The following is a 72089-nucleotide window of genomic DNA, read 5'->3' as shown; positions in this document are numbered from 1 at the left end:
AAGACACATTTGTTTAGTGATGTGTTGACATTTTAGTGAAATAATTGTTGGTACTTATTTTTGGCGCCAACAGCATCTTTAGAGAAGTATTCCAGGATCCAGTTCTCAAACTCCTCTTTGACTCCTGGGTTTGCTCCACAAATTGGATTTGTTTTAAGACACTTTAACTTTGGTAGCGTAAAGAAACACGCTCACATCTAATAGAAAACAGCCCTAATGTCATTCAGAATGTAGCTCAACCGATTTCCCAAACCTGCCAGTAGCCTCCAGGTCACGTTTCTCATTCTTAAACAGCTTTTGATATCAAACGGGTGGCGACTTAAAAAACAAGCTTCCGAGACAAACCTTGGCTCCCCTTTAGTGTGGTCTCTTTATATTAGAGCATTTAACTTTTTGTGTGTTTTAACAAGTGTTCTTGAAGCTTTCAACATACTGTCTGCCGTGTAATTAGTGTCTATGGTTAATTAGCTCACAGCAGGCAGGCTCAAACACTTTCCGTAGCTGCACATCTCGCAGACCAAAACAATACTTTCACAGACACAAAGGGGGTAAAAATCATTGGGGTTTGATTTAGCCTCTATGGGACAAAAGTGCACCCTTCAACGCACAGGATATTCTCACAGAAAAAAACTGAGGGGAATCTCACGCAAGTGAAATTCTTGACTGATCAAATATTTGTGGCTTCAAAAGCAACACAGGATCTAAGCTGACCCTGGAAAGGAAGAAAGCTAGCAGAAGTTCACCAAATATGCACTCAAGAGAAACAAAAATGGAAAGAAGTACCACTGTTCAGGATTACAGATGTGTGAGAGCGTGTGCTTCCATATGTGAAAGATGGAAAGACAGAACGGGATAGTGTGTCTATGTGGGAACGAAGGCATCTGGTTTTGATCTGCTTTTTCCCCTGAGCTGCCTGGTTGTGTGGTCACACACACTGTTTGGTGGTGCATAGCAGAGAAGCCTAATGTGTCAGTATGGTTAACGGCACAGCTTTGAAATAGGGACATCTGCGAACCGTCCATCAGCACGGCTCTCCGGAGAGTTTCACTTATGTGATCCTGAAAGGATGCCCTCCCAAGACAGACATGCAGGAAGGTGAGAAGATGAAGAGGAGGAGCAGCAGAGCACGCGTGATGACTGGTGATTGCGTGAGACAGCACACTACAAGATGTGAGACGAATGAAAACAAATTAAATTATTAACTGTTCATACAAAAAAAGCGGTCAGCTGAGACAGACAAATACTTGTGGGTAGTGTAGCTCGTCGTTCCCACGTGGTAATAAAACTGCTGTCAATCAAAGCGCAAATAAAATGATGCAGGAACGCCATTCAGAGGAGGTTAGCAGGGTTCAACACCTGTGTGATTTGCGTGGCCTGAATGCTTATTAATGTGTGGTAAAGCGGGAGAACACATGGCAGCGTTGGACCTTGGCTCACCCGCTCAAGTTCAGGAAAGAAGGGAAACGCAGACACGCTATCAGTGGCCTCCCAGCATTGCGTGTCTGCATGCGTTAACGTTCGTGTGTGCGTGTGGATGAAGGTTGCTTCTGCATTTCATTTTTCAACATTTATCTGCCCGTGCTGTGGCCTCCGAGGTCCTGTCCACCAGAGCCACAGATGCATGGTAACTAGTAGCAGAGCTGCCTTTTTTTCTCCCAAGTTAGGCAGTTTGGCCAAGGCCGCCCTCTGAACACAGCCATACCAGACGAGTGCATCACCCCTGTTTGGAAAGAATGAACACGCATTGCTTTATAATGTGTTCCTAATGGGTGCAGGTATTTGTGAGGGAGTGGGCACTTTACGGTGAAACAGATTCTTAACGGGGCCACTGTGCTGTGCAGAAGAGAAAAGCTGTCACGTCTGCATGATGTGCAGTTGAAGACGTTCTTTCTTGTGACTACAGTTTGAAGGGAAAACAACAACAACTTTCCAATAAAATGTGTATCAACATGTTTTCTGCTCATATTCTGGAATCCAGTTTATTTTCCATCCAAACTAGTGGCCTCTATTGCAATAGTTTTGTATCCTTAATTTGTACCCTTAGCAGTCAGGGACCTGACCCTGCGGTCCCTCTGATTAGAGCCCAGCAGAGATCAGACAGCAGGCTGAGGCCAGAAGACATCACCACCGCTAAAAAACACGCTCTTCAATTGTTTTTGTAGACGCGAGTGAATAAGTGAGTGGAAACTATGCGGAGGCCAACCTCCCTCTGCAGGGAAGCTGTTCAGTTAGCTTATGGCTCAATGACGGGGAGGATTCATCACATCACATCACATCAGGCGGTTTAACCATGACAGCAGGTCCAAGTGTCTTTTTAACAGGTCAAACCCTTTTTTGTGACTTTTACCCTATTTCTATAGCTTCACGTTCCTAAGAAGAACCAGTGATCATTTTAATAAAGTTAACAACGAAAAAGCTGATCAAAGCAAAAACACTTTTCTTTGTTGATTTTCTTAAAGAGGTTCTTTAGAATACTTTATTCTGTATGAGTATTGTATTTTTTTTCCTCTTTTCACAAGCTTTTAATTGTTTTGTGACTATATAATTGTAAAATCGTCGCTTCAGTTGAGTCTTTTCAGTCGTTTGAAGTTTGTGGTTGCTTTATTCTATCTAAACTTTCTTTTCTTTCTCCTTCTGGTCACGTTTGGTCTTTGTGAAAGTGTTCAGAGACCCTCGGATGTCTCGGTCCCCTGGCTGAGTTTGCCCCTCAGAAATCAATTCATGGAAAAGATTTACGTTTTTTTGCGGATACTTTGAGGAAAGCGTAGGACAGTTAAAAAAAAAAAGTGCTTCAAAGCAAAATAATTCATCTATCGTCTATGATGATTTTTCCGTGTAGGTAGACCATCTTTTTTTGTTTTTCCAGAGACAATACAACACTCAGTTGAGACAATACAACACTCAGTTGTGGCTGCTTCTGTTTCATTCAACATCTTCTCTCCTTACATCACAGTGAAGTGTGTGGCCCGTTTAACACCCGGTTTCCTTTTCTTCTGCTCCTCCCTTTCCACTCTCCTTGGCCCTTTTCCTGCGTCTCCCGTCTCCCTCCCTTCCTCACCTCTGTGGATCCACCGCACACTCTGTCCCGGTCAGCCTCTCATTATTTTTACCCACCAGAATGTGGATCAGCTCCACTTCATGCGAACAGAAAACCACACGTTTTGTTCTTCCTGGATGTTACTCAACCTTAAGAGCATTTTTCAATCTATTCACCAGCATCCCAGTTATAAAAAAAAAAATAAAAACTGGCATATCACGCAGATCTCTTCCAAACAGAGAACGGAAGAGACCTCTGCTGTGTCTGAGGAGGATCCATATTCATATAGAGTCTGCAGGTCAGCCTTTTAGAGTCAAGCACTGGAAACCAAATCCCGCTCTTACAGAATTTTTTTTTCATGTCAGCTGTCTCAGGATGCTGGCACTCTTCCATTGTGTTATGAATTTTCCTGCAGCACTGCCAAGCTGCCCAACCCAAGACCCTGTAGTAATCGGAGCCTTATCCAAATAAAGCCATTGTTGCAAAAGCTTTTTCACACCAGCTCAATCACCCACTTTCCAAAGACATTCATTTCAGGGAACAACAGCTTTTATGAAGGACTGCCGTGGACACTTTCACCTGTGTGGGAGGGTGACCCGTCCGGGTTCTGTGGGATTTCGGTTTGTCCTGCTCCGTGGAGTCATGAAGAGGAGCGGCTGCATCTTAAAGCTGACTTCCACTGGTCCATCTGCATTGCGTTTCTGTTGCGTTGACACAGAACGTTCATGGATCAATCAGAATGTTTGCATCTGTCATGTCTGCGGTCCACGTCCGTCCTTCCGCAACGCGAGCTTCATGCAGGAGTTCTTCTTCCAGTCCGTTGGCGACTCTGTTTCGCTGCAAAAAGCCGGGGAACCAGAAAAAGGGCTGGGTTTCAACATTGATACTTCTGTTGTTAAAGGTTAAAGGTAAAATTTTTGAAGACTTAATTTCACATTTATGGTGACGCGCTCACACGATAGTGCACGTTAACAGAAAACACCACCATGAATGACGAAAGTTTCAGTGTGGAGGTTCAAAACGAACGACAAGACAAAGCACCCCTCTGGGACCGAGGGGGGACAGAGACGCAACGGAGTCCGTGTAAACTAACTGACAGTCGTGAGACGGAATCCTCACGCAAAGCAACAGAGACCCGCCTCAGACCGACCAGCAGAAATTCGGGGGTCAGGGGAGCACAGGCGCGTCTTGCACTTCTCTTGTGGCTCTTACCTTAATTCCATCATGAAAATGGAACGTTCCATAGTTCTGCATGTGGCAAGTGTAAAGTGAAGTGTTTTAAAGGCTAATGGAAATTCCATCCACTTATGACGTACGGGTGATGCTGTCGTACGGCGTCCTTGCGCCGCAGTCTGGTCAAAGGGGAAAGTACCGGCTCCTTACTGACCGAGAATGCTGCACGCACGGGTGCACAGGAAACTTTGTCGTAGTAGGACGCCTGTAGGATGTCCACACAAACGACACTGATTGTCTAATTTCTTTATTTTTAACAGTCACGCTGCAGCAAGGACCTTGCACGTATCATGTGAACAGCACTAACAGGCTCCTTTCACAGACTCAGGGGGTTGAAAAAATGAAAAATCCACATTACATGCCAGTGTTTCACCTACTTTACCCTTGCCTGTTGTATAGTATAAATGTGCATGCCAGCAGAAAAACGTGTGCAAAAGTAAAAGTCACAGATGAGCTGCAGTTTTAGATTGCATTTGGTTGTGGTGCATACTGTGGTTTTCTTGTTGACAAAAATAAATTGAAAAGCTTGAATGACTCCCCTGATTGAGCAGGTTAATGTGAAGAGCAGCTGAGTAATGGATGCAATCTGTTCAATAAATGAATGAATGAAGGTTTACAACTCCTTTGGGAGTACCAAAGTGCTTCACAATGAAAGGAAGGAAGTTTAGAATTCTGCAAATTTAGAACAAAGTTAAGAACGACATAAAATTGCAAAAAACAGTTAGCAATAAAATACATAAAAAAATAAATAAGAATCCAATTTAACAAATAAAAAAATAAAAATACCACAGACTACTGAGCACTAAAAGCCATTCTAAAAAGGTACATTTTTAATTGACATTTAAAGCTGTTAAGGTCTGATTTCGTGCAGTTCTGCAGGAATTGTATTCCATAACTGAGGGCCGGCAATAGGAAAAGCGCGGTGACCCCGGTGTTTCTGTCGTGACCTCGGCACATGAAGCAGATATTGATTAGCAGACATTAAGACTCTAGAATGGCTGCAGACAGTTAAAGGCTTTGAGGAGGAGAGCATGAAGAGCTTTAAAAAGAAACAGTGAAAGTTCAAACTGAATTCTAAAGTGAACAGGGAGTAAGTGAAGTGAACGGTGAACCAGAGTGATGCGTTCTCGTCTGGATTTCCACTTAACAGCCGTGCTGCTGCGTTCTGAACTAACTGGAGGCGGTTCAGTGATCGCCGGGCGACACAGAAGTACATAGAGTTACAATAATCTATGTGAGAGGTGATCATGGCGTGGACGGCTGTTTCTAGATCAGTGCAGCTCAGGGAGGGTTTAGCTTCAGCTGAAAGGCGCAAGTTATAAAAGGTCATTTTAACAATGTTGTCAATCTGTTTGTCAAATTTAAAGCAGCTGTCAAAGAGAACCCAACCGCCAGCTTTCTAACAGCAGTAGAGTCAGCTGGAAAGGTGTCACCAAAAACTATTCTCTCCGTTTCTGACTTGTTCAAATGCAGAAAATTCTGGCTCAACCACGGCTTTACGTCATCAACGCACTCGGCTAAAATGCTCTGTGAGCTCTTTTTTGTCAAACTGAGGGACAGATATATCTGCAGATCATTGACGTAACAATGAAAAGAGACATCTTGCTGTGCAATGACAGAACCAAGAGGCAGCAGATATAAAGAAAAAAGAGCAGGACCGAGGATAGAACCTTGTGGTACCACAGATCAGGAGGCCTCACCAATACTGATTGAAAAACTTCTCCCTGTTGAATCAGATTTAAACCAGTCAAGTGCAGTGCCACGAATGCTGAGGTGGTGTTCTAAGACAAGAGGACTGTATGGATTTAAAAATACCAACACTGTACGAACAAGAAAAGCTTCCCACCATCAAAGTTCACAGCTGCTTTGAGCCTGCTGAAGGTTTACAACCGCATGGCAACATTTACATCACAAGACAAAACCAACATCCTTCTGTTTTCTGACATGCCTTCAGGTCAAATAGGGGTTTTCTGTGACTACAGCCACTGAGGTCTCGACAAAAAGTAAACACATTTATAAGAGCAAACTCGAATATTGTGTTGTGTTGGGATTTTAACTAAACCATTACGTGCTCCTTTAGCTAAAACATCACAAATCCCCTTGGATATTAGAGACATTTATGATGTTGGAATTGTTGCAAAAGAATTGTCCATCTGTAAAAAGGTTTTGTACTTGTAATAAGAAATGTGATCAACCGGGAAAGCCCTATGTGTGAACAGTCATGCACACATACGAGCATGCATATAAATCTACAATGACAAAACCAAAGTTAAAAGTACAATTCTTTTGCTTCCCAATAACCAATCAGCAGCCTTTCACAAGCTGCATTTCCATTGACGATTGAATTGCGCTAATTGGATTAGCGATATTAAATTCTCCCAATGGAAACACCATAATTTTGATAAAACTCGCATTTATCGAGAAAAAGACACACTGTTTTTGCACTTGGAGGAGGTGGTTTTTGAGGCGTATCTAAATGACATATTTATTTATTTAACTTTTTAAAAAAGTTAAATAAGTCACATGACCAACAACCGGATGGCGATGAGCTTTTTGCTAGGAACGACCTTGGGCGCTGCACAGCGGGCGCGACCAGAGGTTCCACAGCGTCGCACTGCTCATCAAAAGTTGAGCGTGTCGTGTGGAATTGTTGGGTCCACAGCTCCTCTGAAAAATCACCAACGACCAACGTCTCCTTTAACAGATGATGATGAGCGCAAGCGCTGTGGCAGAAATGTGGATCTGCTGTCACTCAAAGTATTGGTCACATCCGTGTATCTGAACGACTTATTGCGTGAGTTGGTTTGTGTTTATTCGCATAATTAGGATTAATGGCAACGTTTCGTGTTTTCAACATTTTTAGAATTTCAATAACGTTTTGCGCCTATGTGTGATGGAAACCCAGCTAGTGTCATCCAATCAATGCACTGCTTGGACAAGTTGCTGTTGCCAGCAGGAAATAAAAACCAAAAATAAATTTTTCATTCAACAAGATGGAAACAAGACGAAATGGTGGAAAAATGTCAGAACTGTCACTTATTTTTATAAGATGCAAAGTTGTAATTAAATATATCACTTACCATATTTTTTTTTTAACTTGTCCTGTCCAACAGCTAGGCAGGCAGATGAGAGCTGAGGGAAATACTTACCATATTTTGGGTCTCTTCTTCATCATATATCCGTCATGTAAAATGAAGAAAAAATGTTCTTGTTTTCCTTTTTTTTGTCTTCTGGCATGGATGACATGGATCTGATCAGCTGGTCCAAGCAAGACACTGATTGGGCTTTTCATTGTAGATCAATGCATGATGTGCACGTGACGTGTCACACACAGACATAGCATTTTTAACCCAAAGATCTTGCCGCAGATGTTAACCTCTTCTGAAACTCAGCTGTTCTGTTCTGCAAGGCAACAAGAGAGGAAATGATGGACGGTAAGCTCTGAGTGTTTGGGTGGCTTTTTGTTCTATATTAAAGATCAGATTCAGTCCTTTTGACACAATTAACCCTTGTGCTATCTTAGATGACCCCCCCCTTACATTGACATGTTATTCCTACCATGACAAAAGTGGATAAAGGTGGAGATATTTCATGTAATCCATGGACACCAGTGAAGATCACAAATCATTGAAGAAAAAAGGTTCAGAGCACTGTCTAGTGGGTCTAGATGACCCAACTCCCAATGTTAAAGTGCCTAGGATAGCATAAGGGTTACTATCCTTATGACAAAAGGCTAAGGTAATGTGTAGCAAGATACTCAAGTATTTTTCGTTGTCATCATACAATAGACCACATTTTCCAAAAAGCAAGAGCTAACTTGGTACAGTCTTCCTCAGTAGAAGGAAAAGGGCAAAAACTTACTCATTCAATCATCAAGGCTGAAAAAAGCAGTTTCTGAAAAATAACTTTAGGAGTGATGTTCTCCCTCAGACCAAGATGGTTACTATTGTAATTCTCTCCTATTCTAAGAGTTTTAATTTTTTATTTTAATCTCAATTCAGAAAAATGATCAATCCAGAGTCTTACATCTCTGGCCTACAATTCTGAGTATTTTTTCCACCATCTGCCTCTGGCTGATCCTCAACTCTCGCCTGTCTCTGACCAACGTCTGCCAGCCGCTGAAGTTGCAGTCTCTGCTCTACTGTAGACGGTCAGCCACTGGGCACAGGGAAGACATCAAGACATCAGACTCACCGCAAGTCTCGACCACCATGAGGTTCTTCACCATTGACTCCCCTTGCTGCCCTCTAATATTGGACTTCCATGGATCCAGGCCTTTGTCAATGACATCTTCTGGGACATACTCGACTAGTTTGTCATTGTGTATATAGACAACATCCTGGTCTACTCTGGCACTTTGGAGGAGCATGTGTCTCACGTCCGTCAGGTACTGCACCGGACCTGCCAAGCAGTAGAAATGTGAATTCCACCAGACAGCAGTCTTGTTCCTGGGCTACTCCATCAGTGCTCAGGGGTGGCCATGGACCAAGGGAATGTAGAGGCTGTGCTTGAGTGGCCACAGCTAAATTCTGTTTGAGAGCTCCAGAGGTTCCTGGGTTTTGCTAACTTCTGCCGGCAATTCATGGGGGGCTTCACCCCATTTGTTGCACCTCTTACCTCACTGCTAAAGGGTGGTCTGCGTCAGTTACGCTGGACGCCCGCAGCCACCCAGGCTTTCGAGACCCTCAAGTCCCGCTTCTTCCAGGCTACTCAACTATCCGGATCCCAAGTCCCAGTTGATTGTAGAGGCAGACGCCTCTAGGACTGGCATCAGGGCAGTCCTATCCCAACGCCATGGTCAGCTGGCTAAAACATACTCATGTGCCTACTACTCTCGGAGGCTCACCAACGCCGAGCGCAAGGATGACCGTGAGCTGTTGGCCAACAGCGGGAACTATCTTCAGAGCTCTAGCATATCCTGGTCCTCCACTTCCCATCAGCCTCTGCTGTCACTCCCAGGAGAGTCACAGCTGTTTTTCATCAAAAGTTACGCCCAGCAGTATTGAGACTTCAAGTCTTGTTTGTATTCTTCCACCATCTGCCTCTGCCCGATTCTCAACTCTTGCCTGTCTCTGACCCACGTCTGCCAGCTGGCTACCTCTCCATGTGTCCTCAATAAAGTTTCGCACATGGATCCTCCTGACTCCGACTCGTTGTTACAAAAATCCTTTGCTGACTTTCTGATGTTCAGGAGAAAGACTTTTGCTTTTTAAAACAATAATTTGTTTGATGTTCACAAGAAACAAACATGAATTATTTGTTACACAAAAGGGCAGCTAAACACAGTTTGCCATCAAACATTGAGCAAAGAGGATAAACGAGTGAACAGTCTGAAAAGCTGCAGCCTCTGGACCGGACATTGCAATGTTGCCTAGAAACCGCATTAGCAAAGGCTTCGCCGCCACTTTGTGGTTCCTGCTTTTGTGAACAGTTAGTGTGGATTCACCATTAAGTTAAGCAGTTGCCACTTTTCCTTTCTTATCCTACCCTGCTCTATAAGTAAAACAAGCACTAAAAAAGGTGGACAAAAGAGAACAAACACTGATGTAAAAAGAGAGCGAAGCTATTCTGACTTGAAATTAAAAAAATGCAAGAACTGTGAGAAAAGTTCACCAAATCTGACAAAAATCTAAGCTCATTTTTTTTTAAACAGAATTTTCATGCTCATTGTGCATTCTCTGGTGTCTCATCAAGGCTGAAAAACTACAGGTTGAAGTTTTTCTTCCAAACTTCCACTCCAGCTTAATGCATCTTGTACCTTCATGTGGGTTTGATGAAAGGTTTTCACTTTAACTGGACACTGTTCCACAGCTTTAGGTCACCGCTTCGTCACCATTTAGGGAAATCCTGCTCCCACAAATCCACAAGTTTTCTCTGTAAACTGTGTTGTGTGAGTGTCCCCCCAAAACCAGTAAGGAACTAGATCTCCTCTTTGCTTCGCCTTTATGCGCGGCTCATGGCTTTTACTAAGACTAGCACAGTAGTAGTAGTTAGTACCCTAACCCTGGTTGGTTGTTAGTTCCAAAAAGCCTAAGGAGGTTGTCATGACTTGCTTGAATAAAGGACATTACAAGCAAGAGGGAGACCTAGAAAAACTTAACAAAGACTTAGAGTTGGTCTGGATCAGGACCTGTTCATATTCCCACCCTACACCAGGGATGTCTAAGCCTTTTGCTAAATGGACCAGATTGGTGAGGTGAAAATGTACAAGGGCCAACCATTCAGTCTGCATTATTTGAACTCTTATAACATTCAGTGCAAACAAAATTTTTAAAGACCATTTTTTTCAAGTGGGGTACTTTTCATTTTTTCACATAGAACAGAAATATATCTAAAAACATTTTAAGCCAAAAATCTGTGAATATCTGATTTGAAGACCAGAAATGAAATGAAGGAAAAGTCTGTCTGGAAAAACTTTTCATCAACATTAAGTGTGTTAGACATTTGTTCAATATGTTACATATCTTTCAATATTAAATTCTCACTGTAAACTTTTAAATGTAAATCTTGTGAACAGAAAAAAAATTAAACAACCAGTTATTTTATGTTGATCCCAGAAACAAATAAATCTGTTCTTCTCTTTTGGTCCTTAAGGCTCTGAAGGTCAAATGGGGCACACGTTGTCGCCACAGGTTTACATGGCTTATAACTGTCATGGTGCCTCTGTCAGTCTCTCCTCCCCTCCCCTCCCCACTCTGCTCTGCTTTCCTGATTGCATCCAGTTGTGGACGCTCTCCTCATCATCCACATGCCTTCATAAGGAGATTTAGTCCCAGCATTCATCGCCAGTTCGTTGCCCCTTATGGTGCCTACCTGGGGCCTGTTTCAGAAAGGAGGTTCAACCAACTCTGAGGTTGAACTTGAACTCTGAGTTGGTCAATCGGGAGATTAACAACTCTGAGTTTTCTGTTTCAGAGAAGCTGATCCGAGTTGGGTCAATCAACTCTGAGTGGACGGATTCGGAGTTTAGCGTGCGCACCGCGACTATAAGAAGCCATTATCAATGGAGCGCAGATATCACGAGTCACCATGGCAACCGTGAAAAAAAGAGGTCTGCGTATTTTTCGCCAGCTGAACTTGACGTGCTGCTGCAGAATTACAGTGAATATGAGCACATATTCCGGAAGAAAAGCAACACCGCTGCATCTGCAAAACAGAGACAGTTAGCGTGGAAAAACATAGCTGCTCAAGTTAATGCCTAGGTTTGCATTTAAATCATTGTTATAAAATATTGACTGTAATAACTTTTTAAATAGCGTAAGGTGTGAAATAAAAAATGGCGATATTTAGGTGTACTTTTGAAGTGTTATTCCTGGTGTAATTGCATGAAATGCTGCATAGTGTACAGAACCAATCTGGGGGAAAAATGCATTTAATGTTGATAATGTTTAGAGGACTTTTTTGTTAACCTTCCCCTCTTGCAAACGTTGGTCAGTTTAATATTAATACATGCAATTGTGTTTTTAAAAGTGAACTTTTGTCTACTGTTGTACCTTTCGCTGTGCGAAGACTTCTCCTTTCTTTTCTCTCGTCTTTCCGACCGTGGTCAGAAGCGCAGGGGAGATTTCCTTCAGGGCCGAAGGGAATTCTCCTTCGGGGTTCACTTCCCGTTGGAAACCCTCAACCTCCAGAGCGGATTAAGAATGACTCCAAAACAGTTATTCTGGGAATGACACCTTCTCTTTATTTAACTAAGTGCTCCGTCCTCCGAACACACAATATATACCACGCACACACCTCCGCTCCGTGCTCACCCCCCCCCCCCATCTGCACCTGCACTCGCACCCCGCTCAGCACACACACGCTGCAACACTACCCTTGTATTGGTCAAGTGGTATAGGTTTATATGGGATTAAGAAAGTAAGCAGTGCTAGCAAATTGTGTTTCCAAAAATTAATTGTTACATTAATCTAATTCAATGTCCCTGATTTCATTTTCATGTAGTTGTAATCCTGCAGGAATTAAAAGAACATGGCAGCAGCTAAAAATGAAGTATAAAAACACAATTCAATCAGGTCAAATATGAGCATGTCATGGATGTAGGCTTTGTTGACAATATTTGACATATGAAACATCTACATAGCAAGACCTAATGTTGTTTTCATTTTGTATATGTAATTGACTGCAACGAAAAACAGTAACGCTCAAACAAAAACGTATGGAGCAATGACAAAATATTGAGTCTTCTCAAAATCCTCGTACGAGGTAAACATAATTCTCTACGAATTAATGCAGCCTCCTCGTCTATTGGGTCCTCCAAAAAAGAACAAGCCATTCTTGTCACTTAGACCGTCTCTGTCTGTGTGACGGAAATTTGGGCAATGAAGGTTAAAGCGAAAAATACCACTTCGTCTTTAAAAAGGGGAGGGGACTGGCAGAAACCTTGAGTTTGGAGAATAAAACCTGCTCCCGACCAGGTTAGGTTCACAGCGTAAGTAACCATGGACACTGACTCCGAGTATAAGTTACCTCTCTTTCAGAAACGGGTTTGACTTACTCTGCTTTCTCTGGTTTAACAAACCTCCCATTCTGAAACGGAAAACCCAGGGTTTCCCTGATTCCAGGGTTAACGCACTCAGAGTTTACACTTAACCTCCTTTCTGAAACAGGCCCCAGGTCACTCAAGTTACGTTTATTATGCTCTTGTACTCTTGCTACCTTCTAACTTCGCTCCTCTGCCTCATCTAGAGGACCAATTACCACGAGCTGTCCTCCTGGGTCCTTCCATGTATGAGCAGTCCAATCCTCATCTGCAATCCTAGCCTCAAGCCACGTCAAGACTCCAGCCAAGTCAAGATCCCCAAGCCACGCCACAACTCCAAGCCAGTACTCCCGGTCGCCACACCAGTCTTATCTGGCCATCATACAATCATCAACTTACTCACCCTCGGATCCACGTCCAGGAAAATAAATCCATTTAACTTCCATCTAACTCTCCTGTGTTTCTTTCCGGGTTCCAGCATCTGGGTCTGTCTCGCCAAGTGGAACATGACAATAACATAATTTAGCCAATGACAATCAAGAAGTCGTACACAGTTCTTAAAAATTGTTTTATCGATTTTGTGACAGGAGCCTGCGGGCCGGTAGGAATGTGAATGCGGGCCGCGTCTGGCCCATGGGCCAGACTTTGGACATGCCTGGATTAAGCAAACCACACGGAGTCCGTTAGAAATGGAACAAAGACCATTTTTTCAACACGTCTCAGTCTGCATCTCAGTCTAGTTCAGAAACCAGTGAGTTCTGGTCTACTTGAACTGGACCCAGCTAATCTTTCCCCAGTGCTGTTGTGACTGACCTCCCTGCTCCCCACCGCTATAATTCTAATGCTGAGAACTCCTTTTTACACACCGGTGGGACAACTGATCCTGTCACCTGGTCGAACTTCTTCATTGTTTCTTCTAAAAGCTAAGGGGTTTATAGAGATATGCACCTTGAGTGTCAGAAGATCCATAATCCACTGTTGGAACAGTAAAATCTGTCCAACACAAGATGCCTTCAGCTCCCAGCTGTTATCTCAGCTGCTGGACAAGACAAGTAAAAAAAATCCAAAAATCAATTTTCGAACTTAAAAAAGTGACTTTTTAAAAGAAAAATGATTCAGGCCAAGTTAGTTTGTAAATACTGCATTGTGTTGACATTTATAAGGTTGATTCAAAATGTCTGGAAAAATGTGCATCCATTTTTATTATTTATTTTTAGCAATATTTGTTTTGATATTTTTGTGCGGCGGAATTTTATAAAACATTTGTAAACTTTTGACGACGATTAGTTTTTTTCAAAAACATAAAGGGACACGGGGCAGTGGGGCAGCGACCCGCGCTCTTGTATCACAGTGAGAAGGACTTGGTTCAAATCCCAGTTGGGACGTTTCTGTGTGGAGTTTGCATGCGTGAGTTTTCTCCAGTGCCTCCTATAGTGACAGTTGCCTTAATATGAGTTTACTGAGTGTTTTTCAAAGTTGTTTGTAATCAATGTTGTGCTAAAAATCTAATGATGTATTTAATGGGCTACAGCCTGCGCTGCTCCAGTTCATGCTCAGTTCATACCATAATGTCAAAAACCACAAGCAGAACAGGCTTTACTGCTATGTTAGTTAGCTTCTCTCAGTCTGGTGCCTAAACAGACCAAACATTTGATGATGTGCTATGTTCATGCCAACAAATACATAACAGTAAAGAAAAAAATGAAGGCAAAGCAGAGGCTTAAATGGATTTTCAAAGGAGTATGAAAGACTGTATCAATTAATCTAACAGTACTTTAAGGGAAATGGGCAAATGGGTCAGACTTCAGGGAGTTTAAGGCCAAAAAAAAAGAAGATATGTTTTTCCATGTTATGTCTCATTTGCTTGTTCAACAATCAAAATCAACCCAACTGGGCCGAGTAATTGAGACCAGCTCCATGTCTGTGAGCGAGGGCGGGGGGGGAAACTGAATTGATTTACACACTGAAACAGCTAAAACAGCTGCTGAGCTGCAATAGAAAGAAAGGATTTAATTACAGTGCACAAACTGTTACCTCACACAATAATGTGTCTGAGGCCCAACAAGAAATGCAACTTCACAAGTACATTATAATGGGATCAAGCCCAATTTTCTTTGCCTGCAGCATTCTTCTGATTTGTTTTTAGCTGGTAAGATTTATAGTTTCGTAACTATCGTGGTTATAGCCGTATATATCTTGTATACAGGACACAAAAGCAAACTGTACCTTTATAACGACTTCATTTTACTTGACTGTTGCCTTTATAGCAGGATATTAATAAAGGAACTGGAAGTGCCTGGAGGAAGGGTTCTGACTGTTCTACACCTCAAGTCCCATAAAAAAAAGGTTGTGCTGGACACTGGTGTCTACTAATAAGACTTTTAACTGCAGCGTAGTGGAACGGGGGACGGAATTACGCGTTAACAGCTGTAGCATGCATTTATCACCAAACCTCTATTCTCTAAATTCTAAAGAAAGTGCTTTGGGTGGCATCGTTTTTGATTTTGATTCAATGTCTTCAAACAACAAGCACCTCAAAGCAACAAACCTGTTGGAGCAGAGATGGACGATAGTTTGGCTTGTCTTTCAAATCACCTTGTATGTTTCCAAAGGACCAGGTGATTGACATGAACTGGTCTGTTCATGTCAGTTCATTATGTACGTGGATCAGGTTCTTTTAGCATATTTGTTTGGGTCACTTTTTAGCTTTTTGTGAGATTTTAGGAGTCTTGCTTAGAGTAGAGCAAGATGCTTTTAAAATTATTGAAAAAAATTTTTGTCACCAGAGGATGTTGTACAAGGCAGCAGTGACCGCAGTTTATTTTCCTCAGACAATGCAGCAGAGGATTTTGAGTTTTTTTGTTACTTCATAAATAACAGCTTTATTAATTAAATAAATGACTAAAGGTTTGAAATGATTTGCCATAAATCAAACATCTGTCTTTATAAAACTGTGCAGATCTCAATCTAGGACAATGTATTGTCAATCAACCGACACACTGCACTGCAAGGATGATGACTGCAATTTGAAAATATATAAATGTGTTTATTTTTGACGGGCAGCGATTGTCCATCACAGTTGAGGTATTGGGTCCCCCAGGTCCACTGGATCTTTTGGTTTTTCACTTGTCTGGGACTGTGGATCAGAAATTTTGATTACTGGACCTGATTCTTCTGCCCCTGCATTAGACATCCCTCCATGCTACACTATTTTCACTTTTCACCAGTAGATTCTTCAGATTTGTCTCCTGTCCTCCTGGACCTGTTTGTTATTCACCTCTATCTTCCTAGACTCCTAGATGAGCATTTTCAGCACCGGAAATCCATCCACACATCCTGCACCAAGTTCTTCAAAAAAAATTAAATACATTAATATAGTTTCTTTTAAAAAGACCCCACCTTTCACTACCAAAGTAATATCAATTTTCAAAGTTCCTCAAAAGCCCACCGAAGAAAAGTTTCAAAATAAAATAGTTTCCAAATGCAACCTGGACCAACTATACATAAAGATAAATGCACATTGTGGTTTCCTCTTCAAAACAAATATTTGTTTTAAAATGTCAACATGTGTGTGTTCAGCCTCAAATGTGTACAGAGCCATTAAAGTTTCACTTTATTTAATTTTTGATTCTTTTATCTATTTTAGTTTGTCTCGGCTTTCTGTCATTCAGAATCCTATAATTGGTTTCAGTAATTATCCATTCAGTAAACATCTGTCTTTGTGGTTATATGAAACTGCAGAGGCATAATATAGTGTCTTAAATGATCACCTCCTCCAATTGCAGCTGAAAAAGTTGTCTGAAGCCTCTTTGTGCCAGTTTCCTTTGTTTAGCTGTGAAAGCTGGACGTCCTCCGTCTCATTATTTAGAAATGATGTCTTTTCTTTCTTAAAGCTGCTTGCCATTATTACTGTTTGTTTATAAAAGTGCTAACATTTTAAAAATCATCATGTTTTCAGGTTATATCGTGGCAAAACTATGTTTTAAAGGGAAACAATATCGAACTCTGACGCGACCGACCTATTAAAAAAAGATGAATGTGGCATATACCGTACCATAGAACTATTTTGACTAGTTTGGCTTAAAACTGTCAAACGTTTTTAATTGTCTGTTTAACAAATGACAATTTCTTGTTACTTTTTGTCAATGATCACATCCACATGCCTAAATTATTAGACAAGGTAATGATTAACAGCATATCGATGGATGATCACACTGCCAAATGCCTCTGTGAGGCTTTGAGGTGTTACTTTTTGTGAAGGTTGGGAACAAAGACTGGATAATGTGTTGGAGTGATTGAGTGGATGTGGGAAAATATAATGGAAAATATTAGCAAATCGGAAAATGTTACAGGTAGTTGGAATGGAGGAGACCTTGTAATAATGTAATGCATTCTAAACTTGTGATGACAAATCTTCCAGAACAACATGAAATTACACCCCTTGCTCTCTCGTTTGTGCGATAAGACACAAAAACGCAGTAGTGTGTGGAGAATTTCGTTGCTAATGAGTTGGTTTGGCTGTGGTCGAGTTATGGGCATGAGCGCATGGTGAGACGTCACCCCAGTGCAGCCTGTAAGGGTGTACTGAGTGCACCTCACGCCAACGTGCTGCCAAAGTCCTGTAAAGACAAATTTATCAGCCTGCAGCTGCCGACCGCTGGGGTAGCTGGGGGTAGACCTGGCTGCACGCAGTTTGCAGGAAATATTCATATCCAGCAGCTCAAGCTGTTATAAATCAGATACCTCCGCATTCTCGTTTGATAGAAACCCCATCACGTTACAGTTTTTGATCAAAATTAGGTCAGAGAATGTTGTTAGGGGTGGATTTTAGTGGCTAATATAGACGTAATAACTAAAACAAGTCTTCAGAATTTGAAGTGATCTTATAAACACCAACTGGAGATATTTTGTCTTCTGTCGATAACAGAAGTGCAGAGCGCATTTCTTAGTACTTGTGCCAGGTTTCTTCCTCACTGCCAGTACACATAATGTATTCAGTATTGTGAGCCACTGCTCTGCCACTTTCACAGTATGGTGACATCATATTATGTCGACAGAGAGAAAATGTTGTTTTTGATTAAATCCTAATCTAATCCTAATCTCATGTTCTGATGGCATTACTATTCACTGCAAAATGAATTTTAGGAACACATTTCTTCATCTCAGTTTTTTTAAGAGTCTACATTCGGCTTTTTAGAGTAAACTTTATCCATATATATGATCAGATATTTCCTTTGAAACACCAAAGAATCATTTTTATTTTATTAAATATATTTTCACAGCTGATGTTCCTACCCGGAAGTAAGAAAACTGGATCTCTGAGGCTCCGCCTTTCTCTCCTTGTGGGTGTCGCCCATTTCATGACGTCATCCTAGAGTTGTCCTCAGCAGCGTGTCTGCGTTTCACCCACGGAAACAAACAACATCCGACCTTTTCCGAAGATGGATATGTATATTGTGTAAATAAAAGGAAAGCTTTTAGCCGACCACTGCTAGCTCCACTGAGAAAGTGGGTGTGTCTGTTAGCCTGGGGGCGGGGCTAGTAGTGCAGACTCTTCCTGGTTGAGCCTCAAAAATGAGCAGGTTCTCACTTTGAGATGTTTCAATGTGAGAACCCACCCGTTTTCGTGGATTGGGAGGGGCTGGCGCTCATTGGTTTTTAGAGGAATTTTTAGAAATGTATGAATGGATCAAAATACCCCTCTGGATTGTTTTTTGTGAGGAATTAACATTATAAAACACATAAAAGCTCAAAAATGTTGATTTTCCATGATATAGAAGAAATTCACTACCAGAGTTGTCTCAGAACAAAAAACAAAAAATCAAGTTGAGCAAACTTAACTACTTTTGATTTTACCCAACTGGCAACAGAAGTGACCTCCATGCTGGTTTTTTTTTCTATTTGTTTTAATATAGGGGACAGCGCATATTAATAAACATTTCTGTCAATATGCCAGAGTTAGCCAAAGGGCTATTTTTCATCTGCAGTCCCTGGGTAGATGTTAAAATCCCCCTAAAAGATCAAAGTAAAATTACATATTTACATAATATTACATACATATATTAAACAATGCATTCAATAAAATTAGCAGTTAACTTAAAAACAAATTAATGATAAAACAATCCAAGATCAGACAATGTAAATTAAATCTCATTGTACTATGCACAATGGCAATAAAAACGCTTTTTCTGAAGGGAATGATACAGTCTCCTCTGACTGCACTCCGAGTTCTGCTGTGAACTGCTGTCCGGATGTTAATAAACTGGTGAAGAGGAGGGGATGATAAGCCATGAAGGATTTTGTATATGAGACAGAGATTTGAATATTTGACCATGTTGTCCCAACTCAGCAAACCCTGTTTTTGTAATATTGGACAATGGTGAAATATGTTGGGTCTTTTATCCAAAGTTTTAACAGTTTGTTTGTATAATGTTTGGAGAGGTTTTAAAGATGTATTGCAAGCAGAAACCATACAAAAACACTGTTCCATGGATGAACTCTGACATCATAAAACTCATGAAAGAACGAGACCAAGCCTTGAAAAAAGCAAATAAAACTAAATACACCCATGACAGAGGTCTTTTTGCCATACTGAGAAATAAGGTGGTAAGATCATTAAGGAAATCAAAAGCAGATTTCTTCCTTACAATAATTAAAAAATCACATGGAAACTCTAAAATAATATGGAACCAGATAAGAAAAATAACAGGTGATCGCCCCAAAGAACAAAACATTCTAGGCTGTACGTGTAATGTAATGTGTTTGGGCTGTATGTGTGCTTGAATAAACGGGCTTGATGCTGAAAAGGCTACTTGACTTCTCTACCTGTTTCTTCCAACCTGTGACTGTATTGGGTTGAGCGGTGTATTGGGCACAGACAGCTCTCCAATGAAGCCTCTACGTTAGCTGCTTGGCTTTCGCTTCCCCACTAAAGTGACATCCCGGCTGGGTTGTTACAGTATGATAAAGTGAAGTCCAGAATGTCACAACAAGACAAAACAGTTCATTAACATTTTTTTCTAACAACAGCCTTTATTTGAAGACAACAGCTACTAGTATCAAAGAGTTTCCTGTGTAATCCAGTGGGTGTCTGTGGAGAGAAAAGCTCCACCTGGAAGATGATACCACAATCGTAAGCAGACCATTTACCATGATAAGTGATACTGCTGTCTGGTTTATTATCAAAATGATTTTCATCATTGAATTCAATTTGATTTTATTTCTATAGCCCAATATTACAGCAATAGTCGATGGGCTTCGTACGGGTAATTATATAAGAACATGAAATCAGTCATAAAGTACAATAGCTGATTGCTAAACCAAACTACAGAGACTAAGTTAAACTGGGCATCCCTGCCCTTAGACCATCTTTCTCTGTAAAGAAAAAAAAAAGAAAAAACTTTAGGGGTGTCCACATGAAGGAGGGATCCTCCCCCAGGACGGACAGGCGTCCTGGGGGAAGAATTGGCTACTCTAACTCTACAACTACATGTTTGAATAATGCAGCAGACGAGCTTCATCCAGATGAGTGGGAAGACGGCTGGGGGTGCCAGACGAGTCAGAGGAAGGGTCCACGGCTTGTCATGTAAGGTGAAAAAAACTAAACACACGAATATTGCAGCAAGGTAAAAAGCAACAGATACATTTACATCCCCATCACTAAGATTCAGTAACATACTACGTTGGCTTTTTCTCTTTAAGCCAAAAACCGGACAATAGTTGTTTCATTAAGGCACACTTGACAGTCATGTTCAGCAATCTGGTGAGACATAAGAAGAAAAGATCAAGAAGCGTAGGAAAAGGATGACAGAGAGAGTAAATGACCTGCAGCTGCCACAGTTAGTTGGCGGGGGGTGTAAATGTGGAACCACATCAGAAATTATCCATAAAATTTACAGCTTAGGAAAAAATGTGTGTGGCTGTTTAACACTTTTTAACCTATAGTGCTGTCTTGAAAGCAGCCTTGTAAAGGCCTCGCCATGGTTTTTTGTCCTGACCCTAGGGACCTATGCGGTTTCCCTGCTCTGATGGAAGAAACAAACACTGGCTATGAATCTTAAGGAACATGAGGACAAATGTGTCATCATTTGAAACTATTCTCAATGTGAATCTCTTCTTTCTTAGCAACTTCACATGCCTAAACCCCCCAAAAACATGCCATAAAAATCCCCAAAACATATATATATATATATATATATATATATATATATATATATATATATATATATATATATATATATATATATATATATATATATATATATATATATATATATATATATATATATATATATATAGTTAAATATAGTTATGGAAATGTTAACATTTTAAAATTCAGATACCAACCAAGGCTGTCGGTTCTGTTCATATTCTCACGCTGAATGGCTGCTTGTGTAAAAGTTCAGAATACTGTCTAGCCATGAAAAAGGGTTAAAACATTGAGTCTGCGCTCAATTAGACGTATAATTGAAATGTCAGTTGAACACAAATAATTGAAACTAATTTAGCAGAAAATGAAAAATTGGATGTTTAGACACCATCATGTCACTGCTGGGTCGCATTGAAATGAGGAATTCCTCACTTCTATTTGATTTGATCTTATTTTATTATATTTACAGTTTTATTTATTTGGCATATTTTATCTGAAAATTCAGTGATTTTAGTCTGTTAATTCACGTATTAATGGATTTTAGCCTCTTGGTCAACATGTATTAATAATAATAATATTAATAATCATTCATTCATTCATTCATTCATTCATTCATTCATTCATTCATTCATTCATTCATTCATCGTTTTTCGTTTATCCTTATCCCGGCCACTTGCGGGCGAAAGCATGGGAGGCTCAATAGTAATAATAATAATAATAATAATAATAACAATAATATTTTTATTAATAATAATAATAATAAAAATGGATCAGATTTATCTGTGCTTTTCCAGACGCTCAAAGTTCTAACCATGTGGCCTTTATTCATTCACTCCACATTCATACTTGGTGATGATAACTACTACTGTCATTCATGTTGCTGACTTGAAAGTTAAACTATGATATTAAAAAATGAGAGTTTATTCATATTTAATCTGGATTTAAAGGTAAGTGAGGACAGAGAGCTCTGCTACTGACAGCAAAGATCTGTGCAGAAAGCCCAAAGCGACTCCACCTGCTAAGCTGACGAAAGGCTCTTATGGTGTTTGCATGCAGCTTTCATGAAGCTTCTATGCCTCTATGGTGGCCTTAGGAATTCTCTGCATGCAATAGGAAGGGGGCAGCACAGAGAGTGACAGAAATACTGAACAAACCTATCCAGAGAGCTGCCTCTGTCCTGGGCTGCAGACAGAAGGATGCATCATGAATAAAACCTCCCACCTGCTGTCAATCAAAGTATCTGTCACATCCGTCACCATGTTTTTGAAGGAATTATCGCGTCAGATGGTTTGTGTTTACATGACCTAATAAAAAGCGTGTCATTGGGAAATTGAGTTTTGTGCCATTTCTGTGCATATGTGTGATGGAAGCGCAGCTCCTGTTGTCATTGTTTGATCCCATAGATCCTGAACACTGAAAGTGGATCACAAATGTCTCTACTGTGGGTTTATTGACCAACACATGGAGGTTTTTCTGTTTTTATTTGCCACAGTCTCTTTTAAAATGCTACCATGAAGCCACTCCCCCACGCTGCCTGGGCGTAAGGATTTCATCTTACGGGGCTACAACAGCTTGCACATATTGGAAACACAACATTTTGGGAGCAAAGTCAAACTGCAATAAATGTTTAATTTGGAAAAGTCTAATGAGTCACGTGACACTTGCAGTCATAAAGCACTGAATCCAATTCTAGTCTGGATGGTGTATTTGCTGTGGTTATTTTTAGAGGCACTTTATTGAGATGTGTCTTTAAAATGTGAAAAATCTGAACCACTTTACAGCCTTATGACTGAGAGCACTGTGTGCTCAATCCACAGTTGGAGGAATGCATCAGGAAATGTCACGCTGCAAAGGGAGACAATTAAAGACCAAAGATCAAGACGGGGAGCTACATTTATTCTCCATCAACCATCGTTTGGTGCATTTTCTTATTTTTTTTATTTCATATATACATGTTTGTTAAAAAGTGTGCGGTTCCTTGCTACATTTTAATTGCAAAAAGGTTGTTTCTTTCAAGAAAAATAATGAATTTATGTGAAAATACTTTGGAGAGACAATCTAGTTCAGGTTAATGTTTAAGAGAAGATAGTAACAGTTGAGACAGATAAAACAACAAGGAGACATACTCATAATTTTTTCCTGAAAGGTCTCGTTCGGATCGGTAGTGACAGCACTTCAGAGGAGTTTGAGTTCAAATTCAGAGGGTCAACGGATGAAAGGATATTACATCTCCGGATTTTCTGTCCCCACAATGATCCCAGTGAAAGCAATAAATGGCGTCAGCGGACAGGAGGAGGTAATAGAGTTGTTTGTTGTCACAGGTGGGGCCGAATGTGCGATGCTGTTGAGGCTGCGGGCCCAGCTGGAGGAACCAGCGGTGCTCAGAACTAAGCCCCATCCAGGCCAGGCCTGAGGGCCCAATCCATGATCGACTGGACATTGCTGTGACCGCGCTATGGAAAAAGTCAAGAAACCAGTTGCTTGGCTTGGCAGCTGCTGCGTAAACAACGAAAAAAAGTCACAACCTCAAAAATCCTCAGAAATCCTTGGTATACTTCTGTTGGAGTGCAGCACTGAAGAACCATTAAGAGAAATAGAATATGTTGGTTCAAAAGCAATTTGAGTTGACACACAAGTCTAACGCAATATCAAAATAAATCGTTTTGTGTTTATCAAAGTTTATTTAGATCTGTAAAATCTCACAAGGAGCAGATTTTCTCTGTAGGTTTTCCAACTTCTGCTATTTGTTCAGAATAGTCCAACCGTTTGCTACCAACCTTGCTGTAATTCTTCAAGATCCAAAGTTTTCTGGAACAAAAAACCTAAAAGGGAAACCTGCGGTTGATGTTTAGGTTCCTTCTTTTGAAGCCACACCTCTTCATTTAAAAATATTTCTCTTTTCATAATAAACAACTCATTTCATCCAGACTAGACTGCTTCTCCAGTTTTAGTACACTTCAATATTTTCAGCTGAAAAATATGAAGACTTTTGTGATCAAAGGTAGTCTTTCATAAAGATTTTTAAGAGTTTCATATGTTTAGCAAACAGTTTCAGTTCTGCTGTGGACAGATATGAAGCTAAATTTAACATTTTACTCTTAAAATAGAAGTCAGAGCCGGTTTCCAGACCAGTTTGTTAGCGTCTCAGCAGCAGTGAATGTCTATTAAACTGAGGCTTTACGACTGAATCCTTCTCACTACTTTTTAATGAACGTGCTCTCAGTCTGTCAGCCGACATGCATCCACTCCGCTTTTTTTTTCAACAGTTTAATAACTGAACAACCACTGCAGCACCGCCACAGGGGAAAGTGCGATGTATTTCTTTGACTGGAGCGGCAGTGCTTGGGTTCACAGAGTTCCTTCAGTTTGTCATGCAGCAGGCTGAACTTGGGAGTCCCACAGTACGTCTCATCTTACCGTGTTCCTCCTTGTAATTCCAAATCCCATTTTTGATGTTGTCCTGCATATTCAAAGTGAATCACCATATCATTGAGTTTGTTCCTGTAGTTTTTACTCTCTGGCAGACAAAAGCAAAGTCTGACTATTCCAGCCAACAGCAACAAAAACATGTGTCTAAGATTTCACTTGGATGTGGCTTATTTTCGCTTTTACTTTATTCTGAAACAAACAAAATTTTGCCCCACCCTGGTCCTTAAATTCCACCCTGCACGCCTGCTGCCCTTGCGGGGGGGTACTGGCAAAAATTTGACTAATCTGAACGGTGACCCGCAAGAAAAACTAGAACCGACGACTCAGTGAACCCAGAGAGAGAAAGGGTTCATGATTTTTTTCTGCAGGCACGCTGCCACAGGTTGCAATGAACACTGATGTAACACCAAAGGGTAAGTAAGGGTAAGTAGGTGAGACGCAGGCGTGTCGTACAGATTTTTCATCTTTTTCTACCTCCCGAAGCCTGTGCACCTTGCAAGAGGTGCATTTCAGTCAGACAACTCATGCAGTAATAATATTTATTTTCACATCTTTTAGTTTTGCTTTCACATACTTTGTTTTGTTTTCACATTCCTTTTAAGTTAGCATTTCACATTTCTCCTAGTTAGCAATTCGCATTCCTCTCAGTTGGCATTTTTACATTCTTTTAGTTGGCATCTCACATTCTTTTAGTTTGGCATAAGACTCTGTGCAATTCCATGAGACAAGATTTCCACAAACTTTTGGGTAATAACTACACCTAACGGAGCTAACAGGTGGAAGCCGGGGAGGAGGGTGGGGCGAAGAACGTAGTCCTGTAGTAAAAGAGGATGAACAGCTTACACACTTGGACTTAAATAGGGCGCTGAACAGGTGAGTTGATTAACTGAACCGCCCTAGGGGAGTAACTGAAGTAAACGCCTGCCGTAGTTGCCTGCCCGAAATGCTCCCAAGGTCGCTCACTAGTGCTGTTCAGGGCAAAGGTGCGCGCTCCTTGGCTGCTGGAAATTAAATAGGGTTACGGTTAGTTTGTGTGGACGTCCTGCGGGGTGTAGGTACCATAACCGTACCATAACCAGCCTGTAATAACCGTTCGGGGTCCTCTCGACTGAGGCTAACGTCACACTACGGGAACCCCACTGGGACAAACTACGTAGCGTGGAGATCTGCTCGGGCTCTACATATTTTCCTTTCATGTTTCCTTTTGTAACCTAAAGTTCTTTTCCCTCATGAGTTTTGTCTGTCATTATTCTTTGTAATATTTAGAGAGATTTTGACACAACCCACATAATAAAAAGATCTGTGGCTGTTAGAATGAACCTGCTGCTCCACGCGAGATAACCAAGTCTCTGAGCAGAGCAGCCATGTAGCTTCGTGTTCGCAGGCAGGGAAGGTGCTTTGTTACAGTGTGTGCTCTGGAGAAGGGTTCGGACCGCAGTCCGTTCAGGTGCAATGCACTTAATAATAATCATAACAATAACAAAAAGGATGTTTAGAAGACAATCTCGCTCTGTGTCGGAGCTCTGTTTGTTTACAATGGCCCGCATAATATCTTCTTCTATGGTAGTATAGTAATTTGGCCGGACCAATCACTGTCTGACACGTCATCAGACCAACGGACAGCCAATTACATAATGTGACGTCAGCACTAGTCGAAGGACCCCGAACGGTTGTTGCAGGCCCAATGGTCATGGTACCTACAGGGGGTCTACAGGCACTTTCCCATCACCTGCACGTGCACGCCCTGCATACGTGCAGCCTTTGTGGTCAGTCAGTAAGGAGGCAGTTCTTCCTGATGACGGGTCGACCTCCGCACAAGTGCGTGTGACAAAGGCATCACAGTTCTCTCCCTCTGCACTCCTTTCAACTCATTTGCTGACTCAGGAGTCTCCGACTGACTGATCAAAGCCGCTCCAGGAACTCAGCAGGAGGTACAGGCAGAGCTGGAAAACATCAGAGCTGGGGGGTATATCTGGAGGACTGGGGTTCGGTCACTCTCATTTAGAGGGAGTTTTCCTCTCCACTGTCACAGCACAAAGGAAAAATCCTTCTTTTGCACTCTGTCTGTCAGGGGTGTCAGAATCCAGGCCTCGAGGGCCGGGGTGACATGTTTTCCAACTAACCTGCCATCAGTAGCAGATAAGGCAGGGTTTGTGGAAAACCAGCAGGATGTGGGGATTATGAGAATAACCGGTATCTAATTCCCATTAAATTACCAGTGATGATTCATGGACTGGGATTGCTGTTTTTGTTGTCTTTTATAGCAGTGAACTGGAGCTTTCTACAGAAACTAAACTACATTGCTTCAAATTATTTATTCTGATTTTTTTCCAAAGTATTCGATGATAAATTGGACGCGTGTTTGTGTTCTTAAAATGCCACAGAGGGCGGTTTCAGGAAATATTCAGTTTATGGAGATGTTTTTTTTTTCATATTTAAGTGACCCCCCCCCCCCCTCACACACACACACACACACACACACACACACACACCTCATCCGTCTCTGTGGGTCAGATGACCTTCACTCAACAATGATGATTAATGTGCTGTTTCACATTTTTGTTGTGATGATCAGAATCAGAATCAGAGGTAGGAATTTGCTGCGGTGCTATCCTATGGGGTCCAGATGACCCGATCCTTACATTGACGTGTTCTCCCTACCATGATAAAGGTGAAGAGGATTTTATGTAATCCATGGACACCAGTGAAGATCACAAATCATTGAAGAAAAAAGGTTCAGAGCACTGCCTAGTGGGTCTAGATGACCCAACTCCCAATGTTTAAGTGCCTAGGATAGCACAAGGGTTAAGAAAAATGATAAACTAAAAATAATAAAACAAAAGATAATGAGCTAAAAAACATACACACAATGATCAGAGCAATAAAAATAAATGCAATAGTGCAACATAGAATGAATAAGGTGCAGGTAGTGGCAAACTGGACTGATAAGTTAACATGTTTAATGGGGGAGGAGTTAAAAAATGTTCATCTAACAGAAGAGGGAAATACGCTGTTCTTGTGTCGTGAGGTTCTGGTCCGGATGGGACGTAACCTCCTGGCTGAACCAAGTGGTTCAAATAGTCCATGAACAGGGTGAGAAGGGTCGGCTGCTATCGGACCTGCACACCCCCGGGTTCTGGGGACGTAAAGGTATGATGTATAAATGATGTATAAATGCATATTGAAACTGGAAATGGAATAAACACCAGTTATGTACTTCAATGGAAACCAAAGCTGTTATTCTGCACTGCATCTTTTCTTTTCATAGATTCCAAGCAGTGAAAATAATAAGCAAACTGGTAAAATCATCAGCAAAATTGAAGGATCTTATTGTCAGACATTTTATTTTTCCCTCCTTAAATCAGTTGCTTATTAACCTAGAAACTAAAATCTTGAATGTTTTTTTATCTAATAAGGTGTGATTTTGCAGCAGATAAAAGCAGAATATTAATAGATTATATTTACAGCGGCCCAAACTATTTTTCAAAAATATGTCATATTTCATGAAATTTAGCATCAACCAACTTCCTCCTCCGCTGTCTCAGGAGCCCTGCACGGTGGGGCCTGGCTAGTCTTTGAGCTTGACCCTCGCTCGGGACAAGCCAGTTCTGTGAGATACCCCCCAGGGGCCCCTTCCAGTGTCTCTATGTGCCAGTCCCAGCTCTGGATCGACGCAGGGGATTGGGTCAGGAAGGCCTGTAGGTACACCTGAAGTGAAAAGGAAAAACAAAATAATAATAATAATAATAATGGATTGGATTTATCTGCGCTTTTCAAGACACCCAAAGCGCTTACATTATGTCCATTATTCATTCACTCCTCATTCATACTTGGTGATGGTAAGCTACTGTTGTAGCCACAGCTGCCCTGGGGCAGACTGACAGAGGCGTGGCTGCCATTTCGCGCCTACGGCCCCTCTGACCATCACCGGGATCAATCATGCGCATTCACACACCAGTGGAGCCACACTGGAGGCAAGGAGGGTGAAGTGTCTTGCCCAAGGACACAACGACATTTTGGCTGGTGGGAGCGGGGATCGAACCGCCAACCCTTCGATCATTGGACGACCCACTCAACCACCTGAGCCACTGACTCATTGCTGTTGGGGACTCAGGATCTCTAGAATCTTCAGGAAGGGTACCTGGTGCGAAGTGTAACCTGTTTGCAGGTTACACAACAAGAAGAGGAAGGGACTTTGTCCCCTCACTTTGTCTCCACATGCCACCAGGTCAGTTATTTGTGAGAAAACACAGAATGTGTCAGCTTCTGTCCTGTCAGTCTCCGTATCTACGTTACATAGCCAGTTGCTGCTGTGCACATGGGGATCAAACATTTTCCTCTCTGAACATTAGTTTATAAATGACTTTCAGGTCTCATTAGGCTTTCCAAACAACACTGTCCTGACTCGGAGCTCTTTGGCAGCCTAACGTCTATTTTTACCACAGCAGACGGTTTGCAGTGTTGCGGAGCCAAAACTCTGTGGAGAGAAACGACGGTGGAATTAGGGGCTAAAGAAGCAAACTGCAGCTCTATCATTGAGTTTCGACCTCATGCTGGGATCTGAGCAGTCTGCCGGCAGAACCCTGTCAATCTGATTGGAAACTTTGGGGATGATTTTGAAACTTAAACGCACTTTGCCCAAGACCGCAAAACAGGGCTTGAAGTTGACGATGTTTTTAGTGCAGTTGGAATGAAATAAAAAGCAACAGAGGAACAGACAGAAAGTTATGGTTTGGCTCATCGCAGACGTTTCAGATGATATTTTTTTTTTTACTAGACAATGTCAACCGAGCGAGGAAGTCAAGACATGACAAAAAAAAAGGGAAAGGGCGGAGGAGGAGAGAGTTCAGGACGGTGCTCGCTGTAATAAAGACAGAATCTAGAGGTGCTGTGTCAGAAAAACAGCAAATATAAATGAAGGACATTGTTTTCTTCCTACAACCTAGAAAATAAAATTAAAAACGAATAAACAGATATTTTGACTGAAGAACAACAGGCTTTATCTCAACTACAGAAAATCACAAATAGAACCTCTTTTACGAAAGAGTTTTGGATTTGTTGAATCAAATTATAGAGTTCAAACAGCCGCTGCATCTCGCTGCCAGCAGACCAGCTCCTTACAGGGAGCGATTTGGACAGTTTCCACCATGAAGCTCTAAAGCCACTTCCTGTTACCTAGAAAAGTTTTAGTAAAGAAGTTTACCTCCTGCTGGAACTCTGCGTCTATTTCAGAACTACTGAGGATTTCTGTTCTTTACAGCTTTTTGGCGTGTTGTCACAACCCCACTAAGATTGACAGCTCTGCGCCCAAATGAGCATCAGGATTACATCCTCGATAATAATCGACCCTAAATGAGGAACAGCAGGCTGGTGCTTTTTTAGGAAAAGTGGGATGATTCATAAACCTTGCAATAAAAACAAAGTGCAAACAATCCTGCTTCTCACTTATAGTGGCTTCTTGTGCAAACATAAGCGCTGGTGCCACAAATCAACCTGTTGTGGCGATTTGCGCTTCATAGACGCATCGGCCGCCTCTATTTGGACCCGCTGAAAATTTGCTGCTCCAAAAATGTGTTGATAAACTTCACATGCGTGTGGGAGGAGCCACTGCTAAATGTTTTTTAGCCTCATTGCTTCATGGAGCAATGTCTGCATAAAGTATGGAAGATGTTTAGGGATCAGGTTTATCTATTGTGAAGAGTTCTACTAGAGCAGGGATCTCAAACTCAGTTTACCTGGGGGCCACTGAAGGCGGGGTCTAGCTGAGGGAGGGCCGCAACTTCAACACACACACACAACTTGTGAGTGTCTGAGAGCCAGTAAATTTGTGGATACTATACTATTAACTATACTCTTTTTACCCTATACACTTTTATGAACCGTTTTCTGTACAAAATATACTTATAAAACTCTAATTGAAATATAATAAAATAACCAAATAAAAAATAGCAATAAGTAAATAAATAAGTAATTCATCTTTGTTTATTTAGTCTTCTATATCTACTGTTTTCTGATTTAAACGTCCTTATTACCATAACACAGTTCAGTTAACACTGTTAAATTATAAGTAATAAACACTAAAGAAGACTCCAATTCTACAGTTCTGTAACCTCCATCTATGGATCTTCTGAACACGGATTCTCTTGTCTTTTTCTTACCACTGGACACTTGTGGATGAAGATGATTGTCAGTAAATCTGGACTGTACTTAGACTTATTGAAATTTAGGGTGGAGAAGTCAGAGAGTTTGTGCTCCCAATTTTGAGTCTGTGTTGAATGTTTGTTTTTTTAAAGTTTACTCTTAAAAACACAAATCAGTATAGGAGAAACGTAATTCAGATTTATCATTTTGGATTTTCTTTCTTATGACTTTTTGCACATTTGAAGCTCGGTCACAAGTTATTGTACAGCAGCCGGTCGGCCACTCCTATATTTTCATAGTTGCATTCAAACTGTGGTTCTTAAAAGAACAGGTGCTGTGAAGCTCCAAAACTGATGGAAATTCATGTTGGCGACACCAAATAAGTGTAATTATGAAAGATATAATAACATAGATCACACTAAAGGGGGGGGGGGGGGTACATTAAAACTCAATTGAATGTTAAGGACAACTCCAACTTCCTGTTCTCCTTCAGTCTCACTGCAGCTTTGCCTTTATCTTACCCCCCCAAATTACGAGCGAATAGATACGTTCCAAAAAGAAAAGTAAGGAACCCCTTAATGTGGTCCGGGGAGGGGGCTGTCAGGTTTCCTGCCTTAAATGTTCCCCTGCTTTCAAGCCCGGTCAATGTGATGTCCCCAAGAGTCACATCCCCTACTGTGATTGGTTGGTTCATCAGCTCCTCACACAACACTGAAAAAGTGTCATTCATACAAATTGGCCCGACGCACTAACATTATTAAGGCGGGGGCCGCAAAACATCATCTTGGGGGCTGCAAATAGCCCGCAGGCCACGAGTTTGAGACCCCCGTACTAGAGCATTAGTAATCATGCCTCCATGTCTGGATTTATGGTACGGAGAGCTTCTCTCCTTCTGTGGTAGCTTCGTCTGAATGACGGACGCTTTCAGCACTACTTCCGTCTCTGACTTGCTGTCCCACATTAGTCTGATGAAAGAAAAATAAAAATAAAACAAAAATTAGAGGCTCTTATTGTAATTCTCTCGATGCTAATGAGAAAAATATAATAAAGTTCAGGAGAACTTCTCCATGTTGGAATTAGACTCCACCCGACTGACGTCATAGGACACATTCACGTGCCCCTGATTGGTTGATGCAATGCATCGTCCTCGCCAAAGTTCTGATTTTTTTAACTCTGGAAACGCCACTTAGCCCAAATCGGGCCGTGATGCTGCTGCTAGACTGACACACCATGCCCGAAGCTCAGATGGTGCTGGGACGTTGCCTAAACATTGTAACAAGACGCCCTGCTGTGTGAATCATGTTCAGTGTGTTGGCAGGTTAATGCTACATTCACTCCGGGTCCGAGTTGCCCGTATAACCCTTGTACTATCCTATGGGGTCAAGATGACCACTGACGTGTTCTCCCTACCATGACAAAGGTGGATAAAGGTGGAAAGATTTCATGTAATCCATGGACACCAGTGAAGATCACAAATCATTGAAGAAAAAAGGTTCAGAGCACTGTCTTGTGGGTCTAGATGACCCAACTCCCAATGTTAAAGTGCCTAGGACAGCACAAGGGTTAAGAACGAGGTTTCATGAACATGCTCATGTGAACGTAAGAGTTTTGATTGCAGAAGCTCGAAAACGGTTTCCATGCGTTGTTGAAAGTCTATGAATGCAATTCCCCGCGCCTGGTGTGTACGAAGCTTAAATGTTGTCTTCTGCGTGTTAGTCCTGCCCCAGGACAACAGAGCTCAGTTGGAAAGACCAAATCTTGGAAAACGGAAGTGACTTCACTCTGATGGATTTATAAGGAAGTCTAAATGGGACCCTTAAATGTTTGACTTTGGAAGTGCGCCAAATGAGAACAGCAGAGTGGAAGGCCATGACAAAAAGACCTATTATTATTTTTACTGTCAATAATATTACAACAGCAGGTCTTTTAGCTGAGTTTCCATCACTAATGTCAAGCAGTAGCAAAAACAAATTTGGAGATATTTTTGAAAGATGAAATGGAATTCAAGCACAGTAAATACATCCACATTCTGAACCTTCACAATAACAGGAACAAAGTATTTTTTAAATGTCTAAATAATAATAATAATAATTCTCTAAACTGGTTTTAGAAAATACAAACTTCAATATTCATTTCCCACATGGAGCTCAAGTACAATGTTTAAAGACGTTTGTATTGATTATTTGTTCATTTCTGTCAATAATGATACCAATTTTAGCACAAATATTGTAAGTGACTACACCCCCATACCCCCCACAGCACCGCCCCTGCTATAAAGTATTATGGGATAGTATAGTTTTTAGACAGGAGTCATTATTTTACTACAGCAGCTAAATAAGTGTTTGGGGTCCCATCATGATCATGTTCATCCTGTCGTTGAAGTGGGGGTGGGGGTGTCACGTTTTACTGAAATCTTCTGGCAAGTCATAGATGACTCAAGCGCATTGATGACTACTCCTTCTATTGTTTCATAGGGAAAAGCTAGGAAATTGCATAAACCAAGCAAACAAAAACAAAAATGGGAAACGGAAAGTGAACCGAATGTTGTCCAAAGCTAGTGCAGCGTAGCGTTTTCCCCTGATTGGGCTGTATTATCACAGCTTCACAAGCCCTGACACAAAAAGGCTTAGGAAACTCACACTTGCAGCATAAATGAGGCACAATAAATTACTACCCAGAGAATCCTATCTTATCTTTTTTTCATTTATATTTCCATGATTAAAAAATAGAGTGCAAGCTCTGTATGTTTTTCTGTTTTTTGGGGGTCAGAGTGTGTCGACCCTGCAAAAGCAAGCCTTGAAATCTGCCAACCTGTTTCTTGACCTGCCTGCTGCTATTAGGGTGAGGAGACAATCGATGCCTGCAATAAGGAGGGAGTGCAGCAAGGAAAACCTTAGTGAAAGAAAAGAAGACAGAAAAGAATCTCAGTCATTACCAGTTTCGACCACGAATGCATCAAGTCAGATCACAAAGACCATGACAACTATCACAAAGACCTCAATGTACAGAACAGTTTTTTGTTGGTCCCTTTTTAACTGTGTCAGTGAACCAAAAAAAGGCCAAATGTTCTTGTCTCAACAAGACTTATCTTGCAGTAAATGGATAATTGTCTGGGTCGGCTCCAGCAGCCCGTGATCCCAAAAGAAATTCAGTAAACCATGAAAATGGATGGATGGATAACCAGATCATTGTCTGGTTTCATGAGTCACAGCTGAACATTTGTGCTGATTCTGCAAACTGGGACTTAGAGAAAAAGCTTTCTTCATTTTGTTCTGTTATCTGATCATATTTGCACCATTTAAATCATTAAGTCATGGTTTCATGTTGTTATTGTTATGCAGTACAGCTGAGTAAAAAGATCAAACTCTTGTGTACTCCATGGATGTTATGGATGCTGCAGTTTCTGCTTGAAAAGCCATCAACTGCAGTAAACTAAGGCAGCTGGCAAACACCTGACCAGCTTTCTGCTACAAAGCTGTTGGTTTGTTTGTTCTGGTTGGAGAAGTGCATACACTGAATTGTTTCATGCCAGTCTTTCTAATGTTAACATTCACAATACATGCGATAAGACACACATATTGGACAGATGTACACACAAACAAGCACACACGGGAAACAAATATGTGTGGAAAGGTCCGGATTTGCCACCAGGACATCTTGAGTGAACAACCTGGGATCCGGTTTACCAAATCATGACCGTGTGAGAACAACCAGAAAGAAAGTCAAAGTGGAAGTTTCAGCAAAGGTGAGCAGAACTAGAAGGAGCTGCATTTCCAGAAGAAAATGCAGGGTTGAATGCTGTATTGCTGAAAGAAAGCTTAATTTGTTAAAGAAATGGCTGAACTGAGCTGAAACAGCTCAACATTTTAAAAGTGAAATGGTTAAAATAGGTGAAAAACTGTAAAAGAAGTTAAGCACGAGGATTCCCTATGTATTTTAATGTAGCAAAAATCCTGGAAAATCTTAAAAAGTTCAATGATTTGAATGACCCAAAGTAATAACTGTTGTTGTTTCTCTTTTGGCTTTTTCCCATCAGGGGTCGCCACAGCGAACAAGTTGCATGGTAAACTTGGCAATGTTTTACGCCGGATGCCCTTCCTGATGCAACCTTCTCAAAGCAACCGGGCTTGGGACTGGCACAGAAGTAGAGAAGGGAACAGGGAGCAGCCTGGATTTGAACCTGGGTTTCACGGATGGAAGGTGCCGCAAACCAGCACGAGCTAAACCGGCTCCCACCCAAAGTAATAACTGTAATAAGTTGAAAGAGTTGAACATTTTAATAGTTGAATGGTAGAAAAATTTGAAGTGTCCGAACGGGGTGTCGAACCGGGAACCTCATGCACCTCAACTTCCCAATGTATTTTAATAGGGCAAAAATTCCCGGAAAAACTGGAATATCTTAAAAAGTTGAAGGATTTGAAAAACCAAAAGTCATAGCAGGAATAAGCTGAAAGAGCTGAACATTTTAAAAGTTGAATGGTTAAAAAAAAAAGCAATTGTTACGGTTACAGCACCAAAGTAACACAACAGAACTGCGAAAGAGAAAAACACCCTGCTCAGTTAGTTGGAATTATTCATTTGCTGTTCAATTAGCTTATGAAAATGTTTCTTGGTGCAGAGAAGAGGCTCTATGTTCGGAGCTGTGAAACATATTACCTGTTAAAACTGCTAGAACGCTAAGTTACTTCCACTTGCAGCTAACTGAATACGTCCATTTCTGAAGGACCCTGTGTATTATTTACATTTTTGAGTGTTTTTTGCATTGTACAGAGGGGCAAAAAAAATATTTACTCAGCCACCAATTGTGCAAGTTCTCCCACTTTTTATTGATGAAATATTTGTTGACCAAATACTTATTTTCCACCATGATTTACAAATAAATTCTTAAAAAATCAGATAATGTGACTTTTTTTTCTCAATTTGTCTCTCAAAGTTGAGGTTTTTACCTATGATAGAAATCACAGGCCTCTCATTTTTTTAAGTAGGAGAACTTGCACGATTGGTGGCTGACTGAATACTTTTTTTGCCCCACTGTATGTTTGTTGTTGTGTGTTTAAACATTCATTACTTCATTCATTCATTTTCTATACCGTTTTTCCCTTTTGGGGTCACGGGGCTGCTGGAGCCTATCCCGGCCACTTGTGGGCGAAGGCAGGGGACACCCTGGACAGGTTACCAGTCTGTCGCAGGGTAGAATGTCCACAATCACACACCCATTCACTCTCACACTCACATCTATGGTGTTTAAACAAAAACTTAAAAAAGACAACATTGTCCTTCCAATAACAGGAGGACAGTACATCAAGCTACCATTGCTGAGTCCCCGAATGCGCATTGTCGATACATGTAACTCCTTACTAAGTTTCCATACTTTCCCTAAAGATGGCGAGTTATAGAAGTGGGTCATTAATATTCAGCAAGACCTGTTTCATTCTCATTTTTTTTCCTGATGACCTAATCGAGCCGTCAAATCCTGATGGGTACAGAAGCTCTTTCTGTTCTTTTCATTGGAACAAAGTCTCACGTTCTGCCATCCGTCTTGGTGTCTGGAAACAGAGTGACCAATCCCCATGTGTGATGACCGGGAAGAGCAGACTATGGATGTCGGATGTTCTCTGACCACGACTACTGCTCTACTACAAAGATGGCTGCCCTGGAATTAGCCTGAGCCGAACATTCTTTAAATGATTTTTTTTTAAGTTATATGCTTTTTCTTACTGCAGTTGTAAGTTTGGACATCATGATCTGGGGGTCAAGGAAATGACACTCATCCCTACCAAGAGTTTTAAAGGGAGTATGAGATTTCAGGATCATATTTATCTAAATTTAAGTTGACAGAATGAAGATATCTGTTTTTGTTGATGCATTAAAAAAAACAAAGAAACAGATTTTTGTATGTGCTACATGGTCATAGGAACAGATGAAAATAAGAAAAATCATAAAAAAAATGGAAATCAGCAAATATTAGTAAAGCAAGTTTCTATATATTTATATAATGCTTTTTTACCTTCCGTAGGCCCAAAACGCTTTACTGTCACAGTCCGTTAATCCATGCACACACACATTCACACACTGATGGCGAACACTGACGCCATCCAATATCCACCAGGAGCAATGCAGGTTTAGTGTCTTGCCGGAGGACACTTTGACACATAGAGGGGGCGGCTGTAATGCGGCGCTAAGGCGGTCGACCTTTGATCGGAAGATTGCGGGTTTGATTCCCGTTGTGCCATGTGTCGAAGTGTCCCTGGACAAGACACTGAACCCCACCTTGCCTCTGGTGGAAGGTTGGTGCCAGCGTTCGGCAACGGAGCCGCCATCAGTGTGTGAATGCGTGAATGGGACTGTGACTGTAAAGCGCTTTGGGCCTTCGAGGAAGGTGCTATACAAGTATAAACCATTTACCATTTACCATAGACCGGGCAGGACGAGAACCTAACCTGATACCTTCCAATCAGAGGTCGACCACTTTACCTCTCCATGTCCGCCTGTGGTGCAATTAATGTTCAGGTCCTAGACCAGATGTGGCAGGATGTGATGCTAGATGAACTTAAGGGAAGTGGACCGAAAAGTGAGAGGAAAAGAATTTATTGTTCGTGAGATTGATCTTGGGGGGAGGGGCAATGGGGTTGGATGGAGAGGGCTACGATACTTCCAAACCACAGGAGTGGTCAGGTGCCTCTGAGCAGGTCAGGTGATGACGGTGCAAGGATAGAAAAACTGAACCCTCGCAGTCGCGTTCATAGTCCAAGAACTGACGGTACACTCCAAAAAAGGACAAAGCTCCCTGGATAAATAAATAAGGGTACGGTTGAAGCCAAATGTGACAGCACACACATGAACCTAATGGATGTTAGGCATCAATACAGAGGTGGGACGCTCCGATAAGGAGGGAAGTTCAGGAGCAGGAACATAAAGGGGCAGACCCAGGTGACGTGCAAAGACAGAGACTTGAACTGAAACTATGATCAAAACAAGGTGAGCAACAGATGCCGATCATGATGCTGTATTGTCACCTGAGGACTAGAAAAACGTTGACCCTTATTTATAAGTGGAAAACTGGCTGCTGACCTTTGGGAGGGAAAAGGCCTTTTCTACATCACATACCCAGATATATTTTTGGTGCCTGCAATTATGTTCCTTGGCCTCTCTTCCTAACATTTCATCAGAGTGCTGTGCACCTTGTGCTTGTGGGTTATTTTGTAGATTGTTTTTATTGGGAACAAACTATATTGTTTTCCTAGAAATGAAGTGATTTGTTATGAGTGCATTTTTTGCCGGGACCCCTGTTAACCTACCTGCATGCTCTTAAACCGGCTGCACAAACACACAAAACTACAAATGAAGTCAATATACACAAACACGCAAACTGGCATTGTTTCACAAACTGGCTGACTCCTGAAGGACCACCCCACTGCATTAAAAAGATCTAGTTCGGTATTTTATATTGGGTTTTACTAAGTACTAAGTTAAGTTCTGTCATTTCAAAAAGCATTGAATAACAAACTCAAAAACAAAAAACAAAAAAAACTCCAAGTTCTGAAAATGGAAGTCATTTTTTTACTATCTGACACTTGGGGTTAGAGATTTTTATAACAATCCCAGAAGCTACGATGTTGAAGGCAATGGCTTCTGGTAGGGTCTCACAAGACAAATTGGTCCTACGGATGGGGTCAGCCTGAGTTCAATTAAAATAAAACAATCAGCTTCCTGCTTGGGTATAACTGCTGGAGCCCCACCCTGTATTTTTTCCAGGTGAGAACAAGCTTTGGTGTCTGCCCCTTTCTAGGTTGACCTGTGTCATTTGAGGGTTGAAGTGATGTAGTGCTCCAGATCCCTCATATCACTTACTCCCCCCTTGTCTCCACCCTCTGTTGAGTACTTGATGGACATATTTAATGGGGGGGGGGGGTTGTTCTTATGCCTGAGAGTCACATTACTGTAAGCGACACCTCATTAGCCCCTCTTTGAGTTGGCTGAAGTGGTGGCCACAGTGACAGTGTGGGTAACCCTCACCGTCCACACGCAATGGCAAACGACACAATGCTCCCAAAGGGCAATGTGGGTTTTACTTATTTGGGTAGACTTATAGAAATAGCTAAACTCTTGCCTATTCTGAAACAGAGGTCTCATACAAACCTTCTTAGCCGTCGTCTCCTCAGTTCCGCCTTGCAGCATGCCTCTACCGTAGCAAAGTAACGAGTGTTGTGCCTGACGTTGATCCAGACGATCAGAATTGGTGAGAGAAATATAAAGTCTGAAAAAGTGAACTATCCCTGATAAGACCTGAAAAGCGTGAAACTTCTATTATTCTTTCTCTCTTTGCTTGGTCCCACCCTCGTGATTTCTGGCCAATGACTGAAAAGGTCTTTAGTCACATGCCCGGTTGAAAGACAGTCTGAATACAGACCAATTGTAAGGCTCAGGATTGGATCCGGACCAAATGATTTTTCCAGCTTGAATACACCCTTAGATTATAATAACGGTCTAGACCAGCCTTCACTTTATCAAATGCAGCTCGCTCCAAGTTGCTGCCCACTTCAACACCGACAGAAGAAAAATAGACCACATCAGCCTCATCCTTGCTACTCTCGCTGGGGGAACGTAGAAACACATCGGTGAGCAAAGCCAAAACTGAATTTGCAATCCTGCAATCAGTTGTCGACTACTGTACCTTTGATCTATGGCTGTCCTCAGTAAATGTTCTTAAATTGAGATCTTCTTTGCATTCTTTCCTGGAGGTTCCTCCCTCCAGATGAAACAGAACCCTATTCATTTCCTACAGCCAAACTAGGGAACATTCTTCCTCTAGAGTATAGAGCTGCCAACCCTTCATTGAAAAGACCTACTGGCTTTAAAAACAGTTGAGTTTGTGACTTGTTTAGACTTTAACACTTTTTACCTTTTTTTAAATGGGTTTTACTTCTTGTTGTTGTGCAGCACTTAAAGGTAATCTTGAGTACTTGTTAACGTGGAAGGTAAATAAATTAACTTTGACCCATCCGTATGACTTGACAAGTGACTTGCTGAGGAATGATGTACTTGGATCTTTCAACAATAACTTAGTACTTGCTTGAGACTCAGAAGTTAAGATCTCAACCTGCATATCAGTTTCTTTCTTTATGTCGGATTGCAACATAACATGACTCTGCCACAAATATTTTCAGCCTTTTTCTAAGCCCACTTTTCCTCAGTTGGAGGTTGTGCAGCTTTGTGAGATGGTGCACCACAAGAGGTCATCAGTGTATTCTTCAATATCTGCATTGTCATTAACTTTTTCTTATTTTTGATTATTCAAAAAAATCTGTTGTGGAAAATATTCCCTCAAGCTGTCAAACCTAGAAAATTTATGGTGAAAATTTTTGATTTTTCTCTTTTCTGTGATTTCAGTTAAAAGCCCCAAACGTAGCATCTATAATTCTTAATTATATGCTCTGAAATCCAACTGTACTTAAAGAAGTATTCTAAGGTAAAGCAATGGAAATGAGCAGTACCAAGTTCTTTTTAAAGCACTTTTGTGCTGTATTCGTACAATAAACAAGAACACCACCAGGATGGAAAAGTCCCACTGAATGAGGAGCAGTTTGTAATTTCCACTGCCCCAGATCTACCTCATGTTTCCACAATATGTCAGACCCTAAAGTCTTGGCCCAAATCCAAGCACAGGTCTGAAACCTACATGTTTGAAAGAAACCCAAGAAAGGCTTTCTTTTCTTTTGCACTTGACAGTGATTTGAGTTTGCAGGGACGGTATTAGGTTTATGTTCTGAGCTGATCAGGGAGTTTCAGGATGAAAAGAGAGAAATATTTTAAGCACAATGGCTTAAAAATACCTTTTTTTTAATCAGACCTGACTGAATCAGGCCTTTGAATAAAATTCATTACAAGAGTAATCTATTACACATACATTTTTCTGTAGCAAAGTAGTCAAAGGCCACGCCCCAGTTCAATGTCAGACAATATGATCATGGTCCAAAGGGGGCCAAAGTTGCCATTAACTTTTTTCAAGCTTCTGGTTTCAGAAAAATCTTTTTTTCAAATTAAAATGCTACAATATGAAATCCTTTCTCTTTCGGCTTTTCCCATCAGGGGTCGCCACAGCGAAACAACCTCTCTTTCGAGGATGTAGATGAGTCGGATGACCTGTTAACTTGGCAATGTTTTACGCCGGATGCCCTTCCTGACGCAACCCTCTCAATCCAACCGGGCTTGGGACCGGCACAGAAGCAGAGAAGGGAATAGGAAGCAGCCTGGATTTGAACCCTGGTTTCACGGACGGAAGGCGCCGCAAACCAGCTGAAGATTCACTGAAACAAAGTTATTGATTTGGAGAAATTGTTTCTGATTTGTACAAATTAGATAAAGGCAACATAACAGCATTATTTTTTTCATGGAATTTCCTTAAAACACTGACAACTGAATTCAGGCTCAGATTATCTGTTAGAGCAAAACGAATAATCCTAGATTGTTTTGGTAAAATCTTGAGTCTTTGTGTATTTTCCTTTCAACTACAGAGTAGATCAGGCCTAATTTAGCTTTACTGTAGGACAATTATGAAACTTTATACACGTTTTCACAAATCATGAACTTTATTACATTGACTTTCATGCTTTGTAAAATATTGGCAGCCAGTTTAAACCATTGACTGTATAAGAGAACTGGACGGAGTGACTCCTCCCCCCTGGCATTCCAAACAGGAAGTGGCTCCAAGAAGCCAAACTCCCACAGACATCTATAGAGACATAAACAGCTGTTAGTCAGTCATTCTATTGGTCATCTTCTTGATAATTCTCTCTTCTTTAATGACATTCTTACTGTAGTTCAAGTTATTCAAATTATAAACTGACAAATCAGATGCCTCGATAAAGGTGTGTGGTCTCACGTTGAACATTTGAAGCGTTTGATTGACAGATTCTTTCAGTGGATGGGGTGTGGCCTTCTAGCAAACTTACTCCTTATTGGAGAGAGTGGTTGCCAAGTCCGATTTGGACCAATCACTGCGTAATGAAGATTTCTGGTTCCAGCCTGGTGCCAACCATATCACGGAAAAATTGATGACTGAATGGAATGAATGGCATTATTGATGGATGATGTCATAATTACTTACTCCAGTTCTCAGTTACAGTCAATGGTCAACTTAGACTTTGTGTAGGACCCAAAAATCAAAACGTGTTGTAGATTTTCACTTAAACGTCAACGTGGAGGCTAACTTCAGCCACTTCCAACTTTTAATGTGATAGATGAATGAAGCAAAAATAAAATGACCCAACCGTCTTGAAAATTGTTGTCATTAAATGTGAATCCACTGTTTATGCAACTCTATTATCAAAAAATAAACACAACAGAAACAGAAATAATCTAGGTTACAATATGTAATTGTTTTTATTTTTGTCTGCTGCCCAGAACCAAGTGACCTATGGACCGGTACCATGGAGCCCAGGGGCTGGACATTTACTACTAGTGCAAAATATTTTGCATAACATTTTAAAAATACTATTGACTGGTTGCATGTTTAGGAACTTGTGTCTCGCAACTGATTAATGGTAAAAATCTAACGTTGGAAGCAGTGAGACCATGACAGGGGAAAACATGTCCGATCCAGTTTTTTCACAGAGCCAATATCTACCTGTCTTGTTGTGGGTCAATAAGCAAAGCAATGTTAAGCTGCTTTGCCTTTGTTTTAGGTCCTCCATTTGGTCTCAGCTTTTGACTTTTGTCAAAGTTGATATCAGGGACGGTCATACAATAGTTCCTTACCGTGCTGTCAGTGTACCACAAATAATCGACATGATTAGTACTCATTATCAAACCATATCAGCCGATTTCTGAATGTGACATGTTCTGTCAAACATCAGCCCCTTCAGATTTTATGTTCCACTTCCACAGTTATTACAAAGAGAGTACGGTAATTTAAGAGTTCGTCATGTAAAGCATTATAATTCTGAGACAGTAATATTGTAAGGTTAGGTATTACCTTTGAATAACAGCAGCAAGTCTGTCATTTATGACATTTTGGAAGTAACTTCCTTTGGTTGTGTCCCTACTGAGAGAATTTCAAGGCTCAGGAAACCTGTGCAGGTGTTTTTAGGTCATTAGCTGATTGTGATGTGGGATTGTGAGTTTCCAACAGTGTTCTAGTTTTCCACACAGAATTTTCGTTTTTTATTACTCGTAAGCAAACATCACATTTTAGAGGAACTAAAGCTTAAAAAGTTGTAATCTGTTTGTAAAGACTCATTCTAAAGGACAAGTCTTCCTCTTAAATGAGAAAAAATGCTTTCTTTGCATTCTAATGTTTTAAGATGGGCATTTATATTTAACATTTTAACGCTTTTTAAAAAAGCTTCTATTTTTTGAAACCTGACATTGATTGAAGAATGAGACTTAAAACCCCTTTTAGATCTTAGTGCACAGACAGAATGAGAAGGCGATAGCTCACCTGCCTCGCTGACACCATGTGATGTTGCAAGGAGGTGTTAATCTTTAGTTTTTGCAGCTCGTGGGGCAGTTCATTCCACAGGTGACTGCCTGCAGAGCTCGTCAGCACAGGGACAGACCACCCTGCAGCCAGCTCAGCGTTCGTCTGAACAGCAAGGTAGGCAGAGAAATCTGTTAAACTGGGTTCTGACAGCCTGTAACCTGCAAACCTGTTCACTTTGTAAAGTTACAAATCCTGTCCAGACGTTAACAACAAAAATGTGGGATCTGTGTGAGAATCTATGAGCAGCGTAGAAACTCTACCAAAAAGATTTGTCATCACCCTTAGATGACTTTAACATTTATTACTTTGTTTTAACGCAGCTGTGATGTGTGAACTTTGAGGGGAAAAAATCTGAGTGAGCAAAACAGTCAGTAATCCAAGCTTTCAGTGATAAGAAGAGTAACACAAAGTTTCATCGTGTTTCACTGGGAAATCTGAGAGGGTTAGTTTTAGATAATGTTACATGCTTGTGTGCATTATCTTAGTAATGCTTCAAAATTAGGGTCTGGCCCTTTCATTAAAACGCTTACCGACATGTTTCCCATGAAAAACGGGAGTTTGTTCCCTTTACTGCAGTTCTGGAGTAAGAAAACTAAAATGTGTTGCAGGTTTGCTTAGACTTCAATCAGAAATAAATCTTAGGTTAGAAAAAGAGGAAAAGTCAAACTGATAGAAGCTTACAGAAAGCAGGTTAAATCCTGCATTTGTATATAACTATCCTGATCTCTTTCTGATAAAACACAACAAGTTTGGATAAACCATTAACCCTCATGAGCATGCTGCCAAAACACAATCATGTCAAAACATCAAGTCTCTCTGTCGTAAGTCTTCGCTGATAAACTTTGGATGATCTTCTTTGTTCAAAAATGGGTTCAAAATAGCTCCAACATTGCCTTCAAGGGTTTGCAATTTGACCACCACCAGGTAAGCTTTAGGTTAAAAATCTCTTTGGGGTTAAAGTGTTGTGCAGGACGGAGGTTTTGAAGGTCAGCAGAGAGCCTGGGGTGAGGCTCCGACCGGCCACCTGTGTGCTCGGTTCCGTTCCACTGAACCACACACGGGTAGTACGCTGTCATTTGCAGTAAGTGAGCATGTAATGGGCTTTTAAGTGCCCCAAGCAGGAGAGGAAACAAGCCAAATTGCTCAAGTTTTCCCAGAGTTCATCCCTTATTATCCACTGTCAGCCATGAAGGACAAACTTCTACTCCAAATTTAGAGAACAAAAAGTGAAGGGGAAATTATTTCAGTGAAAAACAGCAGCAAAGATCACAGGGATCTAAAATGTCACTCCCCGGAGTTCAGTGGAAACTTTATACAAAAGGCCAGGAAGTGTTTAGGTTGTAAACGCTTGTCTTTGTGTTTTGTACACAGAAAGGCTCCAATTCTTATTGCAGAGTGGACATGGAGAAAACTTTCAGGCTGGAGGGGGGGCACCACACACAGAGAGCTCGCTGCTGCTCGCATGCAGGACACTTCCTTCTGATCAGGATAGTGTAATGAAGGAAGAGAATCAGAGGGCTCCCACATGTTCACATGCTGTGCGCTACAGTGAAATAGACTGTGCACGGATGGAAAATCCGTCTGAATCTCTTGGGCCAATTAGAAACACATTCACGTTGAAGTAAAAAGTGTTTTCGAGGCCCAACTCTCCACATTAATTTGCTATTATGGTCAAAGTTACTGTTGCATTAAAATGACAAATTAACAGTGGTTTAAATTAGTTTGGATTATAAACTGACCACATGAGAGAAGATGGAAATATCCTGATTTAACGTTTCTGGCGATGTTTTGACTCATGAGGCTCAATTCCTGACATTTTTTTGCAGGAGCTTTCTTCTGCATTAAGAAACTGAAGTGCAGGATGGACTTTATCGATGCAAAAACATAAAAAAAGAGGCACGAAATAAGCATCAAAGTATACACAAAACCAAGAAATTTCAAGAAATAAAAATGCAGTATGCAGAGAAAACATTTTTACGAGCAAATATTTAAAGGGCCTATATCATATAAAATCCATTTTTTGAGCTTTTAAGTGTTTTATAATGTTCATTCCTCACTAAAACACCCCAAAAGAGGTATTTTGATCAATTTCTGAGTATTCCTCTAAAAACCTGCTATCTGAGCACCAGCCCCTCACAATCTATGAAAACGACAGGGTCCTCACATTATGACATCACAAAGTGAGGAACCGCCCCTTCCAGGAGGAGGTTGTGCAGCCAGCTCCGCCCCCAGGCCAACAGACACGCCCACTTTCTCAGTGGAGCTGGCGGTGATCGGCTGAATGCTTTCCTTTTATGTGAACAATATGAACGTCCATCATTGCAAAAGTTTGGATGTTTTCATGAGAGAAACGCAGACACCCCTCTGAGGCCGACTCTAGGATGATGTCATGAAATGGGCGTCATCCATACAGAGCGAAAGGCGGGGCCTCAGAGATCCAGTCGTCTTACTTCCAGGTCAGAAAAACAGTTCTGAAAATAACTCATTCTTAATAAGATAATGGTTCTTTAGTGTGCCAAAGGTCATGTCTGATCACATATATGGATATAGTCTGCTCTGAAAGGCTAAAGAAAAACAGGATATAAAAAATTTTAAAATTAGCTGCTAGGACAAAATTTCACGCAGAAATCAATGAAATGACAAGAAAAGTTAAGGTGAAGTCCATCATTCAAGTAAATAGCAGATTCTGTCAGAAAATTTAGATTTAAAGGCTTTTTACGAACTGATCTTTGCAAAGACGTTTCCTTTTCCCGCCGTAAATTCCCATCTTCCTACTGGGTCTTTGTTATTGACATTGTGAGGATTCTGCCTTTTATATCTGTGAAATAGTAATGGGACATGAAAATAATTTCTTCTAATCTTTATTTTTTATCAACCTGCTACCTGACCTGTTTTATTCGCCTGAAGTTGAACTTTTCCTTTGTTCTTTGAAACTTTCGCCCCCGGAGGCAGTTTCCGTGTTGCTGCATGCATCCATGTTATCAATCATTGATCAGCACGTTGAGGTCTTGGTGTGTCTGAGCTACCTTGTCACAGTTTAGCACAGCTAAACTAACGTGTATCTGTTTGTTTAGTCTGTGATGATGGCGTAAGGTTGTCGAGTGACTGAGAACGGATCTAGAAGCAAACTTCTAGGAATCACTTTGTTTGCACAACGGCACTCTGAGATTCCAACTTTGAACTTTTATTATTCTTTGTTGCTTATTTGCAAATATTTTTGCAGCGTTCGACACGCAGGACTTGTTCGAGTGAAACGTAATAAGTGAAAAAAGCTGTTAACATGCATGGATCAGTGGGCTTGCTTGTCAAGTCCAACTCATACTCAGAATTTCATGCTGCTTCATAACTTCTGTTGTAATGGATGCCCGATAACAAGCTCTAAAGTGCTAAAATAACAACCTCCCAGTAGGCAGCAGATGTCTGTTAGATGCCTAATATACATCTACTAGAGATGTCTACTGGACATTTCTAACTACTCTACTTTGTTACACTGCATTTATGTATAGTCAGTGGGGCAAAGACGATGGGAGGGGCCTGTCATTTTTTATCAAAGGTGTACCTCAAACAAAACTAGAAGGAGCTGCATTTCCAGAAGAAAATGCAGGGTAGAATGCTGTACTGCTGAATGAAAGCTGAATTAGCTGAAGAAATGTCTGAACTGTACTGGAAGAACCATGAAAAGTTAAAGGCTCAAAAGTCCTAGCAGGAATAAGCTGAAAAAGTTGAACATTGTAATAGTAGAATGGCTGAAATAGGTCAAAATTTGTAGGACTTAAGCATGAAAGCTGAAATTGTTGAAAAAATGGCTGAATTGTTGAAAATTTGAAGATGTTGCTAAAATGGCTAAAAGTACTAGCATTGGAATCAGCATCATCAACTGACTCCAAAAAACACGTTGTTTGAGAGTATTATATTGGTAAAAGCTACATGTTCTAAGTTGACAGAAAATCCACTTTTTTCAAAATGGCGGCTTTTCTATTGATTTTATCTCCATAGCAACCATTTTATGTTTGGGTCGCCTGGAGATGAGGAACAAATCAACGTCGGTTTCAGATGAATCGGAAAAAGTAAACTTTTGGACGTCCTTAGCAACGAGCTTTGTTTGCTAACCACGCCCACATTCCTTATATGTCCAGATCCAGTGAATTTCAATATGTTCAGTTCCAGCCATGGATGAAGTTTATTGCAACATTTGCTTCAGATTTTGTCAAAAAATGGCCACCAAACAGTAGGTTGTGTTGCCATCCCATAATAATTTCAAAACGTATGTTGAAGTCCAAAGCCTTGTGAGCATTTCAATGTTTGAACGGTGCCTCTAGCTGAAAGCTTGTTAAAGTTATAATGCTTGAAAGCAACAAAGGTTTTCAAGGATTCTCCATGTATTTAAATGAAGCAAAAATCTTGGAAAATCCTGGAAAATCTTGGAATATCTTGAAAAGTTCAAAGATTTGAAAGACTAAAAGTCGTAGCTGAAAGGAATAAGCTGAAAGGGTTGAACATTGTAATAGTAGAAGGATTAAAATACGTGAAAGTTTGAAGAAGTTTAAAATTGCCTCACATTTTGGCACAAAATGGCCGCCAAACTGTAGGTGGTGTTGCCATCCCATAATAATTTTGAACCTTATGTTGAAGTCCAAAACCTTGTGAACATTTCAATATTTGAACGGTGTCTCTAGCCAAAAGAATGTTAAAGTTACAATTGTTTAAAGAAGCAAAGGTGTGGCCAATGGAGCAAAAACATTGGAAAATCTGGGAATATCCGGGAATATCTGGAAAAGTTCAAAGGTTTGAAGGACCAAAAGTCATAGCTGAAAGAAATAAGATGAAAGGGTTGAACATTGTAATAGTAGAATGGTAAAAATAGGTGAAAGTTTGAAGAAGTTTAAAATTGCCTCACATTTTGGCACAAAATGGCCGCCAAACTGTAGGTGGTGTTGCCATCCCATAATAATTTTGAGCCTTATGTTGAAGTCCAAAACCTTGTGAACATTTCAATATTTGAACGGTGTCTCTAGCCAAAAGAATGTTAAAGTTACAATTGTTTAAAGAAGCAAAGGTGTGGCCAATGGAGCAAAAAGATTGGAAAATCCAGGAATATCCGGGAATAAATGGAAAAGTTCAGGGATTTGAAGGACCAAAATGTCATAGCTAGAATAAGATGAAAGAGCTGAACATTTTCATAGTCAAACGGTTAAAATAGGTGAAAAATTGTAGAAGGAGTTTAACTGTGAACTTCTGAACGAAAAATTCTCCATGTATTTCAATGGAGAAAAAAATTCCCGGAAAACCTGGAATATCTTAAAAAGTAAAAGGATTTGAAAAACCAAAAGTCATAGCAGGAATGAGCTGAAAGAGCTGAACATTTTAAAAGTTGAATGGTTACAATCGGTTAAAAATTGTAGAAGGAGTTAAGTGCCGAAAAACGGCGGAAGATAGCAGAAGAGAAAAACAAAGGGTTGAATGCTTTACAGCATTCAACCAATGAGAAAAAAAATCCAGAAAATCACTTTGTCTGATTTTTTAAGAATTTATTTGTAAGTCATGGTGGAAATTACCTATTTGGTCTGCAGCCCCTAAAGGGCCATTGAAGAAGTAAAAAAAAAAAAAAATCTTGTGCGCACCAGTTACTAACGGTTAGATTTTTTACTTCAATTTTATTTTCAAAATTCATGTTTTTTTATTCAATGGCCTTCTAGTGGCTCAGTAATTTGGTCACCTATAAACAAGCAACTTGTCCTGTCCAACAGCTGGGATTAGACATCTAATCTTGGGAGAGTTTTAGATGTTTATTAAAGTCACAGGGTTGCTGGTTCCAATCCAGCTTCAGAGAACACTATTGGTAATAGATTAACAAAATTGCATTGTCTGGGATGTCCAGTAGAAATCACCAAAAGTAGTCTATTATTTATCTACTAGACATTTATCGTAGTTGTCTAGTAGTCATCTAACAGATGACTACTAGACAACTATTAGATAAATAATAGACATCTATTGTAGATCCATATTTATTTATTTATTCATTTATTTAAGCGGGACGGTGCACATTAAACCCATGGCTGCAATGTGCTGGAATAAGCCTAAAGGCTATTTTTATTAATTTGTTATTTAATAATATTCTATTAAATAATTTGTTTACATCATGTGTCCAGTGGGGAGAAAATACCCAAATGGCGTGTTTGCAATGCGCAAGACATGATGGGACTGTAACACAATTAACTTTGGGAAACTCATCAGCTAGAGATCCAAAGACGATGTGCAATAGACCTCTATGATTTATTTATAATATACACAATGCATATCCTTATATGTGAGCTTTGAAATAGCCATAATTTAGATATCTAATAGATGTGTCCACGCCCAGTGGGCTCAGTTACGTCTGAAATTAACCCTTGTGCTATCCTAGGCACTTTAACTTTGGGAGTTGGGTCATCTAGACCCACTAGACAGTGCTCTGAACATTTTTTCTTCAATGATTTGTGATCTTCATTGGTGTTCATGGATTACATGAAATCTTTCCACCTTTATCCACCTTTGTCATGGTAGGGAGAACACGTCAATGTAAGGGTGGGGTCAGCTAAGATAGCACAAGGGTTATGTACAGTGTTCCCTCATTTATCGCGGCACTTTTATTCTAAAAATACCGTGGGAAATTCGCAAAGTCGGATTACTGATGTTTTAGTGCTGAAGAAAAAAACCTTGCTACTCACAGACATGAACATTTTGACACTTTTCTCTCACCTAAACTCCCAAATTTCATACCGACATAGAAAAAGGAAGGATCTGCCCCCGTTCTATGTTTTATGTAAATTTGGCAACCACAACGCATCCTGCACAGGAGAAACGGAGGAGATTGATTGACAAGATCTACAGCCAATCAGAACGCAAAAACAAAAAACTTCAAAAAGAAAAGGCATGCAAACTTGCAGTTAAAAACATGCATAAACAGACCACGAAAGGTGAACCACAGTATGGCGAGGGACCACAGCTCAGATGTGAGCATTGCAGTAAAGCATTTTTACTGAGACTCAGTGGATTTACTTTGTATGTGCAAGTTCTAACAAGATGGAAACTTCTCTTTGAACAACATCATCTCAATAATCAGTTAGTTTTCCAGCAGGACTTTATGCTTTTCTTATTTTAAACACCTCAGGACTTTGAGGAGGGGATTATGGGAAGCTAATAGGAAGTTATTTTGATGACCTCATTGAGTGAGCTCCATATTCTGGCAGCGGGAACCTTGTTTCTGTGGCCAGAAGAAAGTGGAGTCTGCGACTGGAGCCCATTTCACTCAGTCAGATAGTGGTGATTCAAAGGTCATTTGTTTTGGGCGTAGAGGATGCTTTCTGTGGCTTGGCCGGGATCGATCCTTCCTCCGCCTGTGATCGCGCCACAACACTATTCCAGTTTCCACATTCGTTTTTCCCCTGCTGACACCAGCACAGCTCTCTCTCTCTCATTGGCCCTTTGACAGGTTTTTGACCTTCACTTCAAAATAAATGAATCAGGGGACTTTTTTTTAACAGACCAGCATGGTTATTGGTGCTGCGTCTTTACAGCACAGCTGAACGCAAATTCAATTTTTAACAAAAAAAACAAAACAAAGAGCACTACCTTCTACTTGTGTTTAGAAGAGACAGCCAGATGAAGTAGAAATTAAAAATCCCAATTTGGCCATCCTTTGATCTATTTTCAAAGCGTTTCCAACTTGGAAACTGCTGAGACTGCTGCCATGAAAGTAAGCCTCCACTCATATCCCATTATTCCTTTGTTTACGCTCTCTCCTGCTGGCTTACAGCCCCTCACACCCGTCAAACTAACAAAAAAAACAGCAGCAACCTCAGATCTATCCATCCATACAGTTTAGATCCAGATTCCAGCTCAGACCAGGAAAACAAAGACGTGCACGGATCTATTTGTCTGCAAGTGGATGATCAGAAAGGGGCGGAGCAGAGAGACTGTAGCCCCGCCCATTTCACTTGCTGCATCACAACTAAGAGCTTTTTCAAACAGCTGTTTTTCATCTGTTCTTGATTCACTACAATTTGAGTAAAGAAATGAAAAAAGTAATGACGTTTTTATCTCAAATTCTATTATAAACGTCCTCTATCATGAGAGAAATGCTGCAAGAACATTTTGAAAACACCATTTTCCTTAGAGTGGGTCTCAGAGAACAAGCAAGAAGAGTGTAATTTACAAAAGTTCTATTTCTCAACTGCATTTTTATGATTCAATATATTAACAGAGAGCAGGGGGAGACAAGGGAATCATCCTGTAATAAAGACCTCTATAAAGCCTCATACAACAGCAAAATAGGTGCAAGGATGAAACAATGTGAGGTAAATAAAGTGAGGTTTAAGTATTTGAAAGAATTCGTTTTTCTCTTGTCAGCTGCTCTTCCAGTCAAGAAAAGTCAAATTCACAAGCATTTTTGTTGCCAAAGGCTGCTAGTTTTTCAGATTTACAAATGTTAAGCAGAACTTTTCTTTAATGGCTACAAAGCACCTTTTTAAAAACGAGATAAAAGATTGGAATCCACAGTTTGGATGAAAATCATTTTTCTTCAACAGCCATAATGAAATGTTTACAGATCGTTCACAGACTATGAAAGTAATCATTTTATTTTATGAAACTGCTATGGATCATGACTACAAACTGCGTTGCTTGTAATTCATTTAACAGCTGGCTGGTAAAGAGACACGCTGTAACTAATTAGTAAAGTCAGTAATTTGAAGACGCACTGCCATCAAACTCTAAAATGACTCATGTTGGAGGCAGAGAAGTCCAGACACAAAGTCTGTGTGTCACCGCTGGGCATTTCTGAATTGGGTCAGAGGTCAGACACTCGTCTCGTGTTTGCTCCAGCCTGCATGACCTGCATTCACAGCGCCAGTTTTGGGTCAGCTAAATGGAACTCGCCATTCTGATGAAAGGTCCACACAAACAAAAAACTGGAACCTGTAAGAGCAGGAATTATGTCCGCCAAACATCCACATTTGACTCTAACTAAGCATCTATGCAGGTCAAGACCCCCCATCCACAAAAACAGTGAGGTAAATAGTTTTAAAGGTTTCATTAGAGAATAAATCTAGAGGGAATTTGGGTTTTTGATAAAGGTTGCACTTGATTGTTGTGATACTACACAGTCCAGAGGTTTTTTATGAAGGATGCTTGAAGCATCCATCATAAAAAATCTTCTTACTTTCACGTATTCTGTTCAAGACGACTTTAGGACTCGGACGGCTGACTTTGAGGTGGTGCTTTCATTTACTTAGACAGATGATGCCACAGACATCCAACCCCGACAAACTATAAGATGATCGGATTCCCGAATCCCTCATTAACCTTGTGCTGTTTTGTGGGGTCATCTAGACCCACTAGACAGTGCGCTGAACCTTTTTTCTTCAATGATCTGTGATTTTCACTGGTGTCCACCTTTGTGATGGTAGGAAGAACACGTCAATGTAAGGATGGGGGTCATCTGGACCCCATAGGATAGCACAAGGGTTAAAAGTGCGAAAACTGCTTGGCTATGAAAATGGACTGCTCAAGATGTTCAGCCTGAACCTGATTATGATGCGTAACAGGAGCAAACAGAAGAGTGAGTCTGGATTAGGCATTTACCAGGCTTTACAGGGTTTAAAATCCAAAACACGGTTTAGAAGGAGTGCAGGAATCCGGGTTCTGCAGGAACAAAAGACACGGACTGCAGACGGTTGGTTACTCATCTGTTTCTATTACACACAAAGATGCATGTTTGTTTTTGGTGACAAGCTCTCTGGTGGTGTGGCCATGTAAGACAAATTTTAGCTCTTAAAAAAAAGAATTCATACTGGGGTTGACATAAATAGAAAATAAACCAACAAATCAAATTCACATGTTTTTGACACCAGACTGTACAATTTAGTGTCGTTTTTTATGTCAAATTGAATTTTTTAACACGGCAGTCAATGAACAACTGGCCATTTTTAACACCAGGCTCTAGTCTTCTTCTTAGGAACTCCAACATCTGGTACATCTGTCTGTTTTGGTTGTTTGTTTTTTTTTGGAATGGAGGGCTAAACTCAGATCACATTGCTAAAAATCAAGAATATATTTGATTTAGAGGCACATTTTCTGGGGAGCCTAATTGCCACCATAATGTGAAAAACTTGATTTTGTATAATTTTGACAATTCAGATGATCATATTAAGCAGTGCTTATGATAAAAAGGAGTGTATATATCTTCAGAGGAGATAGTTTTTTTTGTCAGTGTATCACTGCCAACAAGCTGAAGGATGGCAGATTTAAAAACTTTACACATCTATTCGGAAAAAAAAGGTCAAATTCAATTCAAATCATTTTTATTTATGTACCCCAATTTCACAACAACAGTCGTCTCAATGGGCTTTGTACCGGTAATTGAATGGTAATCATACAATCAAAAAGGATTATAAATGCAAAGAATTCAATAGGATAATACTAAAACTTTAACTAAGGCATCCCTGCCATTAGACCCCCCTTCGTGGTAAGGAAAAACTCCTAGAAAAAAACGGAATCCGAACAAAATGAAGAAACCTCAGGGGCCCACATGAAGGAGGGATCCGCCCCTGTAGGACGGACATGCGATTTACCAGAACTCATAGAGAAGAATTAGCTTATCTACAAACTCCAGCAAATGATCCTCATCCAGTTGAAGTTGGGGGACGGCCGTGGGCGCGAGACGAGCCGGAGGCAGGGTCCACAGCCAGGTGTAGAAGCAGTAGTAGAGGCAAGCCAGAGACGAGGTACACGGCCAGGTAGAGAGGCACGGATGAGCCAACTGGAATCTGGAAGCACTCAGTGCATGTACTGTCCCCAGTACATGGGACAGTACATGAATCATACTGCACCAAACAAAGGCATGGAGAACTAAATGATAAATAAATGATCAAGAATAGAGGAGAGAAGGAGGGCAGAAGTAGATGAGAAAAGAGGACAGAACCTCAGTGCACCATAGTTTCTCCAGCTCCAAAATTACTAGCAGCCTATTAAAAACTAATTGTTATAGTTAGATTTAATTTTAACAGATTAACAGTAAGGTAAATATTCTTTGAACACTAGCTGGTCCGACAATAAGCCTGTCCAAATAGGAATGTTTTCAGTCTAACTTTGAATGTAGAAACTGAGTCGGCCTCTCTTACATGAGCTGGGAGTTTATTCCATAAGACAGGGGCTTGGTGACTAAACGCTCTACCTCCAACCGTACTTTTACTAATTCTAGGAACCACAAGAAGTCCTGCGTTTTGCGAGCAAAGTGTTCTGATTGGATGGTAAGGGACTATGAGGTCCTTAATATAGGACAGGGCCATTCCATGTAAGGCCTTATAGGTTAACAGGACGATCTTGAACTTTATTCTAGAATCAACTGGGATCCAGTGAAGTGAAACCAACACAGGAGTGATGTGATCTCTTCTGCTGGTTCCAGCTAACAATCTAGCTGCTGCGTTCTGAACAAGCTGGAGAATTTTTAAGGAACTCTTAGGACACGCTGCTAACAAGGAGTTACAGTAATCCACCCTCGACGTAACAAATGCATGGATGAGTTTTTCAGCATCACTCTTAGAAAGTATATTTCTGATCTTAGCTATTTTGCGCTGGTGGAAAAAAATGCAGATTTACATGATTTTTGAGCCTCAAATGATAAGTCTTGGTCTGAGAAAACCCCAAGGTTTCTAACTGTGGAATTGGGGGGTATATTTACGCCATCTAGGGAGACTATCTGAGCAGACAGAGCATCTCTGAGGTTTTTAGGACCTAGCATAATGACCTCAGTATTTTCTGGGTTCAAGAGGAGGTCATTAATGTCTCTGATGCAGGCGTTCAGTTGCTCTATATTGTCATTCTGGTCAGGTTTCATGGATAAATACAACTGCGTATCGTCGGCATAACAATGAAAATTAATGCTGTGTTTCCTGATTATGTTTCCTAGGGGTAGCATATAAGGCATAAACAGGATGGGTCCTAAAACTGAGCCCTGTTGGACTCCGCAGCTATCTCGAGTGCAATGAGAGGAATGTCCATTTACATTAACAAACTGGTACCTATCGGATAAATAGTATACAAACCACTGTAGGCCAGATCCTCTCATCCCGATGTCATGCTCTAACCTTTTGAGTAAAATACCGTGGTCGATAGTGTCAAAGGCTGCACTGAGGTCCAACAGGACCAGAATAGAAAGTAGTCCCTTTTCTGAGGCCAGTAATAAGTCATTAGAGACTCTAACTAGTGAAGTTTCTGCACTGTGGTGAGGGCTTAACAGGCGGCAGTTTAGCTCAGTGGGTAGAGCAGGTCATCCAACAAACAAAGGGTTGGCGGATTGATCCCCGCCCTCCCCAGCCAGCTGTCGCTCCCGAGCACGGCTAGTCTGCAGCTCACCGCTCCCCCCAGGGGATGAGCAGTAATGCAGTGAAGAATTTCTCCATTGAGGGATAAATAAAGTATCAATAATTATCAAACCCTGACTGAAAATCTTCAAAGTGGCTATTGTCCTGTAGGTGGCGGTAAAGCTGCTTAACTGCAACTCATTCTAGGATTTTTGAAATAAAAGGGAGGTCTGATATTGGTCTATAGTTGGCCAAGTTGCTAGGAACTAAACTGGGCTTTTTCAGAAGGGGTTTAACAACTGCATGTTTAAAAGACTGTGGCGCATAACCCATTTCCAGAGAGGTATTTATCATCAAAGTTAAGTTGGGACATAAAAAGCAAAACTGACAAATGAATCCACTAAAATTGTTTCTTTTTCTATCTTCTCCCCAGATTTAATGATGCCTAATCAATACATTTCTGTGAGCCCTGCAGACAATATCACTGTGAAGACGGAAAATGGACCTAGTCTGAAGAAAAAGCGCTATATCCGCAAAGAGGGCAGCTGTAATATTACCTTCCGTCATATTCCTGAGGAGTGGCTGCTGTTTGTCACGGACATCTTTACCACCTTGGTGGAGATCAAGTGGAGGATAATGTTCCTGATGTTCACCCTGTCGTACATCCTGTCCTGGCTCTTCTTTGGCATCCTGTTTTGGGTCATAGCTATAGCCCATGGGGATGTCCGGGACCACCACAATGACCCGTGCGTATACGAGGTGCGCAGCTTCACGGCTGCCTTCCTCTTTTCGCTTGAAACTCAAACCACCATCGGCTATGGTTTTAGAGGAATGTCAGAGAACTGCATGAGTGCCATAATCCTTGTCACTGTCCAAGACGTCATCAGCTGCTTCATCGACACCTTTGTGATCGGCGTAGCAGTTGCTAAAATGGCCTCCGCGAGAAAGAGGGCGCAGACCGTGGGCTTCAGCAACTGCGCTGTCATCAGCCTTCGAGATGGTTACCTGTGCCTCTCCTGGAGGGTCGGCGACTTCCGCAGGTCCCACCTTGTGGAGGGGACGGCCTCTGCTCAGATTGTTCACTTCACAGTGCACACCACAGGTAAAATAGATGTCACCCATGAAGATCTGGTCATCCTGCATAGGGACATTGTCCTTGTCACACCCACCACTGTCCTACACCAAATTGAGCCTGGGAGCCCATTATACAAGATGACTCTAGAAGATCTTCGGAAGGCTGACTTTGAGTTGGTGGTGACATTCACTTACACAGATGATACCACGGGCATCCTGCACCAAACACGGACATCCTACACTCCAGACGAGATCCTCTGGGGTCATCTGTTCCAGGAGATGATTAGGGCTAAAAGGAACCACTACAGGGTGGACTACAACCTGTTTAATCAAACCGCTAAGGTGCACCTGCCCATGCTCAGTGCTGAAGAGTTTGAGCGAAAGAAGCAGCTGCAGCTGTCTGCTCGGAAATCTCCCAGGAGCACCACGAAGGCCTCGCCGCGGTCCGAGTGTCACCGAAATCAGCTGAAAACTCCATCAGTGCGAGTTGAAGTCGTAGATGACGACCCTGAGACAACCGTGTCGACATGTCAAGCAGGAAGGAAATGTCTGGACACTCTGTCTCCACCTCATGGCCTCCCTGATGAAGAATGAGCTGAGGCTGAACATTTTACACAGAAAGCTTTCTGCAGGATTTTATTCAGAGTCAGATTTAGCACATTTCAACCAAAAAGATATTAGGTTTAAAAAGCAAAGGGTTGTGGGGTTGAAACACTGTAACCCTTGTGCTATCCTAGGCACTTTGGCATTGGGAGTTGGGTCATCTAGACCCACTAGACCAGGGGTCGGGAACCTATGGCTCGGGAGCCATATATGGCTCTTTTGATGGTCACATGTGCCTCGCAGACAAATCTTTAATTGTACTTTTTTTTTTCATTAGACCAGTCCTTCTCGCGCGATGCGATGCCAGAGGCGCGCAGTAGTAGCGGTGCTTAGAGAGAGAAATCTACGCCAGCACTAGTATAAGTTTACAATTGTCTATTATTTCACAGAGTTTGTACCACCCGGAAACCTGTGAATTGCCGTGCCTAAAACTGCGTGCTCCAGTCTCTGAGAAAGAGCGCGCAGTTGCGGGGACGGGAGGTGTGAGGAAGAAAGCTGAGGGGGGGGGTGGAGTTGTGGGGACAGGCAGCAGGTGAAACGCGCAGGGATTGTAAAAACGTAAAACCCGCTGCCCGTCACTCACTGCAGCGTCAGAGTGTGTGTTTGGCTCCGTGTCTGCATGTGATCAGTCTGCCTCACATCTAAAGAACATTCAGACCTACGATCGCGTTTAAAGTCTCAACGCCTGGATGAAGCAGAAACTCACCACGTATCAACCGGACTAGACAATCAGCAAAACTACCACGAGAAATACTCATCATTTATTAGCAACAGCATAACAATGTTATTAAAAAGAATCCACAGACTTATTGTACTCTAAAAATGTTGAAATTACATCAAATGCACACATTCACCTGTATATTTAATTTTAAACATATTGTCGCGGACTGAGTTTAACTTGGCTGTTGGGCCGCGTTATAAGTTCTGGAGTTCATTAAACGCATCAAGCAGAGATCTGATTGGCCCTCAGTTCTGTCGCTCAGCCTGTTGTTAGGTAATTTGGACCAATGGGGTTAAGCTATGGGCCGAATAAGGGAAATGGGAGGGCTGGAGCGGGAGCAGGGGAATGTAAAATTGGTAGAAGCGCTCTCGTCTCGTCTCGGCGGGAGAGATTCAGGAGTTGCTGAATTAATTGTACGGCGTTTGTTGCGGTCTACAGTAACCAGAATAAAGAACTTTAAAAGATGTTAAGTCTCCGTGCCTCAGTGTGGGAAAGAGACGCTACATTATTGTATGGCTCTTTCGAAATTACATTTCAAAATATGTGGTGTTCATGGCTCTCTTGGCCAAAAAGGTTCCCGACCCCTGCACTAGACAGTGCTCTGAACCTTTTTTCCTCAATGATTTGTGATCTTCACTGGTGTCCATGGATTACATGAAATCTTTCCACCTTTATCCACCTTTGTCTTGGTAGGGAGAACACAACAATGTAAGGGTGGGGTCATCTAGGATAGCACAAGGGTTAATAATTTAAAAGCCTGAGCTCTCTGGATGAGTCACAAATGTGGTTCTGTTTTGAATCTGCTTTTGTTTTTACAACACCTGAGAAAATGCACGGAACAGAACAGACCGGTAGGATTTAAGAGCTCTTTCATTCATCCGTCTGCTTTTCACATTTCTCTCTGTAATTGTCTTAAAACAAGTAAGCTATAACACAAATCTTCACCAGCATAGACAGTAGTTTGATGTGCAGTGTCAGAATCTGTACAAAGCTTTTTCTCTGCTATTGATATTTGTTAAGAATGTGTCATGAAATATTTTTGAAATTTAAAAAAATAAAGACGATCTCTTGATTTAAATGTATCTTTCTTAATTTTCCTGACAAAATTTGTCAGATTTTTGTATTTATTTGAAAATAGTCTTTTCTTGTTCAATAAAGAAAAATACATTTAAAGCTTTTTATTGGTGTTGAAAGCTACACATGAACCTCACTAGATTTAAATATCTTTTTTACTATTTTGTGTCGCAGTAGTGTGAGCGGTAGGAGGTCCACCCGGTTTTGAGTGTTGTGTCATTTACCAACATTTATTTTCATTTCATTTATTTATTTAGTTGTTCCTTTCATGAAATTTGTTGATTGTCAAAGATGTTTACATGTTTGTCGTACATTATTGAACATTTTCACGATTGGAAAGGAGCAGAATTGAAGAAAACAATTCTTATAATTGTCTGTTCCCTTGTAACCCTTGTGCTATCCTAGGCACTTCAACATTGGGAGATGGGTCATCTAGACCAGTGCTTTTCAATGCGAAATTACCCTGATTAACTGATCTAAAAACATTTACCATCTCCAGGAGATCAACTCTGTGTTCATCCAAACAGGCCCTGATTAAACACTGAGTACTTAGGAATATAAAAGATCATAAAATACTTTTTTCTTTGTGTTTATTTGATTCTATTAAAGACATTTTAAGAAGAATAACGGTACCGCGATTTAGCTGCAGCTATGAACTGTTTTCGGAAAAGTCCCGCCCCTTTAACTGTCTCCACCAATCATTCTTGGAGGATTCATCACATGTCATCAGTCTGACCAATCAGAAGTGGTTAAAGTCTTCACTTCCTTGTTCAGATTCTGCTCATAAAGTCTCTCAGTTCCAACAAAAATACCAGCTAAAGCTCGTCTTTAGCGGTGTAGCTTTCCACAGGATCTGGTATCAGACCGTGGAACAAGTGAACAAAACAATGGAGCTCAGAGACGAGAGTCTGTCTGCGTTTGGCAGCTGTTTGCATTACATCTCCCATGATGCACTGGGTTAAAGTGACAGCGTCTCGGCGCACAATGAGTCTCTCCTGCGCTGCTCGAAACAACAACGAACACAAATCAAACAGTTTTTAAATTTTCTAACTTAAATTTTATTACATCTTTTAGAAAAAACAGCTGCAGCTTCCAGCTTTTTCTGCCACAATTATCACAAAAATGCACGTGAGATTGTGGAGTGGCTGTAGATCAATACAGACTATGGGTTTCTCCTTTTTTTTATTTTTGGATGCTGGTGTGCCGTGCGATTTTTGTCAAAGTTAAAGTGTGCCGTAGCTCAAAAAAGGTTGAAAAACACTGATCTAGACCCACTAGACAGTGCTCTGAACCTTTTTTCTTCAATGATTTGTGATCTTCACTGGTGTCCATGGATTACATGAAATCTTTCCACCTTTATCCACCTTTGTCATGGTAGGGAGAACACGTCAATGGAAGGGTGGGGTCATCTAAGATAGCACAAGGGTTTAATTGAATAATATTTTGAAAACATTTTAACTCATTCTCCTGGGAATACCACATTTTTACCACTACTATAGACAAACACTTTTGCTTTAGTGTTTTTCCAGCAAACTGTTGTTTGAAATCAAATCTTCTTCTATGATTATCACCTCCTGTAGTAAAAAAAAAAGGTTTTTTGTAAGTCTTCTTGTAAATCTCTGTTTCTAGCTTCAAACATAATAAGTTCTGGAACTCAATTACATGTTTGAGTTTTAATAAATCTGACTTAAAGAAAAGTTCATTTGTATGACTTCTAAATTTAGCTTTGTGAATAATTCGAATAGCTCTCCTTTGTAATATAATTAAGGGCTTTTTATTAATTTAATCTGGAAATAACACTATATCCGAAAAAATAGACATAACACTGTTTAAAAAATCTTCATAGCATATGCAGATCAAGTATCAAAAGTTAAAAAAATGTGCAAATTATTTTCCTAAGGAAAAATCAAGAATCAATTTTTGAGCAAGTGAAGTGAATTAGAGATCAATCATTTTTAACTTCCTTCAATAATCGATTAAGCATTTTTTTAATATCATTATAAGGTAATGCTGTGAAATAAAAGAGTCCATATTCTGAGCATTGTCCAAGGTTGGTACACCACCTTCTGCTGCCTGATTGACAGCCGTCCTTCTGGTTTTAACAGAGTTTATAAGTTCTTTTAACTGTTATGTCTACAGACTTAGATTAAGGTCCTTTTCCTTTTGCAGCTGATATCGAAAGTGGCTGGCTCTTTCAGCATGACCACACCCCCAAGGACACGTTGCCCGGGTAAGGAACGAGTGGCTTCATAAGAAGCATTTCAAGGTCCTGGAGTGGTCTAGCCAGTCTCCAGATCTCAAGCCCATAGAAAATCTTTGGAGGGAATTGAAAGTGTTGCCCAGCGACAGCCCCAAAACATCACTGCTCTAGAGGAGATCTGCATGGAGGAATGGACCAAAATACCAACAACAGTTTGTGAAAACCTTGTGAAGACTAACAAAAGACGTTTGACTGCTGTCATTGCCAACAAAGGGTATAAAACAAAGTACTGAGTTGAACTTTTGTTGTTGACCAAATATTTTTGTTTATAACACCTTAATTTAATTTTTGTTTCCACAAATAACTTCTTTAAAAATCAGAAGTGATTTTCTAGATTTTTTTTTATCACTTTGTCTCTCACAGATGATGGTATACCTATAATGAAAATTACAGGCCTCTCGTCTTTTTGACTGGGAGAACTTGCACAGTTGGTGGCTGACTGAATACTTTTTGCAACACTGTAGACTGTAAATCCTACCAGGGAGGCTTATTCTCAGATGTCTTCTGTCTACTGGCCCTGCCACTAAACATGTGTTACACTTTAAATAACAAATTGTTTTTAAACATTTAAACCTAAAGACAATTTTCTAATGATCAAGAGTGTGGCTGGTAATAAAAGGTCTTTGTTACACTATTTCGTTTATTCTTTACACCTTTTATCTCAGAGCTTTAGCTCCAGCGTTGACACAATGAATCCAGTGGATTCTGAAGTGGAGTAAAGCAGCTTTGTGCTGATTTGCAACACTTCACAGTAGTAAAATTTCAATGCAATCAACGTAAATCTGCTGATTCGTGTTGATCGTGTGATGGGTCGAGGAGTTACGGAATGCCATTTAGGTGGCACCACCAACATCTCAGGTGTCAAAGGATTAACTGACTGCTTGTCATGTGGTCCTGCGATGGACCAGCAACCTGTCCAGCCCTTAAAGTAGCTGGGATAGGCTCCAGCAACCTTAATGACCCTCTACAGAACTAACAGAACTAGGAGATGAATGGATGGACTTCCTGTCAGAAACAGAACGTTGTGTTTAGTACAGACCTACGTTCTTTTGTTAGGAACGCCATTTCAAATCTCTGGTGAAGGACAACTAAACACGAAACAAAACCTTTGTTGGATTAAATGATTGAAATTTAAAGGAAAAGACACTTTTGGAAAGTTTTAAATTAATTTATTTAACAAAGAAACCTGAAAAGAGTGAGAAAAAACCAAACCCAGCCACAAAGACTTGACATTTCTCCCTCATGTTTGTCTCTAAAGTCATACTCTCATTCTTCAGCCAGCATTTGTCTCAGGTCATGTAACATGGTTATGTCAGTCACTATGGAGTTCAATATTAAGTTGAATATTCTTTGTTGTTTAAAAATAAAGTCAAGTTTTACATAAAAACATTACACTGTTTGATATTATTGAAATGATTAAATGACAGAAAACAGAAGTTAAGTGGGTCTGGAAATTAAATATTACATTAAACTTTTCAAAAGCCATGTTTTCTGCATAGATGTCAGGCTTTTGTTAATTTCTTCTTTTCAAGTATTGGTTAAATTCCTGCATCAGTGCGCTGAACCTTTTTTCTCCAATGATTTGTGATCTTCACTGGTGTCCATGGATTACATGAAAATCTTTCCACCTTTATCCACCTTTGACATGGTAGGGAGAACACGTCAATGTAAGGGGGGGTCATCTAAGATAGCACAGGGGCTGGAGACTATGTCTAGTCGGCGTGTCCCGCCTCTTGGTGCTCTGACTCCAGTTTACCAAACCCGTTCCAGACTGCTGTTGTCTTCGCACAGAGTCCTGCTTTTTCTTTCCCCTCCTTTTCTGTTCATTTGTATACATCTGTGAACAACCAGCTCATTTACCGGTGACCTTTGGTGAAGGGTCTCCTTTTAAATCACGTCAAGAGCGTGTGCTGGAAGTCTTAGCTTCAAGTCACAGCTTCAAACCCAGGCTGAGACCATCTAAAAGCTCAGAAAAGCTGCTTTGGGTGGGATTTTTCAACATTAAATTCTGATTTTCCAGGATATGGATTTAAGGTTAATAAAAAAAGGAAAATTCTCTGTCGTAATTTGATATAACCTTTTAAATGCGTATTTATCAGAAGACTATAGCAAACATCTCCTAATAATATTCCCATTGTTACAAATCAGAACAAAGCCATGGGTTGGACCATAAAATCAGGTCAATACTGTTTAATTTAGTTAAATAAACTTCAATTGCTACTCTAATGTCACGAAAGGTGATGGTTGATATTTTATTGGTTATTCAGATTATGTATTTGATTTTGATTGATGCAAAATCGTCATGAGATGGTTTTCTGATGAATGTTGGCGTGCAGATAATTAAAATCACACAATAAGCAGAAACACGGATGAACACTGGAGAAAAGTGGACGGATTTCTATAATAAAGGTCATTTGATTTAGCTCCAAACAGCCTTTATTTGCCCCTGGTTTTCCATCCTTTTACATAAGTTCCAACTGTCCATGATGATAGTAAATAACCTGTTGTGAGGTTGTGTCACGTCCTCTATTGTAAGTCAAGTCATCAGGTTTACATGAACACATGGAACATTTTCCATTCCTTCCACTGTGTTTGTTGAAACTCGCCCAGGAGTTTAAACTTAATACAATTCTCTTTTTCTTTGAAACATTATTTTCAATATTCTCAATGTTTTTGTAAAAAAAAAAACAGCCTTATTGTGAGGTCAATAAGGGAAAAATGTATTGTAAATGTGCGTGCAGTGTACTAAATACTGAGGTACTTTGAACGGCTTTACACGCATTTTGTTTACATAACAATAATATAAAGTCTAAGTTTGACTTTAACAGAGAATTTTTAAAAACCCCACTGAGGGTTTCTGACGGTAATTGGTGGGGAATTCTATAGATAATTCTTTAAATAGAAAAACGGTGGGCTGTTCTGACCTGAGTACATTTTGCGTTTTAGTTTGCTGATTCATCTAAAACTTCTCAGGAATGCATTAAGCACATTTAGACAAAGTTTACTGAGCATCACATGAACAAAAATGATGAAGGTAATTGATAATATGAGGACAAAGCATTTCACTAAACAGTCCTGAAGTCCAAGCTCAGGCAGCACATTCCAGGTTCTTTACTTTTGTTCAAGGATTTTGACACAACATTTAGCATTTAACTGACATAACCATGTATTTAAATATGACAACTTTTTTTGTTTTAAAGAAGATACAACAACAACAACAGTAATTCATATTTCATATGCTTTAGTTTGAGCCATTATTGATCTTTTCCAGGTTCCTGTAAAAACATTTAAGCACCAGCAGGTAGAAGTAAACATTTAGACATGACACTTATTTATTTTCTGTTCAACAGGTCTCAATATTTACTATATTAAGGTGGAATTAAAGTATTACACTAACAATTTATTTTTAGTAGAAATATGAAGGAACGTTTCTGCTTTTTGCCTGAATGACTGAATATTAGGGTTTGTTCTTCTTGGATTCCGCTGTAATCTCTTGGATTGAAAATGTACATGCATTATACTGGATACTTTATATTTTAAATATAAAATAGACTACACTTTCTGTCAGCCTTTTCCTATTATTATAATTGGACTGTCTCAACCTAGGTTTTAGTTTGAATATTATAAAAGGTAGAAGCGAAGCCAGTGTGTAAGAATGCTTGTGAAAAAGAGCTCTTGATTGATTCGCTGCACAAATAATACATGGAGCAGCGCTCTTCAACCAGCGAGCTGCAGCACACTGGTGTGTTGTGACAGATGTCTGGTGTGGAATTCTTTCAACATAATTGGTCTAAAAAAACATTTCACACTGCCAAGATATCAGGTCTGAAACATGCAGGCCCAGGTTTACGACTGTATTATTAATACAGAAAAGGAGTTTAATTCTAGGCAAAAGTGTATCTGAGCACAAAAAAGGAAACAGGAACTTGGTACCAATGCTAGAACACTATGTGATTGTGTTTGCAGCGTTTTGAGTTGGAGGAAGTTGTAAAAGCTGCAGAATCCAGAATTGTCATAGTAAGTTTTAACTGTTGGAACAGCTTCCTGAAAGCCGTGTTTGTCATCAGTGTTGTTGGTGCTGCTGCAGAAGACATGCATGAAGAGGGCCCCCACTTCTTCCTCTCAGCTGCTTGCTGCATACATCCGCGCGTGCGTGTGTGCGTGCGTGCGTGGGAGCTTTGCGCAGGTCAACTCCAGCCTCCAGCCCTCCACCTTGTGGTCCGCACGCAGCACTGGATCCCCGCTGCATGCGTGACGGAAATTGGGCATGGAAAACAAACGCACGCACGCCGTGCACACTTCACTGCCACAGGTGGTTCAGGCTAAATATACATGCAGCTATAAATACCCGGACCTAAAAATAAGGCTGTCAGGGGAAAATCGAGCCGTTCGAGAGTTTTATAAAAAACAAAAAACAAAAAACAAAAAAAAAGCTGCGGGTTTGTGTTTGTGACAAATTAACGAGCAGGAAAGGTGATTTAGGTTTAGAGGAGGGGTTGAAGACAACCTGGAAACATCAGCCAGCAGATACATAGTCTAAACATCCGACGCAACCTGATAGCTCAGTGGAGACAGACAGTCAGATCATAATAAAGGCATGGAGGTCTTTATTGAATGACTCAGTTTTTCCGACGGAACACATTTTTCCAGACCCGCATTTAAAAAATAGGATCTGAAAAAAAACAAGGGCAAATAGAGTGGTGATGTGTTTGCAGGTGGGAAGGAAATTCACTTTTTTATCCCCAAGTTTCAAACTTTTTGGGTTAAAATGTTATTTACAATTCCAAACAAACAAAAACACGTGTTTCGTCTTTTTTGAAAACCAATGCCTACCTGTAGACTACATACTTCCCCGTGCACGTTTTAGATGCATATCAGCTGTTTAGAAAAACTTTTTAGATTGCACACATCGCCACCTACTTACAGGAAAAACCAGGTCTTTCGTTCCTGTCATGTCCTGTTCTCATCCGTGCAGTTACACAAAACTCGACGTTATTGCGCTTCTTTTCTCCGTCTGCGCTCCCCGCCTCTCCGCCATTGGCCGTGCGCAGAGCAGGGGGCGGGCCGTGCCGGTGCCAATGCTTTAAAACGCTCCGAGGGAGCTCAAGGCAAAGCAGATGATGAAGAGCGGCTCTCCAGAGACATGAGGGGAGCTCTTTTCCTTAAATATTAACATCAAGCGCGGACACAAAGGCGGGAAAGTAATCATTTGGATTAAATCTCTCCATGTGGATTCCCACCGGTTCACAAATGAGCTACAGGTACAGGAAATTCTGAAGTTTTCTAACATTTTTCTGTACTTTTTCATGTCATCATCAAATATACAGGTGCTTGTATATTGCAGTAGCTGTATTTTTTTGCCAGAATCTTGCATTGTTCACCATAATATTAAATAATTTGTGTAATCATTTACTCCATGACGCGCCAACGTCCTGGCTTTTTACGCACGACCTGTGCGGCCCCATCTGTCACACTGAGCCCGCCAAGATGTTCCCTTTATCTGCTCTACTAGCGAAGGGCCACTTTGCTTGTCTGCATTCTAACGTTAGATTTGTGCGGAACAGCGTGGAAATAGGCTCTGGTGTGCGCTGTGAACATCAGAAGCCCCCTCCTCGCACCTGTTAGCATTTGTCGCTGGCATTTGGCGCACTGACTCGGCCAGCTCTGCAAACGTCTCTGAGTCCTAACAATATTCAAGTGTAGCTGAGAACTTTTATGCATTTTAGGAGATGTGTGGTGCAAAGTGTTCAGAGTTTTTACATGTGCATTCACAAAATTGTCTCTTTTTTTAAACCAGCAGGTCAAATGTGGATGTTAACAAAGAAATAAGTCGCATGCATAAATGAATAAATGATCATGTGTGCATTTAGACTTTTGAATATCTGATATAATTAAAAAATAAAAATTAAAACAGAAGCTTGAGTGAGACAAATTGCATCAGGCAGCTTTAGATGCTGCAGAGATCTGAAACTACATTTTGAGTAATGACTGGTTTAAGTTCCTACCAGCTGTCATAGCAGGGATCTGCCTGCGCTTGAAGAGCGTTTAGCTCCGAGCAATCAAAAACCTTTCTTCCAGCCTGCACGTTAGCCAGAGTCTGGCTAAATCAGTCGCCAAGGCAGCCAAAGCTAATGAGAGATGGTTCAGCCCTGCTGGGAGACCAACTTGCAGTGATGAGATCCCAACAGAGAGAGATCTCTATGAGTCAACAAGCCATGCATCATACTTTAAAATCCTGTTCGCTGTAGAAATCAAGATATCAACACAATTTCAAGTAACTATTGAAGAGAAGTCGCAAACTTTTCGGATAAGGCTAACCACTTTAAGCCTGATGTAAACGTCAGAGAAGAAAAGAACAGGTTTTGTTCAACTTCTGAAACTTTATTTCCTTTTTCTGAACACCCAGGCTTACATAACCCTGCCGTTGCAATCAGACCGAAACTCTAAAACCCAGTCTAGCTCAAAACCTAAAACCTGAAAAGGCACCAGGTAGCCAAGAAAATGTAAAAAAATATATATATAAACAAATCGTTAAATCAGTGGAACTGAGTGTAATTACTGTCCTAGTGAAAGTTGAGCACTTAGTTGAAATTGCCTTCTGTTGTTTGTCTTTGTTGGTGACATTTTGGCAGAGAAAAGGAAGAACTACTGATGTTTTTGCTATGAATTCCTGGTAATAAATGAAAATATTTGAAGGTTTTAAAATATTACCGATATTTTATTTTTATCAGTTGTTGAATCGTTGCTTTAAATTTCATGAAAGCGGCTTGTCTAACAGAAAACGTGTTTTCTTCTTTCTTGTAGCAAATAATGTCAAAGGAATTCAGCCCCCTGATGAAAGAGGAGTGACCTGTTGATCCTCCTCTTCTCCCACTTCACTTAGAGAGGCTGCTGAGGCTGAAGAGCATCCCTTCAGCCCGCCTCATCTCGCCACCATTTCCTCAATAAGTTGGTCCTCAAGTGTTTCGAAACTGTTTCTCCAACGCTTCTTCCAAAAACTCAGACTGTTTTCCAAAGCAGAAGCAGCACCGCCCTCCCAGACTGAGGTGATGGGAAGTGTGCGAGCCAGTCGCTACAGCATTGTGTCATCAGAGGAGGACGGCATGAAGCTTGCCACTATGGCAGTTCCCAATGGCTACAGCAATGGAAAAGCCAAGGTGCACACAAAGCACCAGCCGCAGAGCAGATTTGTGAAGAAAGATGGTCACTGCAACGTTCAGTTCATCAACATGAGCGAGAAGAGCCAGCGGTACCTGGCTGACATCTTCACCACGTGTGTGGACATCCGCTGGAGGTGGATGTTCATCATCTTCTGCCTCGCCTTTCTCCTGTCTTGGCTGTTCTTTGGTTGTGTCTTCTGGCTGCTGGCCATTTTTAATGGCGACTTGGAAGACACGGACGCGCCAAAGTGTGTTACCAATGTGAGCAGCTTCGTCGCCGCTTTCCTGTTCTCCATCGAAACTCAAACTACAATCGGTTACGGCTACAGATATGTGACGGATGAGTGCCCTGTGGCTGTTTTCGTGGTGGTTTTCCAAAGCATAGTGGGCTGCATCATTGACGCCTTTATCATTGGTGCAGTGATGGCAAAAATGGCCAAACCCAAAAAGAGAAATGAAACTCTGGTGTTCAGCCACAACGCCACAGTGGCCATGAGGGACAACAAGCTCTGCCTGATGTGGCGTGTGGGCAACCTGCGGAAAAGCCACCTGGTGGAGGCACATGTGCGCGCCCAACTTCTCAAATCCAGAACGACAGAAGAGGGGGAGTACATCCCCCTCGACCAGATGGACATTGATGTGGGCTTTGACAGTGGAATCGACCGAATCTTCCTGGTCTCCCCAATCACCATCGTTCACGAGATTGACGAGGACAGCCCATTCTACAACATGAGCAAACAGGACCTGGAGGGTTCGGAATTTGAAATTGTGGTCATCCTGGAGGGCATGGTCGAAGCGACAGCGATGACCACACAGTGCCGCAGCTCCTATGTGGCCAACGAGATCCTGTGGGGCCACCGCTTTGAGCCTGTGCTGTTTGAGGAAAAGAACTACTACAAGGTGGACTACTCCCGCTTTCACAAGACCTATGAGGTACCCAGCACGCCTCTGTGCAGTGCCAGAGACCTCGCAGAGAAAAAATACATCCTGTCCAGCACTAACTCATTCTGCTACGAAAACGAGATGGCACTGGAAAACAAAGAGGACATGGATGAGGGCAACGGGAGTAGTGTTGGTCCTGACGGCACCCAGACGGACAACATTTCAGACACTGAACACAGCCAAGCCATGGTGCCGCTAGAGCCGCGGTCTTTGAGGCGGGAGTCAGAGATATGACAGCTCAGTTTGCACACGCAGACTTTCTTTAGATTCACCCTCCGCTCCGAAAGGCACAACGAGCTGAGCCGGCTGTTGGAAACGAATCGAACGGTACTGCTGTGAGAAGCGGCAAAAAGTCGGAGTCTGCCTCAACAAACGCTATGACAAAACACAGCACTATGACGCACGTGATTCTTGCAGAATGAATTCTCCACCGTTTCCTCATGAATGTGCGCTGCTCAGTGTCTGCAGAGAGGAGGGAGGCGGATGGGATGACTTGGAAACTAAAGAACTTTCTGTCCAGCAAGAACAAGATGCTTTCAGATTTGTTCCTGTTTTCTAGTGCTGGAACGTAGTAGAACTTGCACTTGAAGAGAAAAGTTCATATTTGATGCATTAACATAGATACTACGGATGTCTGGAACAATGATTATTTGTTCATGAGCTGGTCTCATAGTGAACAGACGTCACTGAGTGCAATTTCTGTAACGCAATAAGTCGAAGAACGTACAGAGACCTTCCTTTGGGGACGACGGCGCTGGTTCTCTGAGCTTTCCCTTTGACAGGAAGCCCTTTAGACGACTGCTCAGAAGTGGCCGCGCTGCAGAGCGGGACATGCTTGTTCATGTTAAGCGATCAGAGTAGAGAGGAATCAATGGCACCAAACTGACAGAGATTAATTTAATGCAGACCAGGGTTTATACGAGAATCTGAATGTTCTTAAACGTGCTGCTATGGTGTTGCTTCTGACTCTTTTCTGATATAAAAAAAATACCAAAGAGTGTTTCTATCCAAGTTGTGTGTTCTATTAAAAAAAAACAGCACCTAACTAGGTTTGGTACATTTTGATTTTGAAGTGGGTGTGTACAGTTGCGTTTTTATTCTTTATCTTGAGCCACATCATCAAGCCTCAACAGGTCAGCGCTAAAATGTATCGACAGAAACATAGAAACCAATATTCTTTTCAATAAGGACAATAATTCCTTTAGGCATCAACTTGATAGAGTTTAAAAATTGAATGTCCAGAGAAATCTGGCACACTGAAGGTGTTCCTTTTCTACCAGAACCAGACCTTTTTCACTCTGTCAGTCTGTGATCTGTGTCGGTAAAGTTTGAAGCCAAATGTACTGTAAGCCCTACACATGACGCTGTGCTGCACAAGACTCAACACAAATGTATATCCTGCATTGTATTTTTTTTCTTTTTGTTTTTAAACGGACGTGGAAAGCCGCTTGGATCCATGGAATGAACTCGTGTAAATGCCTTCCTACCTTTTGCAGTTACTTTATCAGTCTTCCAAATGCCCAGCAAAACTACAGAATGTACAGGTTTTTGTATTAATTTTATTATTATTATTGTACATGATGTTATATGAATCTTTTTCAATAAAATACTGGTGGGAAAACATAATCAAACTCTCATTTGCTTGCTTGTTTCCCAGCTGATTAATTATAATAAAATTGAGTCAAAGAGGCAGAATATTTAATCAACAGTCATGTAATCTTTATTCTTGTTAGTGTAAATGACAAAGATTATTTGAGTGATTCAAATCTTGATAAGTTTGTGTTTTTATGTTTAGAAATATGAAAAACTCATCTACTGGGTTGAAAGTTATTTAAAAAATAGCTAAATCCCCCAAATGAAAAGATTAAGTAGTTTAAGATGCAAAGCAAAATGCGAAAGCATAAAAAACAGACCCTAAATCAATCAAAGGAAAAACAGCCCAGGTGGTTTTAAAAGAATAAACTTGATTACAAAAAGAATTTCCCTGAGATGCTTCTGTTCAAAGTTGCTCAGTGGTTTCGGTGTGAAGCTCGGTGAAGGAAAGCGCTCTAACCTGAACATTTACCTGGATGTGACTACAGCCTGGAGAGATGAGGGGACGGCTGAGTCAAGAGGCTGCCGTGACACGGAGCAGCTGCTGCAGCTTCACTGTGCACACAGAGATTAACGCCTCTTTCTCCTGTCCTTTAGAGCAGAGTGCAGTCATCAATCTCTTCCTGTCTTCCCCTGTTTCTCTCTTCTGTCTCTGCTCTTCCAATAACAACTGAACTGGATCCGTTCAAAGCGATGATCTGGGCCGATAAGCAGCCAAAATCGAGGAAATAAAAGCGCTAATCTGCAGAACAAAACTCCTGCAAATAGAAATATTTGGATGCAGACATTTTCTAGCCCCTCTCAGAGGATCTAGTTATTTCCATTGCACCTGTCATAACTGTGAATCTACAGTAGCACCAACCTGTTTGCCGTTGATTGAGGTTCTAACATTTCAACCACCTGACCCACAGGCTTTACCCATTCTGTGTGCGTACAAGGCCTTGTGACTCTGCTCCTGCAACACCGACTGAGGCACTGGCCGTTTAAACACTGCCGTTTGCCCCGCAGCATCTTCTTCACTTTATATCTGCGTATGGAAGGTGCTATGCAAATAAAACCACTTTCCCTAGCCGAGGCTTATCTGGTTTCATTTGAGCACGTTCAGCTCAATTTCAAGACATGGCTGCAGCACTGACCAGCACAAACCATAAACCCTGTCTGTTATCACCATGCACCTCTCTACATGTGCACACACACTTCACTATGGTGAACACGCTCTGGAACTGCTGAGCAGGATGAGCACATTAAAAAATCATGAGCATGGGCGTATTGGACGTTATTTAAAAAAAAAACTGGTATTGTTTTACATTTAAATGTTTGTTATCCCTGTCCCCAGAAAACTCAGAGGACGTCCCTTCTGCGTGGCTCG

At 40.9% G+C, this 72089-nt stretch overlaps 3 protein-coding genes across 3 annotated transcripts in view; all 3 read left to right on the top strand.

Annotated features, from left to right (window-relative positions):
- The window catches only part of LOC111946457, a 16542-nt gene extending 7266 nt beyond the window's left edge, over positions 1–9276 (top strand). Inside the window, exons 3-4 of the mRNA XM_023949810.1 lie at positions 8272–8420; positions 8976–9276. Of these exons, the coding sequence (XP_023805578.1) occupies positions 8272–8420; positions 8976–9276 (450 nt within the window). The remainder of the gene's footprint in view (positions 1–8271; positions 8421–8975) is intronic.
- A 33674-nt stretch (positions 9277–42950) lies between these two features.
- On the top strand, positions 42951–57165 carry LOC101164189 (inward rectifier potassium channel 16). Its single transcript, XM_004080761.4, has 2 exons — positions 42951–43066; positions 55727–57165. Exon 2 carries the CDS (start codon positions 55732–55734, stop codon positions 56959–56961), a length of 1230 nt encoding a protein of 409 aa, XP_004080809.2. The 5' UTR covers positions 42951–43066; positions 55727–55731; the 3' UTR covers positions 56962–57165.
- Positions 57166–66146: 8981 nt separating this feature from the next.
- On the top strand, positions 66147–70753 carry LOC101173339 (inward rectifier potassium channel 2). The gene is made up of 3 exons (XM_023949658.1): positions 66147–66286; positions 67830–67973; positions 68046–70753. The coding sequence occupies exon 3, from the start codon at positions 68075–68077 to the stop codon at positions 69359–69361; it is 1287 nt and encodes a 428-aa protein (XP_023805426.1). The 5' UTR covers positions 66147–66286; positions 67830–67973; positions 68046–68074; the 3' UTR covers positions 69362–70753.
- Positions 70754–72089: the final 1336 nt, after the last annotated feature.

This window comes from Oryzias latipes, chromosome 19 (assembly GCF_002234675.1).
Source record: "Oryzias latipes chromosome 19, ASM223467v1".
NCBI lineage: Eukaryota > Metazoa > Chordata > Actinopteri > Beloniformes > Adrianichthyidae > Oryzias > Oryzias latipes.
Note: the sequence above shows the minus strand (reverse complement) of the source record. Positions and strands in the feature narration are given on the sequence as shown.

Bases quoted from the DNA above. Each gene is read 5' to 3' on its own strand.
- LOC101164189 (XM_004080761.4), top strand. From the start codon at position 55,732: ATGATGCCTAATCAATACATTTCTGTGAGCCCTGCAGACAATATCACT.
- LOC101173339 (XM_023949658.1), top strand. From the start codon at position 68,075: ATGGGAAGTGTGCGAGCCAGTCGCTACAGCATTGTGTCATCAGAGGAG.